General features: G+C 44.6%; 1 protein-coding gene across 1 annotated transcript; it reads left to right on the forward strand.

Moving 5' to 3' along the window:
• Positions 1-19,302: 19,302 nt before the first annotated feature.
• RD3 (RD3 regulator of GUCY2D) lies at positions 19,303-28,864 on the forward strand. Its single transcript, XM_033093389.1, has 3 exons — positions 19,303-19,535; positions 26,382-26,736; positions 28,472-28,864. The coding sequence occupies exons 2-3, from the start codon at positions 26,441-26,443 to the stop codon at positions 28,767-28,769; spliced, it is 594 nt and encodes a 197-aa protein (XP_032949280.1). The 5' UTR covers positions 19,303-19,535; positions 26,382-26,440; the 3' UTR covers positions 28,770-28,864.
• Positions 28,865-60,361: the final 31,497 nt, after the last annotated feature.

Below are 60,361 nucleotides of genomic sequence, written 5' to 3' on the forward strand. Positions count from 1 at the left end.
CACCAAGATGGTATACATGAACAGATTTTACCAGACCGATGTAGTCACTGTTTGGCCACTTGAGGGAGCGTTCAACATAGAAAAGATGGCACCCTCCTGTAGGCTACATGCAAGGTAGGCTCCACACAGCGATAATGGCTGTTGTCCCTCCAGCCCTTGCTCCATAGCCACACAACTCAATTTTTCCCCGATATGTCTCTGGTGCCTCTCAAGTTGCCGCCCCTCTACTGGAGACTAGGTGAGTGTTTTCAAGTGAGTGTGTGGGTGCTTTAAAAGGGCATCTGGGTTTCCAGCCACCTTCTGTCTCACCTGTACAGGCAGACAGAGTCCTTGCTGATTTTCACTGTCAGATGTTGTGGGAACTCCTCTTCTCGGCACAGGACCCTGGGCTGCAGAGCCCAGTGTGGGCTGGGGCCCTTTCCTCTTCCAGGGGGACCTCTGCCACCAAGGTGTCCCTCCTGGTGTTCAACCACTATCTGTGGGTTTGGGGTCAGCCCGTTTCACGTCTTCGCTCCTCGTACCAGTCTAGATGTGGCCTCTTCTTTATATCCTTAGTTATAGGGGTTCTATTCAGCTAGTCTTCAGATGGTTCTTGAGGTTGATTGTTCTATAATTTATTTGTAATTTTGGTGTGATCCTGGGATGCAGTAGGCATATCGTTTACCTAATCTGCCATCTTGGACCCAAATCCCTTACTGTCATTTTTAAACACACTGGAAAAGAATAACAGTAGATAGTGGGATACAAATGACCTGTCTTCCTTTTTAATATTTTGGTAAATTTTCCATTATTAATATGTTTTAGTTAGTAGAGAAGTAAAAAGTATAAGAACTTTTCTGAAAGTAAAAAGTATAAGAACTTTTCTGAATGTATATGTAACACACACACACACACACACACACACACATACACACACCCACACACACACACAGGTTTGAAAAATGGAAGATCATATGTTCAGACACCCAAGAATGCAAACCACGTTTCCCCTCAGCCTGGGACCTTTCTGAAGGTAAAACCCACTTGACTTCCTCTCTTTATTTTATCCTTGCGCCCTTCTCTCCCCATTTCAGCCAGCACTCTTTTAGTTCCAAGTGACAGAAAATGCAACTGAAATTAATGTAGGCAAAAAAGGAAATGCAGATGCTTATATAGCTTGACAATTTCAGGCACGGAAACCCTCAGAGCTCAACGGATGTCCTCAGGAATTTAGGACATCTTTCTCTGTCCCTTGCCTTGGCTCTCCTCCCATGATGGCAAGATGCCCACCAGAAGACCCGGGTTCATATGTTCTACCAGAGAGTTTTTTCCCCACACTGGTTCCAGCAAAAGTCTTGACACAGATTCCTACACTGATTGCTATGGCCAGGGTTCGGGGGGTGGGGTGAAATCTCTTACTGGCCAGACCTGGGTCAGGTGCTTACTTTTGGTGATGTGAGCTACAGGAATCTTATAAACTACAGGTGGGTGGGCCAGAATAAGGGAGGAGGGATGATGAGCAGACAAAACAAAAGGTGACGACCACACCCTGAGCATCAAGATCTGCCCACAGTAGGTGCTCAAGCCTTAGTGCTGACTGGTTGAGCTCCAGCTGGAACCAATAGGCTCATCTGAACATTCAGAGAGAGGGATTCTGGGTCCATGCATGTCCCAGAAGGTCACAAGGAGGTAGAGAGTGATGTTTCCCTGGTTGCATGAAAATTGCCCTTGAGCTTATCCAAACACTGTATGCCTAGGAGGCTGAGCTTGATAACTGGTAGAACTGGGGCCCAGACCGGCTAAGCCAGCCTCTCAGGATGCCTGGGAGCACCTGGTGCTCTGCTCCCCTTCCAGCAGGCCTGGCGCATGGGCCACAGGTGCTCAGTGAGTGCTGATCAAGCTCTAAGTGATCAAACTTCTTACGAGGCATGGTGAGAGTATAAGATCAAAGGAAAGCATGGCTTGTGGGTTTGGGAAGCTCCCAGCCTGATGGGAGAAATGTAGCAAAATAAGACTTATTCTGTACTTTGGGGCATCAGACTGATGTGTCAGCTTCTGTCAGGGTCAATATGCTAACCACTTCTGTACCAGGGGCTGGGCTTGCCCCACCCCGTCTTTGCTTCCCTTGACCATCTGTTACCTCTGCCTCCTGTGGTCCCAGCTTGTTTTGACCACATCGCCTGCCCGGTTCTCTACCCACTGCAAGCAGGAGTCCCAGCACAGTGCCTGCTTCTGATGAGAAAACCCCCCCTTCTCACCCTGGCCTAGTGCCTGAAAGTTACCATCTGGCAAGGTTGGTACAGGTTCTTTGGCCAAATTTCTACCAGAGGGAAAGGCCTCAGGAAGCCTGAGCTTAAAATGAGGAGTAAGACTGGTTCCCACAAGGGCCTGTTCAGTGGGTTTTCTGCAGGCGTCTCCCTTTCCAAACCCTCATTGCAAAGGCTGGGGAAGGCAGGTAAGGGAGAAAGTGACAGCTATGCCAAAAGTCAGGAAGTGAGAGGAGCTGGAGGCAAGAACTTGAGACGCCAAAGCTGAGAAGCCCATGAGCTGGCTGGGCAGATAGGGGGCTATCAAGTCACACCCAGCTTGACAATTCCCTAGGAGCTTCCGGGAGAAACCAGCCCGGCGCTGTCTGGACCAGCAGCTGGCAGTGAGCTCACAGGGCCTGCTGAGGCCGTCTGGGCAAGCCAGCCTCCTCCTCCCTTGCAGCACGTTCCTCCCTTACGCTCTCCGCTTCCATTCCTCCGCTTCCTCTCCTATGTCGGCCTCATGTCACACAGTCTAAGGAAGGCGGGGTGCACAACTAAGCCTGGGTGCACAACTGCCAGTGCCTGGTGTTTCGGATGCCGTGGACAGTTCCCACAGGGGTCCTTCTTGATCTTTCTGCTGCCATGAGAAGATGGATGGTCCTGTTCCAGGCACGTTCTTAATAAACATGCAATGAATGAATGGATTAGTGAATCAACATCTGATTTAAACCCTATAGCAGCCTTTATAGGTAGCTCAGGTAGTTACTATAAGTGTCATTTGCTGCTGGGGAAACTGAGATGAGACACCGAAAAATTATACACCATCCCATTCGTATGCAGTGATCAAGCGGGGTCAGAACCCTGTTCTCCCAGCACCCACAACCCCAGTCCCGATCCTAATGCCCACCGCCTGTCCCTTTCACCCCCCTGCACCCTCTCAGCCACTCCTTGGGGTTCAGCGGTTCAGATGGGGGAAGGCACAGGGGTCATGGGGGCAGATTTGCACCCCGCTGGCTCTGGACTGTGGGGACAGTCAGTCTGAGCTGCTATCTCTGCTGTGATGGCCTCATCCCTGGGACCACAGTATTCTGGGGCTCCTGCCCCACGTCACTCCACTCCACTCAAAGCAGAAACAGCAGCCGGGGTCAACACGCCCGATGAAGTCACATCAGAGCCTCCACTGCACTTTAAGTGAAACCTGCTGAATATGGGTAGTGACTTTTGACCTGCTGGCAGATAGGTCCCTGCTTAAATGTTTCGTGACCTCCTTGACCTCATGACTGAGGAACCAGAGAAAGTAGAATTCCCCAGGATTTGGAGGTGGGAGGCACTGGAATTCTTGAACATCTTCACTGGTGGTCTTATGGCCGCACAGCTGAATGGGGGGCCCTCTCCTGGCACCAAGAAGGCTTTAACCTTGTGAGTGGTCTCTCAAAAGCCTACTGCCAGCCCCTTCGGCTTGAGGTCCTGAGCCTGGTGGAGGAAGGGGAACAATGATTTACATTGTATAAGTCACATGCTTTTATCGTCAGCTATTATAATTATCTGATCTTTTCCAGGACAATGTTTTGGGGGAGCAGGGCTGGTGCAGGACTGACGGGGCATGACTAGAGCTGCTAACCACATGTGGCTATTTAGATTTAAATTCATAAAAATGAAATAAAAAATTCCTCAGTTGTACATTTTGAGCATTTGGAGTGCTAAAAACCTACTCTATGGGACAGCGCAGATAGAGGACATTTCCACCGTTCCAGACAAGGCGGGGCAAGAAGCTGGCCTTCCCCACCTCCTGTCTTTGGCTCCCTGGATAACCTCACAGGCCACTTTTTGAAATCAGGAGTGCCCAGGGCAGGGGGTGGCATGTTGGGGGATAAAGCTAAGCGGGTCTGGTCATCTCAGCGGAGAGGGTTTGTGGTTTGTGGGAAGGTGCCAGCTTCTCACGGTCCCACCTCCCCAGGCTGACTGGGCGTGGCCAGGCACTGAGGAGCAGGACCTAGGGCAGGAGGTGTGTGCAAAGGATGCTGACGGCGAGCAAGGTGGCCGGTTGCTGGGGGCGGGGGGAGGGCAGGGCTGGCGGAGCCGGCGAGGCCACAATGACGCCCCCTGGCAGAGCACAGCGCAGAGCAACGAGAGCCCATGGAGGCCCACCTGCCTCCCGCTCTTCCTGGGGGGGTGGGGGGGTCGCACCTCACTGTGTGCCTCACTGACCGCCTTAACCCGGTGGTTAATTATTAATTTCTCGTCCCAGCATGAAGCGAACGTTCCACACCACAAGGCCCTTTCGCATAATTGACTAATTTCAGCTTCCCCATTTTCCAGATGAATAACCTCAGAGAGCTGAGGTGAGGTGCCTAAGGTATCACCGCTCAACAACAGAGCAGGGAATGAAACCAGGCCTTTCAGACACAGGCCCAACGTGCTTGAGTTCCCCACAGTTGCCCAACCCCAGGCTACCAAGTTAACAGCTACATGAGTAGAGGAAATAAGGGCTGGCCCTGCTAAGGACGGATGTCAAGCTATCAGGGATAATAGTTCATGTTATCCTATGCTCCTTGGGGCAGAAAGCAATTGTTAAGTGAGGCACCCCGTTCAAGAAGCCAGTCTCCTGACTTGAGAACCATTCCATCTCTAGCTAAGACTTCAAGGCATTGGTTCCTGGGCCTTTGCCTTATGGGGGTGGAAAGACCAGGGAAGGAACTTATTCGCAAAAATGAGGATAAAAATATTCTGAAACGAAGCTGGAAGTTTCAGGAAACAAGATTAGATTTTCCTGTTTCTAGGGTAAAATAAGGCACGCAGGTGCCTGCACACTCCGGGGCAAGGACAGGGCCCCTTAGCTTCTATGTGGGCGGTGCGCCGCTGACATCATCCTGGACCTGTGAGCACGACGGGGGCCTAGGCTCACAGGGAGCCCAAGGTTCGTTCCCCTCCTCACCACGAGATGTCGCTGTTGCTCACAATTAGAGGGCACTGAGCTGGACCAACTCCTAATCAAACTTACCGAATCAGAAACTGGGGGATGGGCCCAGCGATCTGTTTTTAACATGCCCTCCAGGGGATTCTGATGCTAGTTTGAAAACCACTGATATAGGTCGTCCTGCAGGCCCCGCTGCCCCCAGGGTCTTACCTGTGCAGGTGGTCAGAGGAACTCACTGTCACCCACTTGGAATTCCCACTGCTACCTAACTTGGGCAGGACCTACATACTCAGAGCTTCCACATTTTCCTTGCAAAATGGAAGTAGTAGTAGTACCCACCAGTAGACAGAGTTGTTACGACAACGTTACTGTGCTGTAAGGGTGTGTCATGGCTGATGCTGTTTTATTCCCAGTATGACAAGCTCTAAACTGAGTTGAAATGCAGCTCATTCTGAGGGTTCCATGCGCTCACTTTTCTTGCTGCCATCACTCCTGTTCCTCTGCACCTAGAATCACCATTCAGACACCCTGGGGAAGCCACGTTCAATACAGCATACAGTCCAATAACAATAGCTCAACTTTCCTTGAGCACTCACCATGCTCTAGACCCCGAGTTATCTGTTTCATGTATTTTATTTTATGTAATTCTTACACAACCCCTATGCAATAGGTGCTATGAAAAATGCTGATAAGGAAACGAAGGCACAGAGAGATTAAATAATTTTCCCCAAATCATGTAGCTAGCAAGTGATAGGGCTGGATTTGAACTCAGGCAGACCCATGCTCTCAACGGCTGCACCATTCTGCCCCCAATGCAGGCTTCCCAGGACCCCGTGTGGTGAGAAGCAGTGTGGACTAGTGGAAAGAGCACTGGGTTTGGATTCGGAGGCGTCACTTTACCATTTTCTAGCTCGGTGATCGTGGGTGAATCATTGAACCTCTCTGAAGTAGATTCAAAAGGGGCATCTTACATAATGCACAGAGTATCTGGCTCAATATATATTGTGTATTCAACAGTCTCCTCTCTCCTCATCGTTCTGTCCTCAGATCAGACAAAGGGCAAAACTCATGGCTCTATCCCCATAATGTCCCTGAAAGGCATGTGGCTGGAGTCAGGGCCAGGAGACAGCTCCAATCCTGGCTCTTGCTTACTGCATACTCCCCAGACAAGCATCACCCTTGCAGACAAGGGGTCACTGGTATTGGCTGTCACCTGTTTCCTGCCAGGTGGCCCTGGCCCTGAATTCCCCTGCAGCTGTCCAGGGAGGGGGTAGTAGATGGCTTTGTTTCTCCAGTTTCTCAGAAAGTCACTCAGCCCATTGACTGTCACTAGGGCAGGAGGCAGAGGTCTACCTCATGAGAACTGCCCTGCTGGCAAGTGAGTGTGGAACATGGAGGGATGCTGATCAAAGGGTAGATCCTCTTCTGGCTCTTACTAGACATTTCACTTTGAATAGGTCCCACTGACAAGCCTCAGTTTCTCATTACAGAACTAGCCTTGTGAATGCCTGGAGAAAGGGTGCCCCAGGCTACGGGAACAGCAAGAGTGGAGGCCCTGAGGTGGAATCACTCTTGGCAAATTGCAGGGGCAGGGAGAGACCAGTGAGGCTGGGTGAGAGAGCATCCAGGGGCATCTGAGGGGTTTCTCCCTCCTTAGACAAAAATAAAACAAGCCTCTCCCTCAGCTTCCTCATCCCCCACCTCCTCTTGCTTATTTTGGAATTCTCTGTTTCCTGACTTCCACCCCACAAGCGCCTCCATGGAACTAAGTCCCAGTGTGCCCAGGAAAGTTACAAGCGAGTGGCCCAGTCATCTTCGCCTTGGAGCAGGGAGGTGAGCTGACCTTGTTTCAGACGGACTTTCTGCCCCGGTCTGGCCCAACTGCTAATCTCCAGGCAGCCCCTGGCTTCTTCCTGTCCAATTCTACTTTCTGTATTTTTGTTTAGAAAGGTTGTGTGGCAGGTGGGGCAGTCCCCTGGGAGGAGGGGGCTTGGGGAGACATGAGCCTCTTCTCATCTCCTCCCCCGGTCCCTGGGTCCGAGCCATGGCCCTCAGTATTTGCTCTACTGGGAATATATGTTTTGCGATGAGAGTAGGGTGGGGGGAGGCATGCTGCTGACATGACAGTCCTGTGGCTCACATGACAGTCCCCAACTGCGTTAGTGTTCTATTGCAGTGTAATAATAGTACCACAAACTTAGCAGCTCCAAACAACACACATTTATTATCTCACAGCTTCTGTAGGTCAGGAGTCTGGATACAGCTTAGCTGGGTCCGCTGCTTAGGGTCTCAAGGCTGCCGTTGATTCAATAGCACCATCCAGTCTATAGGCCCCAGCAATCTTCGATGGTTTCCTTACTATGTCATATGAGAAGTCCTAGGTTTATCTTGTACATTTCTTGCCCAGACCTGGAATCAGCCTCTTCTCCAAGAAGCCCTCATGAGTTTGGAGGATAAGTGGCATTTCAGGACCACAGGCTGGGCCTTAGCATCCATTTTTTAAAAATAGAATTTGATCTTGTATTGTATGCATTTATAAATATATAAAAGTAAATCATTTCATTAACCAACATATTTGTAGTGCCCACTACAAACTACATCAGGCAGTTTCTGGAAAAAGGTGGATTATAAATAAGCATAATTGATACCACCAAATTTCAGGACCCCAAGGAAGTGGAAGAAGCCGTGCGAGGGCATCTGTGCACTGAGACCTCAGCGAATCCTTGGGGACAGAGTAGCTCTGCAAATGGTGGGTAGAATAACCTGGTCTCCCAGCTGGAGCCCAAAGCTTGAATGTCTCAGTGTCTATTTGGCTGATGAGGGAGAGAGGTTTGAGTGCAGGATGACGCCAGATAATGAGGGCAGGCGACTCTTGTTGCTATGTTTGCCAGCTCAGGTGGCCCTGGGGACTAAGGGCGGGCAGGAGGAGCACAGCTGAGCAGCTTTTCTAGGTACCCCCTCAGGTGTAGCACCTGACTTCTGCATAAACAGGTAGGAATCTCAGGGGCCAGCAGAGAATTCTGGGCACTGCAATTGACCCTACTCTGCCCCTGGCCCATCAGACAAGGGAGCTGGGGGTGGTTGAGTTTGCCCCAGTGAACAAGCACTGAGGAAGAGGTATGGAGGGTAGGAGGTGAAGCACCAGTAGGAGCCCTGGGGGCCACCCACTGGGCAGTTCTGTGGACCACAGGGCTCCAGGTCAGGGCACATGGGGTGGGCTGTATGCCCAGTGTTGGCTCCACTTCTCAAAAGATGTGGGAATGTGACCCCAACCACTGATCCAGGCTCCATAAGAACCAGGCCCCTTCCCCGATCCATCAGCCTGAGGGCCTCCGACTGTGCAGCCATCACCAGAATTATGGGCGATAACTCTGGCCTTCGTGTAACACAAAAGGCATGGCCTTTACAGTCTGCCGTTTGAGCACTAAAACGTTCAGCGATTGGCCCCTGAGCCTCAGTTTTCCCCTGGAACAATGGGGATCCTAAGAATGCCATCATGAGGCTGCTGTGAGAATTAGATGGGTTGATGTGTCAGAGGCATTTACAGAGGGTCCGGCGTGTGGCAGGGTCGCACAGAGGAGGAGGCTCTCTCCTGTCATAGAGAAATGGAGTACCTGTGTGACCGGCGCAGGTCTCTGGCAAGGCTTATACACTCAGACACCTCCGGGAACCAGGCAACTACCCCACAAGTGTAAAGCAGCAGCTTTGGGAAGATAAGGATGGGACAGAGAGGAGAGAGAGTGCCAAAGGCTTCCGAGATGTGGCTGTCAGCTTTACCCTCTGTCACCATGTTTACAGCTGGATTTGCATAAGCAAACAAGGGCCAGAGTGATGGTCTCCCCAAAATTCAGGAAGACCCTGAGAGTGAGCCCAAGCCTCTACTACCCCATGTCTCACAGAGCACCCAGGTCAGACCCTGAAAACAGCATTTGTCTAGCCAGGAATCAAAGCCTCTCTCCAGATACACTGCCTGGGGCCTCAGGACTTGGTCTGGGAGTTCTGTGGGGGTGAGGATTCTCGGCAGGACAAGATGGGACCCTGGCTGAGTCCTTCTCCACAGCCAGAAGCTTGCCCCAAGGGACAGGTCTGGGTCTGTTTCAGTGACACCTTGTCCTGGGGGCTCCTGCGGAGTCTGGATGAAGGGACAGAAGAATGAGGAAGCTGGTTCACCTCCCTGCTGCCTACCCTGGAGGTAAGTTTTGTGCTGTTGGGGTGTCTTTTGGGGCTATCTCCCTTTAGAGAGAGCTAAGGAGACGGGGGCCATGAGCTCGGCCCCTGAATGTGCCAGTGCAGTGACACAGAGAAACTGACGCTAGGGCCACACAAATCTGGGACGAGCTGCTGTTTATTGAGGGGCTGTTCTGAGCAGGATCCTAGACAAGATGCTTTATGTACATATTTCCTTTGATCTTCACAGCAACTCTACAAGGAAGGTGTTAGCTCCAAATTATAGCTGAGGCTCAGAAACGTTGGGGCACAAAGCTCGGGTCACACAGCAAACAAGTGATGTGTCTAGATTTGAAAGCAGAGAGATAGGTCTTTGAAGAGCCCCCACTCTTCATGAGGAAGGCCCTCTGCCTCGAGGCTGAGCTCCCATGACGATGAGATGGTTGTATCCCACTCATCCCACCTACTAGGAAGCAATTGGTTACTGAGGCTCACCAAACTCAGAGGGTAAATCCTAAGATTTCTACACAGCCGCTGGCACACACGAATCTACCTCCCCACCTCACTGGGCTCTGGTGAGGGAGGGTCAGTATTTGTTAATACAAGGAGACAAAGGACGTGAAATTGTTTTGTAAATTGTCAGGTGTTAAGCAAACGCAAGATGATTGCAACACAGTTTCCCTCATGGGCATATTGACTCTATCAATGGATTATGAGATTGGATTCCAGGTTCAGTATTTCCTTGGGTAAGTCATTAAACAGATTGGTCAAGTTCCATAATTCTGGTTTTATACAACTTGTTTTCACCCAGTGCAGTGTAGACCAAGTAGTTTGTAGTTATACACTCCTGATGAGATGTTTCCCAGCCTTAGATCCAAGGAGAGGCTTTTGTCCTTACAGATTTGACTATTATGTGCATGGCCTTTTTAGCCTGTTAAGAAAACCAAGATCGGCAGGGAGTCTGAATTCTACCACCCTTTGAAGAAATGTGCAAGTTCAAAAGAAGCTCTATACTATTCTCTGAGCTTCACCTACATCAAGAAAATGTATGAACTCAAGGGAAATAGAGAAGCTGCTGGCTAGAAAATAAATGAACAAACTTCTCTTTTCCTTGGAGAATCCCTTTTTTTGTATTACAGTCTGGTTTTAAATAGGCAATGTAACAGCAATTTGAACATGTTGAAAAGAATCCAGCACATGTACAGTCATTTTCTTCAAAAAGCTAATTGCACGCGACACCAATGGTTTCTGTGCACTCGACCTCCCTGCCTTTGTCCAGAGGCATGACCACTGTGGTGGGTTCTGCTGTTTCCCACTGGAAGGGAGGCTGGAAGCAAGTTTTATGACAATTACTGTCATTACTTCATCATGGCTGGATGAAGTCTAGGATATGGATGTCCCAGGATTCATAAGTGGCTGCTCCATTGTTGGACAGCTTGACTGCTTCTGGAACATGTCAGAGCAAGTTTCTGAATCTTAGGTTCTCAATTCCTGTTTCCAACTTCCTACCTGAGGCTTCCAGAGACCCCAGGCATCGGCAGCTTTCACAAGGTGCTGAGCTTCCACTCAGGAGCGAAAGGGGTCTCTTGCCCCAGTAAGAAGTATGCTACTGCCCACACTGGGGGCAGCCTACTCTGCTTCTATGTGTTTGGTTGGATGGCTCTGTTCTTTCGTCTTCCTTGACTGGTGGTTTGGCAGAAGGAGGTTAAGGGCCTTTGGTTTATCTTCTGGGACAACAACCAAGGGCACTGGTGAAAGAAACCCTGGAGAGCCTGCTGCTGCCTTCTGGAAGTTTCCAACAGTCAGTACAGGATCTCACACAAGACAGGTGCTTTGCCTTGGCTCCTGATTTCACCCCCAGATTTCAGATCCAGTCCTCACCCCTCCTGTCCTTGGGGGTCTCTCCTTGATCATCCTACCAAGTACATCTATCATTTGGAAGACTGCTGAAACGCCTCCTCTTCCAAGCAGCCTCCAGGGTTGTGAGAAGAGTAAGTAACATGGAATTCCACTCAATGCACATACCACCTCAGCATCCCCTCCAGATTAAAGCACTTGCCACACACAGAAAATCAGATATGCTTGATGTTCATGACAAAGGCTTAGGGTACACAAGCCCAAGGGCTCCTGTCTGGTATGTGGTGCCACAGAGGCAGCAGTGGGCCGGCAGTGGTTTGGAAGAACATTGGTTATCAGCCTGGCTTTGCTACTCACTTGCTGTGCTGTATGAGCAAGGTGCTTGCCCTTTCTGAACTCTCAGCCAGTGTGGGAATAAAGGGCATCCAGACTCCTTGCTGCTCTGGCATTCTGGGATCCTTAGTAGAGCAATGCAGGGACAGGAGAAAGGTGTGTATGGTATGGGACACAGAGTGGAAGCCGGGAGGCCACGGGACTGCTCTCAGGGCATCTCTGGATCTCTGCAGTGCCCCCAGCCCATCAGCACACAGCTTTGTCCCCTCCTCTGGCTGGGAAGCTCCTGGGGCACAGAAGAGCCTGACTTCTGTACCTCCAGCCTTGGCACCAAGCCCTGGGCTGGCAGAAAGTGTGTGCCTAGTAAACCTTTGTTGGGGAAATGAATGTGGGCTGGAGAGAGCAGGGAGCGGGGTGTGGCGAATGACAGACAGAGCACTTAGAGTTCCTGGAAGGCTCCAGTGAATTCTAGCCGTTTATGATTCCATCAGAGAACATCTTGGCAGAGAGGCTTCCAGAAAGTATTGTTCTCAGCCCTTCCAGAGCAATAGCAAGGCATCCACTCTCACTTGGAGGGAAGGATTGAATTCAATCAGCCATGCTCTTGACCTTGGCATGTCTTCTCTATAAAAAGCTGCTGTGGGAAGAGACATTGCTGCAGCAGGAACCCCAAGGAGGACAGCAGCACTCAGAGCCTCGGGCCTCAACGCTGTGGCCCAGCTCTCAGCATCAGCGAATGTATGAGCCCCGCCCTCAGGGAGGTGGCTTCTGAGAGAGGTGGCCTGCCTATGTGGGGGAAGGGTGTCCAGGAGTGACAAGGCGGGAGCCAGCAGGGCAGAGGACCCAGAGGTCAGAAAGGTGGGACCTGGTGGTGGCTGGAGAGAGGGGCTGAGAAGAGTCAGTGTCCGCTGAGAATCGTCAGCGTTTGCAGTCTGCAGTCTGCAGTGAAAAACCCTGATTCGTCTTGTCTACAAAACCTCTAGTAAACTCTGGTTTAGGGGATGCTTCTTCCTGGAGCTGGAGGAGGCACTGAGTCCTGTGTTAAGCGTTGTGACGAGCAAGAAAAACTCTGCATGCTGGGGTGGGAGCCCCGGGGGTGCTGGTACCCCCATGGTCTGATGGCAGTGTCCCCCAGTGCCCTGCTCGTTGCTAGTGGCTCCTCCGGGGCATCATTTGACTTGACCTCTTGGTAGTATTAAATGTCACAGACCACCCCACATTCTTGCTTTTTTCTCCCCGACTTTCCTAGAAGCAGAGCCCTGGTCAAGGACTGGGGTGCAGACCCTAGGACTTGGGAAGTGACCAGGAAGCAGGAGTGAAGGCACAAAGAGAGTGCGACAGCTAGGAGGACAACCAGCACAAAAGGGCGTGTGTTATCAAGGTCATTGCTGAGGGCAACAGGGTACGATTCCCTGGGGATCTCCTGGGAATTGTAACAACATGCCTTCTAGAACTGTCCACCTGATGGACAGGAGTCTGGAGCATTTATTGGCTGGCTCCCATCCCCCTTTGGCTGATGATTGTCCCCAGGGATACTGACTGCCCCACACTTGCAGACAGCACTGTACGTGGGCCCAGTGGGCTTCCTCGGCCTCAGGGATCGTGAGCTTGAGCTGGGATGTCTGTCAATTAAAGGAAACTGAGCTCAAACAGAGCTGTCCTGAAAGTGGAGGAGAGAAAAGGGATATACTGGGGGCACTGGGGGCATGGCTGCTATCCCCACCCACCTTTCCTCAGTTTCTCTGGGGTGACTTCTGCCCTGTGGTTGATAAACATCTGCTAACTCTGCTTGATCGCTACTCCCTGTTCCAATGCTCATGTACTGCTTGTTTAATACAGCCTAGAATTTTGCCAGGGCCCCAGATCCTATGTGATGTCAGTTTGCTCACCTCTGCCCAAGGTTGAACCTCTACCCCGACCCCGATGATCTCCAGATCTGTGTCTTTAGCCAAACCCTTCCTTCTGCATGTGGAGCTGCTCACAGGACGTCTCCTCCCGGAGCCATAAAGACTCCTCTACCTCCACACAGCCGAAGCCGAGTCCGATTTCCCCTCCAGTCTGCTTCTCCCCCTGGATGCTGTGTCTCACCACCATCCACGTCAGAATCCCCAAACAATCCCACCCTTGCCCTCATTCTCCACGCCCAGTCTGAGCGGCCTCTGGGTGGTCAGGCAGCGTCACTCACTGCCAGGCTGCTGCCATTGCTCTGGACTCACCAACATTCTTCTTTGGGAACTGACTTCAGACTCTATTAGGGTCCACAGGCGCCATTCAGGTCCATGTGTGACAATTGGTTTCATCCCACACGGTCATGCCGTCTCCCACACCTTTCACTAGCACCTCCTCTTTCCCTTCCCAGCCGCAGGGAACCCTCTCCAGGGTCTCGCGTCGGTCCCTACCCAGAGGGCCGAAATCAGTTTGTGCCACTGCAGGTTTTGTTCTCTCTGATGCAACACCACACACTTGGCCCCTCTTCCCACTGATTTTTCATGACTCGGCCTCCTCCCAGAAACATTTCCAAGGAGAGCAGAAGGAGCTCCCTTGCTTTCTTAGGCCTATACTCCCCGGACCTTGATGCAGGACGCCAGGCTCCCAGGCTGCCCTCTAACTGCCCCCCTGACTCATTTCCCCTGGCAGGCGCGTACTCTGACATGCAGGTGACCTCGGCACCTCACAGTCCATTACTGCCTGGCTTCCATCTGTTGTCTGTGGCTCCTCGAGCCTGTGACAATTTATCTTTTGGGCCTCTTTCAGGTTCAGGAGAGCAGGGGACAGGTCTGTGTCATTTGCTTAGCACAGCTGTCACTGTCTTTAAATCATGTGCATGACAAACATGTATAGATGTTCCCCGACTTACAATGATTCAACTAACGGAGTTTCAACTTTATGATGGTGTGAGAGTGATATGCTCTCGGTAGAAACCGCACTTTGAATTTTGGATTTTGGTCTTTTCCCAGGCTAGTGTGATGTGTGGTAAAATGTGCTGTCGTGATGCTGCGCGGTGGCAGGGAGCCACAGCTCCCCGTCAGCCACGCGGTCACCAGGTGGACAAGCGACGCTCTGTAGGGCAGGCGTGTTAGGTGAGCTCGCCCAACTGTAGGCTAATGTAATGTTCTGAGCACGTTTCAGCAAGGCTAGGCCAAGCTATGGCGCTCAGTAGGTTACGTGTAGTAAACGCATTTTCGATTTACGATATTTTCAACTTACAATGGGTTTATTGGGACACAACCTCATCGTAAGTGGAGGAGCATCTGTATTTAGCAGGTGCTAGGGTTTGGCCTCCTTGCCCTTGAGTCTTGTTCTGCAAAGCTGCTGAACCAAGTGCTCAGGAAACAGCACGAAGCCCAGCTGACGCTCCTCACCTGCAGTAATGTTCTACAAGTTGCTACAAACACTGAATTAGCAAATAGTGAACCACTGCTCCTAGGGGAAATACACAATTAGGTTCCTGCAAGCCTCTGGTCATGATATTTTTGTCAACTGATCAATACCTAACCTTGTTTTGTGTGTGTTTCTGTTTAAAGACACCTTATTTATATATATTGTTGACTCATTAACATTGAGCTTACAGCCAACAGTGCTGTAACTCGTATTTGAACTAAGCTCATGCAACACACGTACTTTCTCCGTAAGGCACATCACAGCCTTCTCGTACTTAGGAACACTAGGCAGCCCTTCAGCACTACATTTGAGGGGCATTTTACACAGTGAAATCACCAACAGAAAGCACACAGTGCGAAAAGTGTGGCACTAGCTTGATCATGTAAAGGACACTTGTGTACAGTAAGAGAGCTGAAACACGACAACAGAGTGTCACCTTGATCAACCTTAGCTGGGAATATATGCTCGCTGGGCAAGTCACATTTTTCAAGGCTTTGTACATGTCTGGAATAACTGAAAAAGTGCCACAAGTATTGATTTGGGGATTACACATACAATTTAACAAGTAGGCAAATTTGCAAATATGGAATCCATGAATAATGAAGATGGACGGCATGTGCAGGAGTAAGAATGAAGCTTCTGAGAGTGAAGGGAGGGGAGCAGCTGGGGAGACAGCAACATTCACTGAGGGTTTGCCCCTGGAGCTAGACTTCGATGGATCAGTAAGACTTCCCCAGGTGGGAGGGCGTTGGGTCGGGGTGTGCGTCACGCATAGAGGCAGGAGGTGATGTGCGGTGAAGTCATTCATTTCTTTGGGATGAAGATGGAAAACCTGGGAGGGAACATATTAGGAAGAGCTCTGAGCTCCAGGAACTAAGAAAAGGGCAGAAATGTTCCACGTCTATCCCTTGTCGCTAGTTAGGGTAGTGCCAGTTGCTATCACAGAGAAACCCCAAGTCTTAGCAGCTCGATGTAATCAATTTCTTGCACATATGAGAATTCAACATGGGTGATTGGTGGGCGGCCTTCCACGTGCTAATTTAGAGACCGAGGCTCATTCAAAATTGTGGCTCCGCCATCCTCTAGGCCCCCAGAGCCCTTGCTGACCATCAGCAAGAGGGAAGAGATGGAAGGTGGGGAATTGACGGGGAGATTTTATAAGCCAGGCCTTGCGATGAAACACGATGTGAAAATGTGACCTGCCCAGTGAGCATATTCCCAGCTAAGGTCGAACAAGGTGACACTCTGTCATCGTGTTTCAGCTCTTCCACCCACATCCCGTCCACCCACAATCCTTCATCACATGGCCCTACCTAGAAGCGAAGGAAGCTGGGTAATGAAGTCTCTGGTTAGCTGCTTCCTTGAGAAATGTCCTCACTCGGGAAAAGGGGCATGAATCTTGGGTGGACTGGCTCTTTCTGCCACAGGCTCTCAGATCAGTCTGTCAAACCAATGGGCAGAACCTAAAAGAAGCCGATGGTGAATGAATTCTATAGAATGGGGCACCAAGGTGCTCCCTAGCACAGAGCAGATGGTCAATAAACACGGTGAATGCATGAATGAATGAATGAATGAGGAATGCATTTGTCTCTTTCCTTGCTTCCCTTTAGTTTAATGGATATACATTTTAAACAGAATAAGGCTAAATGGAGAAGAGAGGAAAGACGGAGAGAGAGGGGCGGCAGGGGTTCAAGCAAGCCAGCTGGGAGGAAGGTGAGCATTCTAATGTTTCCTGAAGTCAGGTTCAATGCTTCCTTTACCTGGGAGAGGAAATGTGGCCACAGGAGTGGAAAGAGGGCTACCCAGAGAGAAGAGGTGTGGGTCAGCGCAAGTCTGGTCTGTACCTTTGGATATCATGTCAGTTTAATTCAGTCTCATGCAGGATTTGAGCTACAGGGACCATCTGCAGGACTCCGAAAATCCAGTGCATGACCGAGTGGTTAGAAATAGTTTCGAATGGTCCCCACAGCCTGGAAAGAAGCCAGGGAGTAGGGAACAGGAGGAGCACCCGCATATGAGGATGCACAGCCTGACATCTGGGATCAGGGCTCTTCTTCAATGTCTCCCCAGTTTTAAATCCAGCCTTACATCCAAAAACTTCATAATTCCACATCTGCAATTTATTAATCAAATGCCATCTGTGAGGCAATGTCATGGGCCCCACTGCTGTTACTCCATTTGAAGGGTTGCTGCATATTTAACTACGTTTCAGCCACTTCCATTGATGCCAAAGGAGAGAAAAACCACCACGACCTCTGTCTGTAGTACAAATTCACACCCAGCGTGGATAATCACACCACAGGACAAGGCATCAAAATACATTAGCTGTCAACAAAAACAGCAAGTCCTCTTTGAGTTACTGTCAAGGCAGCAGGCAGGGCAGGGAAGGTGGATGGAGAGGCCCCCTCTCCTGGTTATTAGCATCACTGAAAAGGGCAAGGAAGGAGCCAGCTGGGTCTGCAGGGAGGATGTAAACACCTGGTCGTCTGTGAGTGTGTTCCCCAGAGTCACAGGTCAGGAGCCTGAAGCTCACATCTTCCTTGGCACATTGCTGCAACAGAAGCTTCCTTTAGATGGCTCAGAACGTTGACTCATAGGCTCTCCTTTATATTAGCTGTGTGTGCTTGACGGTGCATGGCAAGATAAATGCATGGCTATAGAAAAGAGATGAATTTTTTCCTTCTAACAGAATGGTCAGTAGTAGCTTGCACAGCCGTTAGCTCTGAACTCTAATACTGTCCCTGCTCCCCACTCTCTATTTGTCTGACGCAGCCTCCTGGAGGCTTGGCTGGGCAGTGTGGAGAGGGGAGGAGGGTGGGATCCCCCTTCTCAGCTGGCTCCTAGCATTGTGCCTGCATAGAAAAGTGCTGCAACATATATGTTGCCTGAAGGAGTGTGTAACTTGATCACTGGCCTCCTCTCCTTGTCACTTCGAGGAACTTTCCCAAAGGGAGGACAGAGTCTTCTAGTCCTGCCGCTCCCTTCCCCCCAGCATGGAAATTCCTTGGAATTTCTGCCTTTGGGGACATGCCAGGATGGCAGAGGGATGCTCAGAGGACTTACAGTTACCTGCTCTAGGTTGCTCGTGCTTTAGCTGGCCGTGGGGAGGAAGCCACTTCGGCACTGTGGGTCTGAGGAAGTGAGCTTCAGCGGCTCGAAATGTGTGTCTGTCATCCGATCAGCGACCCTCCCAACCTTTAGGACTGTTGTGCTGCAATAATATGACCTGGCTCCTGACTCAAGACCCCTGCGTGAGAAGATGACGAAGGAAGGAATTCAGGTGGCCCAATGGAACCAGCCATAGAACAAGCATGAAGTGGCATATCACCCAGGGAAAAAATAAAAACATGCAGGCAGACAGGTGGGCAAGCTGAGTCAGCTCATCAGATAGTTTAATTTCTGCTTTATTTTCAACACGATCGGGACTAGACTTGCCCAGAAGTCACTCCATCACCTGGTACCTGGTATAGCATCACCTGAGATCTATTATACTGCAGCTTAGGGCCCATTACAGTTCCCCCAGGCCCCTCACAGGGCAGCATACATCCGTTTCAGTGCCACCAAATGTCTGTTAGGTGCAAGCTGGCCCTCACGTGGCCATAGCCAGAATAGTCTGCAAATAACAGTGTGTCCAGAGCACAGAGACAGACAGAAGGCCCAGTTGTGACTGTGGGATGCCAGACAGCAACAGGAGGTCCCTGCCAGCCCCTGTGTGTCACCTCAAGTACCTCAAAGTCAGTAACCACAGTTCACGGTCCCTCTTCTCCCTGGATTACTTCCTCAGGCTCACCCCAACTCCAGAAAGTCAGAATAACTTTCTGTACTTGAGTTTGCCTTGAGGGAAGGAGAGAATTTTGATTAGCAAAGAGGAGGACAGGTAAGGGTGCGTGAGACTAGGGTAAAGACACGTCTTTTCAGGCCGCTGCCCTCGGCACCCAGAATCGCCCCTCTCCTGGTGGAGGGAGGAGGTGGGAAGAGGAGACCTCCAGCCAGGAACCACTCACCAAGTAGCTGGAAACATCTGCCCACAGCAGGTCCACCTAGGACTCTGCAGAGGGTGCAGTGAGGGGTCTTGCTTCCCGTTTGTGCCACCCTCACCTTAGCTGGGGGAGGAAGCGGCTGAGAAAGCCATCTGGAGGCAGGCCTCTCTCCCCCACTGGGTTTTCTCAGGTGTCTGCGTCATGTCAGAGGGCTCCCTCTAGAGATAATACAGCACGAGGTAAAAGAGGCTTAGGTGGGTTTCCAGGCAACCACAGATCAGGAGCTGGCCTGCCTCCCATTCTTCAGAGGAGCCGTGGTTCCAGCCTCCTGGGACACACACACACACACACACACACACACACACACACACACACACTCACACACAGAGCAGGCTGGATCCCTCCTCTGGTCAGTGTTGTTTTCTCTTCGGCACAACTTCTCAGAGGCAGAAAGAGAGGGGAAAGCATGAGGCCACAGCCAGAAGCAGAAGAGAAAGAGGAAGGAGACGCTTAGGATGTAGTCTTCTCTCTACCCTGCCCTCCCATGCATGGCTTCCAAAGTTTCTGCTTTTCCTTGAAAAGATCCAGACACTCTTCTCCCAGACTGGGAAGCAGAAAGCAGGACCCCTGTTGGACCTTTCACCTCAGTGGAGGCAGACCTCAGAGAACCAGGTAAGAGGGGCGTCTCCTCCGGAGACAGTGGCTTCCACACCTGGACAGCAGCTGTGCCTTAAGAAATGAGAGCTGAGGGCGGTCAGCCTGGAGCTGGGAGAGGCAGCTTCTGGGCTGTGGCAGGCTGAGGACAGTCTATTGAGCAGTCTGAGTCCAGGGTCAGATGGCCACAGGGAGACCCTGTCAGTCCTGAGCTGTTCCACAGGAGTCGGTGGTCTCTGTGGCATTGTGGGGACAGAGCCCCAAAAAGCAGTTTCCAGACTCTCGGCCTTACATAGAAAGGTGCTGGCTCAGGTAGTAAATGGCCATCGACTGTGATCAAATGGCCATCAGCTGTGGCTAGTTGGCCGTCAGCTGTAACCAGTGAGCCATTGGGCACTAATATAACTGCCGTGGCTAGGCTAGCAGAAAATGGGGGCGAGCAAGAAGATGCTGGCTGAGCCTGCAAGCTGTGCAGTGAGGGTTGAGAATTGTGTGGCTCCTGTTTCTTGTGTCTCCAACCCAGCGGCCAGTGAGAGTACAGTGGTGTGACTCCCCTACCTATGGCTCCGTGGGTGTTCCTTTTTGGCCTCACCATGTCCTGCATTCTTGTGTGGGGAGCGGGACCAGAGACCCTGCACGACAGGCATCCTCGAACTGTGGCGTGTCCTTGCTTTATAAACCCATGGGAAGCCATAGCTATTGTCTGCTCTGGAACCAGCGTGTCTGTTTGGGAGGACCCCGCCCCAGCATTTTCTCTTCTGTTTTTAGGGGGAGGACCCAGGCAGGAGAAGGGAGGTGAATCCCAAATCGGACATTCTCTCATCAATTTGAGAGCTGTAACTTGAGCACCTACTAAGCCCGAGGTGCAGAATCAGGCTCTCGGGACACAGCAGTGGGTAGGACACGTGGGTGATGTGTGGGTCTCAGGGTTCCAGCCACAGAGTTTTCTATGAGTCCCCGATAACACGCCCAGGAGAGCAGGCCTGGACAGAGAGGTGTGGGCTGGGCTCCAGGAAGAGGACCTGGCCTGGGAAGGAAAAGTCCAAGGGGCAACTGTGGGACCAGGCCAGAGTTTCCTGGTGATTAACCCCATCCAACTATGGCCAGTTGGACCCGAGTACTTGCTCCCTTCTGATTGAACCTCTGCCTCAGAATGAGGAAAACTGCCGTTCATTCATTCATTCATTCATTCATTCATGAACCACCTATCAAGTGCCTACTGCCTGTCAGCAGAGTCAACAAATTCAGCTCTTGCCTTCACAGAGCTTGTAGCCAAGTGGAGAGAGAGAAAAACAATAAAAAAAAGTGAGAAACGTGTTTCTTACAGATGCCATGATGGCATCTGGCAGGTACTGGCCGGCACACCGTTCTACCTCAGGGGGTGCCGTGAGGGGCAGGGTGCAAAGAGTTGCTGATGCTTGAGGTGGGTCCTAAAAGATGAGCAGGTGTTAGTCAGGTGGGCAGAGGCCCACAGGTGAGGCTGAGTCACACCGGGCTTGGTGGATTACTGTTATTCTTCTTCTATGATGCCAAAGAAAACTAAGGTCCATTTGCAGTCTGTGAAGCTGGTCTTGGACCTTGGCAAACAGGGCTGGGAGGAAGGTCAGTTAGAGAGGGGAGCACCTGCTCTCCGTACCTGCTCCAAGACCTCTGCCCAGACTCGGGATCCAGCTTCAGCAAAGCCAGCCTGCCTGCTCAGGGAGACAGTGGGTGCCCACGGGTCCCTGGAAGCATGCCGGTTACCCCTCAGCCTGGCCTGCAGAGTCCAGCTCAGCTGTTAGAGCCCAGCTCAGAGGTGGCATCTGGGTGGGGCTCCCTGTCTTGGTACCAAGAAAACAGCTTCCTGGCAGAGACTGAGCTGTCCTTCCCTGGTTGGCTGGGGGCTGGTGGCCTTTATCGCTAGAGTCAGGCAAACCTCCCATGCCTTCTGCGGGGCAGTCAGAGTCCTGCTTCCTGCTCCAAGGGTACACAACCCACACTGAGATTCTCCTGGTCCCCCTCCCGCTGCTCGCTGCCTAGAACCAGACTCCCCTTGCCCTGGCGGCACGGAGATGATGTTTCTAGCATATTCAAGTATCTAACGAGCCACAGCTGGTGGTAGCTTTTCCCAGGGAGCCCCAGAAAAGATGTCATCCTCAGGGATGTTAAAAAATAGGCTTAAGGGAAGGCTCAGAGAGTGTGGGGGTGGAAGGGGTAATGAAGGGGAGAGGAAGGTGGAAGAGGAAGGGCAGAGAATGAAGGAGAAAGAGCTCAGGGGAGTGGCGCCAAAGGGCAGAGATAGAACAAGTGAGAGCCTTCCTATTGGTGCTGGGTGAACTGAAGCTCTACCCCTGAGCTTTCCCTTCATGGGGGTCAGGAGGCGAGGGGAGGCCTCCCTAGAAGCCAGGGTTGGGGCAAGGCCAGGATCAGGATTGGGGTCAAGTTTGTACCAAACCAGGATCCTTTACTTTTTGTGCCATGGTCCCCTGTGGAAGCCTGTGGACACGTTTTCAGCAAAATGTTTCTAAGTGCATGAAATTAAGTTCATAGGATTACGAAAGAAACCAGCTGTATTGAAATGCAGGTTTTGACGTGTTTTTAAAAACAATTGGAGATATACCGTAGTTCCCCGAAAATAAGACCGGGTCTTACATTTTTGCTCCAAAAGACATATTAGGACGTATTTTCAGGGGATGTCTTATTTTTTCATGTACAACAATCTACATTTATTCAAATACAGTCATGTCATCTTCTTCTGGAACATCGTCATAACGTATTAAATGCGTCCATCTGGCTGACGATTCACTGGGGCTTATTTTCAAGGTAGGTCTTATTTTGAGGGAAACACGGTAGTTAATATATGTGTCTCTCAATGAACATGTAAAATAATGAAATCTAGTGGCAGGTCTAACAAATGCCGTGATTTCATAATAGTGATGAGCTTAAATGATATTTCAAGAATAACATTGTTACAGTGTTATGAAAATCTCTGTGATCTCTACTGGAGATAAAGTCACAGGCACGACTGGCACTGCTGTGGTCTGGGGCCCGCATTCATAACTGATGGAAGTACTACATCTCAGTTAAAATTGGTGGAAATGAAGATTTGTTTTTACCAATCTGAGTTCATAAACCTCTGAATTCTCCCTGTGGGCTTCAGGGCAAGAATCCCTGTATCGAGGGACAGACAATCACAGACCTAGATGAAACAACTTCTTGTGAGTTTATTTGCACTTATACGAACGTTACCTTATTTGATCTTCACAGTTACCTGGAGTAGGTACCCTTATTAGCCCATCTTACAGATGGGAAAACTGAGGCTTGGAGCAATGAGGGTAACTTGGACACCGGCAGCTATGGCAGGGAGGGGAAGGGTGTAGAAATTGCACGCAGTTATTCTCTGCTAAAGCCTGAGCTCCCCCAACATTCACCTGCCTCATGTGAGCTGGCAATCCACCAAAGGCAGAGTGGGTATACCCTTCCTCGTGTTGTCTGCCACTTCACAGATGTGCCCTTCCAGACAGGGGCACTACACCCTGGGCGTGCCCCTCAGCAGTATCATGACTTGTTCCAGTCTCTGTCCTGAATGTAGGGTCCTGAACGGAGCCCCAGCACCAAACAGTGACAGGTACACCACACACTCCCACCTGTGTTTGCTGTCATGAGTGGGTCAGAATTCAGGCCTGGGCTTTAGTCTCCATATCCCAGACCTGCTCACCGCAGGCCACTGGTTGTTCCCTCGACACCCACGCCCATCTATGAAAAATGCCACGGGGCTATAACGGGGTGTAATATAAACGGTGGGCCGGGGCGCTGAAGAATAAATCAGGCCCAACAGAGAGAGTGAATTGAGAAGGCTTCCTTCAAAAAGTGAGTTTTGAGCTAGATATTTTCTAACTTTGAAATTGTGAATATGCTCAAACCATGAAGAAAAATTGGAATAATAGTGCAACAAACACCCATAAATTCCCCCTAGATAAAACGATTTTAATATTTTGCCTTATTTGCCGTGTGTGTGTGTGTGTGTGTGTGTGTGTGTGTGTGTGTGTGTAACATTTTCTGAACTATTTGAATGTAATGTATTGAAGGCATTATGACACTTCTGCTAGGAACACATCAGCGTTGCCTTCTAAGATTGGGCTACTTGTCAACATTCCCCTATAACCATTTTTATACCTAAGAAAATCAACACTCGTTACTTAACCTTCAGCTCATATTCAAATTTCCTCAAATGTCCTAATTTAAAAAAACAACAACAAGTATTCAGTCAATTAGTGTTCATGCATTGGAGGCAGATTGTAGGGGTTGTTGACAGAATGGGAAACGGGCATTATTCCTCATGGGAAAGTTCCAGAGTCCATGGTGTGTGCTGCCATGGCCTAGCAGGGAGCAGGAGTGTGAGGGGCCTTGCTGCTTACACGGGGGCATTTGGCTCTGCCACGGGGGTCAATCCGGAACAAGGGAGAGCAGAATCCTAATTGTGCAGAGCACCCAGCGAAGACCACCCTTGCTGTTCTGATGAACCTTCTGGGAGTCTTTATCAGACCACACCTGCCATCACCTTCTTCCCCAGACACTTGGTCACAACACAACAACACATTGGATTTCCGCTGGGTCAGGCCCTGGGAAGGCCCTGGGATGAGCCAACCACCTCTGGCCTCTGTCTGCCAGCTTTCCTCACTGCCCTGCTCTCTCTCACTCTATTCCGCCCTCCCTCCTTTGCCCTAAGTACTTAATCAGGCCTGCTGCAGAGCCTCCTGGGAGAACAGCTGGCACCAGGGACAGAAATAGCTTGGCATAAACGTTGTCTCTGTCAAAGCCTCTGTCAATCTCTAGTGAGGGTTGGAGGTGGGGAGAGTGGGGAGTTGGGGGAGGAAAATTCATAACATGACGTCACCCCTGAAAGACCCCACTCCCTGGTCCAGAGAAGCTAAGAATCCACTAACCCCAGGACTCTGGTGGAATCACCCCACTCAGCCTGTGCCATCTGACGTGGGCTAAGCACCTGTTTCTAGATGCCAACTCAGGTCAGGGGTACAAGCCGTAAACCCTGGGAAGAGGGCCCTGGCCCCAGGCTGCTCTCTGGCTTTCTTGTGGCCGAGCCCCACCTGTGGTGAGGAGTCTGTTCTGACGTCACTTCCCCTCTAAATCAGGCCTCAGGTATGAGATCCAGAACTCCCTGCCCAGACGGTCACCTGCCCACTTCCAGAGCCTGAGCAGGCCTCCTCGTTAGTCCCAGTCTCCCAAGGGTGAACGATATCACCAGTGCAGACAACCCTAGGTCTGAGGGGGCAAACAGGTGACTGTTGGTAAGGGTGTGGATGGGCCTTGGACAAGGAGGCTGGGGGTCCCCATGCATGTTTGCAAGGCCCTTGATGGTGTGAGGACAGAAAGGGACAGGCTGAGGGCCAGGAGCTGCCTCAATCCACGCCGCCACGAGGGAATTGGTTGTGCAAGTCTCCATGGGTAAGTAGACATTTCCATTTGTGCCATTCCAGAAGGTTACTGCTAGCCCATAATGATTTTCCCATTTATGTCTCATTCTCCAGCCCTAACAGTTCATTTCTCTGGGCTAAGCGCTGTGGACGCAGGGTGACGGGAGGGCTGCCTGAAAATGAGGATGTCCTCGGGAGGTGATACGTGTCATGTCATATTGTTGAGATGGAGTTCACTGAATCTATTTTCACTGCACCTGGGGAGTCTAGGCAGGACGATGTCATGGGTGCATGGAAGGGGGAGTTCCCTGGAGGGAAGAGCCATGGAAAGGGGATGTGGGACACCTCGAAGACCCACTTCAAGTTTTAGCCCAGGAATGGTGCTTGCTGTCACTATTGTCAGAGGCACAAACCCACTTCTGACAGGGAGCCGGCGTGCCTGAGATGGCAGCTCATTCACCCATTCATCCATTCATTCTTTCTAGTCCATCAGTCTGTCATTCACCAAACCTGTGTTGAGCAGAACCCTGTAGTAATATGCTGATGAGTTAGGTCCTTGCTCTCCTACCTGATGCTCCTTGCACAGGTCTCACCTTGTACCACATCTGGGTCTTCCACCTGGTACATCTCCATCAGTCCATGTGTCTGAGGCCTGCACTCACCCACCTTTCAGCCTGCTCTCATCCACAAAGCCTTCTGTGACCCCGATCATCATCTAGAGTCGCTCCTTCCTTTCCCCATCAATACAGACTCTCCGCTCCTCCAGTCATGTTTCCCTCTTTCCACTGATGTCATAATTTTTACTTGTCATATCCTGTGTCTATTGGGCAGGGTCCCTGGCGTGCTTTCCCATTTGTGTTCCTCCACAGGTGTGTACACAGTACTTGATTAATGTTTCTGGATGAATGAATGAGGGATAAATGAATGAATGAATGAGTGAGTGAATGGTGGGTAAGTTGTGTCTTTTGAAAGATGATGTCCACCCCGTACAGTCTAAGCTTCCTTCAGCAATAGGCCGGGGGCGTTTAGAAGCTTAGCGTATTTTCCTGTGAAGTTGACAAAGGATGTAGGCATCTGTACTGTGTGTGTGTGTGTGTGTTGTTTTCCCCTTAAGTCATAGGGATGAGATTGTGCTCAGCCATACACAATCAGCTTCCTACTTTGTTTGGAGTTAGCAGGGCTTCAGGAGGAACTTTCTCTCAATCACTTAGATGCATTAGGGATTGTTACAACCATGAGAATATCTTACTTTTATGTGGTGCATCCCAAGTTTATTCACAACGGGTTCTTACAACAGCCCTGTCTTGTCTTATAGAATTAGAAATGATTGCACAAAGAGGTTGAGCGACTTATTTGAGGCCACCCAGTTGTGAGGAAGGACGGAGCAGGTCTTTTCACTGGGGTTCCAGCTCCCCTCCTTTTCCCTTGTTCTCTCCATCCTAACCGACAGAAGGGCCCAAGGAAGACACACGCACTCCATCCTGTCTCAGGAGGGCCGGGGGGTGGGCCATGTCCCTCATCCCGTGGCTCCGGTGGACCGAGGCCCCGCCACGGCTGTCATCCCGGAGCCCAGCTGAGATGGTGCTGGAGACGCTCATGATGGAACTGGCAGGGCAGATGCAAGAGGCCGAGAGGCAGCACCGGGAGCGCAGCAATGCGGTCAGGAAGATCTGCACTGGAGTGGACTACAGCTGGCTGGCCCGCACGTCCCAGCCCACCTACGACCTCAGCCCTGGTGAGCGGCTGCAGCTGGAGGACGTCTGTGCCAAGATCCACCCATCCTACTGTGGGCCTGCCATCCTCAGGTAACCCCTGTACAGGGCTGGCTGTTGGTGGCTGCAGTGGCAGGACCTGAGGTTACCAGGACTACAGCCATGGGTTCTTGATGACCCAGTTATCTGTCAGAAGGAACAAGGCAGGAGGAGGAATCTGAAAGGGGACATGAAACACCAGATCAGGCTAGGGGCCCAGAGGGAGGAGGGGGGCGGCTCCTGGAAGCACATGAGTTTTGATAGGAGAGAACACCAGGCCTTTGAGCTTTGTGTCTGGATTGTTATTCTCCTGGATTTTAATGTAGCTAACTCCTTCTCCTTCATCAGTTTATCTTCCATACTGCCATCTTACAGCGGTTTTCCCAGATAACAATTATCTGATGTCAGAATAACTTGCCCCAAGTGTGTGTGTGTGTGTATGTGTGTATAGGGTTCAGAGCCCTGGGACAGCAAACATTAAGAGCTTGGGTACAATAATGTTCCTGAATATAAATATGACCTTAATAAAACTGTGACCCACAGTCTCAGCTGAATTCATGTTGAAGTCAAAGACGCATAGTCCAACAACCAAAAATAATTTCAAAGGTAACTTAAGTCCTTTATCTGCATTTCTCAAATACTAGTAAAGAAATATAGATGCACAATAAAACATCTTGAAATCCCCCTTAGTCTCCCCAAATCTTTCCTCACCCATCTCTTTAAGCAATATACACCTTTTTCTTCAAGATGCCCCTTAAATTCCTCTTTCTCCTTCTCTAATCTTATCCACATGCCTTTGAATTTTGTAGTCTCTTTATGTCCCCACCCCTTACTTCCTCCAGGCTGAGAATCTTACCGTCCCCCATTTTTATTATTCTGTACTGTGAAAGATGTCCCTCCCGCCCCAAAATGTATCTAGTTCCAGAAGAATCCTGAAGAGAGGGGCAGGGGTGAGTTGTGTGTGTGTGTGTGGTGTTGATGAGAGAATTTAAGCTGGCAAACCACCCTTCATAAACGGAGGCTGGGGACACACATATGATTGTCCTGCCACATTTTCGGCCTCATGTCATTGCTGAAAAGTTGAGAAGTCTTGATTCTTCATATGGTGGAAGAACCCATATAGTAAATGGACTTGCTAACTATTGCTCATTCTGAGCTCTAGCAAAGACATTTTAGGCAGAGGAACCCTGCCTAAAAGGGAAGGGTTCTCTGCAGGCTGGGAAACCCTGCAGAGAGCTCTGGGGACCACACGTGATTCTTCCTGGCTGGAGCACAGACTGTGGAAGTAGCAGAAGACTTGGTAAATGGCCAAATGGCTCACCCTCCCCCAGGAGATGGCAGGAGCCATGGAAGGAATATCTCAGGGCAGTCACCTCATCAGGTATACATTTCAGCGAGAGCACTCTAGCCAGTGGGTGGAAGGTGGGAAAGGGTTGCAGGAAGCCTCGCATCAGCAGGAGGTGATAGCAGTGGGCTCCCCTTACTACACTGGCATGGATAACCTGAGGCAAGTGCCAGGACCTTTGCATATGTTAGCTCATTAAACCTCACAAAAAGGTGGCTATGACCCCAGTTTATAGGTGAGGAAGCTGAGGCTCATTGAGCCCAGAAGCGCAGAGATGGTATTTGAACGCAAGCAACAGGGAGGTGGCTCCTGATTGGCTTCAGAAGTGGAGCAGTGGAGGGGATGGGAAGTGACCACAGTGTGGGCACACACCAGCCTCGGGGGTGCATCACATGCCACGTCTAGGTGACCGCCCCACCTTGCTCTCTGACCTTCTGCTCCCAGATTCCGGCAGCTGATGGCCGAGCAGGAACCCGAGGTACAGGAGGTGTCCCGGCTGTTCCGCTCGGTGCTGCAGGAAGTCCTGGAGAAGATGAAGCAGGAGGAGGAGGCCCATAAGCTGACGAGGCAATGGAGCCTGCGGCCCCGCGGCAGCCTGGCCCTGGCCACCTTCAAGACCCGCGTGCGCATATCCCCCTTCGCCAGCGACATCCGGACCATCTCTGAGGATGTGGAGCGGGACACACAGCCGCGGACCCGAACCTGGAGCATGCCGGAGTTCCAGGCGCTCAAAGAGGACTGACCCACCCTCACCGAGCCACCTGTGGGAGGGCATGAGAGGCCTGTGACGTCCAGGGTCCTGGGACCTCCCCACGCGTCCCTGACAAGGGGGCCAAAGCGGCCACATCCCAAGACGCTCCTGTAAGATGGAGCGACCCCTCCCTGCCCACCCTCTCCCACTGGCTGCAAGGCCCAGAGTCAAGGCTTGGAGCTGCAGAAGTGAGGGCTCTGCCTCCCCTGCGCCAGTGATAGGAGCAGCCCCTTCCTGCTCACAGATTCAGGGTCTTGGCAGACAGACCACAGCCCATCCCTGTCTTCTGTTTCTGTTTGGAGGGGGAAGCATTGCCCTGCTTTTTTGCCAAGACCTGAATTGTCACCCTAACTTCAGTGTCGTCCCATTTACCCCATCCCCCTGGGTAAAGACGAGGGACTTGTTGGGTGGTGTCCATTCTCTGCTGGTGACTGGCTGGTTTTACCACTGCAGGTGGGTCACAGCTTCATGGGCCGGCAGAGCTGGAAGGGACCACAGAGACCACTCAGTCCCACTTTCCTGACTAGTGAACGAGGAAACTGAGGCTCAGAGAGAGCCAGGGTTCTTCCACCTTAAGCTGCGCCCAGATTCCCATGGACAGTGAGATTGCCCCTGTATACATAGTCTCTGCCCCTGACTCCTTGAGTCCTGGCCTATGATGGGACAGGTCCAAGGGCTATGCTTGCACCTGCCTGTAGTCTGACCCATCTCTTATGTTGGCACTGGCATGGGGGTCTAAGCTTCGCTCCTAGAAAGGTCGCTGGGGGCAGAGGAAGGTTGCCGTCATCCCCCCCCAGTGTCCTCACCTGGGAGGTGACCAGTACCCAGCAGCTCCTTCCAGAGGCTAAGCTTCAAGACCTTCTGACTCGCTGCTCTGGAGAGCCCAGGTCTCTGATACCAGGATCGCTTCTGAATCTGGTCGTGCCTGCTCTCTGGCTGTTCCCATGGAAAGTGGTGCCCAAACCCCTAACTGATACTGAGGCGCCTGAGTGAAATGTTCTAGAAGAACCTCCCTACAGGCTCACTGTCCTTCCGTTTCTCACACAGTCAGATCTTGATGGGCATGTAGATTCTCCAATGTATGGATCACCTATGGAAGGCCGGTGGCCTGTAAATAAATGCCAGGAGGAGATAAACCAGCAAGGGGAAAATCCATATATTCCCTGACCAAGCTCAATGGAAAACACTTTTTAATGATCTGATTTTAGGTTATTGTCACACAAATCTAGAGAGACAATCACAGGATGCTGGAAAACTTCTCATCCAACGCCATAAAGATAGAGTTGATTGGCTCATTCACATAACTGGTAAAAGTTGAGAATCACTTCAATAAAAATATATACCTTAAACATCTTACATATTGTATGTTAAGACATTAAATAGTTCATTCAATTGCCAAACTTTTAAGCTGTGTTCACTATTTTTTGTGACATGTGGGTTGTCTGATGGGCGTTTTACGCTTGTTTTATTTGCTTGTGTGTACTTTAAACATAACTATAAGAGCAACTGGCATAAACAAGTTTTGGAAGCAATAGAAGAGACCCTTGGTAAGCAGACAACTCAGTTGACAGGGGCAGAAATCGGGGGAGAGTTAGAAAAGGATCTGCTGGCTGTAAGCTTTCTGGGCGCCCTGGACGTGGGCCACGTGTTTTGAGAGAATGGAGCGTCCGCGTCAATCTGGTGGGGGCGGGTTCAGAGGGGGTCAGTGAAGAGAATGTCTGTTCTCCTTCTTCCCCACCACCCTACACGTACCGATTCTGCTCTCCAACAAGGAAGAACCAAGGCTCTCAACGGCATGCTCTTTCTAAAGTAACTGGCTGCCCATGAAAACCTTCCCTGCCCACCTCAGTCAAGACAGACAGAAGCCACCAGCCCTCAGAGGCCGGTTGTCCTGCTGCAGTGAATCCCGACTGGGGGCTATGAGAAGTTGCTCCTCTGGATTCAGGTCGTTACGGGGAGTAATGATGGCTGTCTCAGTTTCCAGTTTAAAAACCCAGTAACAGCTCTATAAGAGAACAAACCACTTTGAGAGGCTTCTTATGAGTGTGGGATGGCAGCTAGTGGCAGTTGAAAGGGAGAGAGTTGAGCAAACTCAAGACACAGGACCGTTTGCGCGCTGTTCAACACCACTAGCCACTAGAGGGAGCCAGTGGGAGGGTTGAACCACTCAATTATTATATTGTATTTCTCTGTGGCTTTTTGTGCTTTTTTTATTTGTTATGAACATTTTCAAACACACCGCAAAATACAGAGAAAAGTGTAAGGAGCCTCCATATTCCCATCACTAACATTTACCATATTTGTTGTATCTATTTTTTTGTGTATTTTAAAATAAATCCCAGACATCGTGACATTTCATCCCTGAATACTTCAGTATGTACTGCGAAGGAATAAGAAAAATTTCTTGAGTCACTACAATACAATGCTATCATTCCCAACAAAATTAACAGTAATTCCTTAATGTCATCTAACACCCAGTCCATATTCAAATTTATCTATTCCCAACAATGATTTTTGCAGTTTATTTTTTTCTTTTAAGATTTTTATTAAAAATATAGCTAACATACAATATTATATTTGTTTCGGGGGTACATCATAGTTATTCAACATTTTACACCTAAAGAAGCACTCACCGTGTTAAGTCCAGCAACCATCTGACACCGTTACCACTCTATCACAATATTATTGACTGTATTCCCCATGCTGTACATAACATCCCCATGACTTATTTGTTTTATACCTGGAAATTTGGACCTCTTATTTCTCTTCCTCCCTTTTAAATTTATTACTTACCATTGACATTCAATATTATTTTATATTAATTTCAACTTTATAGCATAGTGGTTAGACATTTATATAATTTAAGAAGTGATCCCCCTGATTAGTCTAGTACCCACCTGGCACTATACATAGTTATTGCTATATCATTGACTATATTCCCTATGCTTTACTTTACATCCCCATGACTATTTTCTAACTACAGATTTGTACTTTTTAATCCTTTCACCTTTTTCACCCTGCCCCCAACCGTCTCGCATATATCACCCCAACAAATCTAGTACCCACCTGACACCATACATAGTTATGACAATATTACTGACTATATTCCTTATGCTATACCCTCCATCCCCATACCTACTTTGTAACAACCAATTTGTACTTCTTAATCCCTTCCCCTTTTTTCACCCACACTCCCAAACCCCCTCCGATCTAGCAACCATCAAGATGTTTTCTGTATCTATGAGTTTGTTTGTTTTGTTTGTTAATTTTGTTCTTAGATTCCACATATAAGCAAATCACATTGCATCTGTCTCTCTGTCTGACATACTCCACTCAGCACAACACCCTCCAGGTCCATCCATGCTGCCGCAGATGGCAAGAACCCATTCTCTTCCATGACCAAACAATATTCCATTATATATATATACCACCTACTCGATATCCATTCATCCTTCGACAGACACCCAGGCTGCTTCCACATCTTGGCCATTGTAAACAATGCTATAATTAACATGGATGCAACATCCCCTCCAAGTAGCATTTGGGTTTCTTTGGATAAATACCCTGAAGTGGGATTACTGGCTCCTTCATTGTCTCTTCTTATAGCCTTTGTTTTAAAGTCTATTTTGTTTCGTGTAAGTATTGCTACCCCAGTTTTTTTTTATTTCCATTTTCATGAAATATCTTTTTCTATCCCTTTACTTTCTGTCTGTGCCTGTCTTTCAATCTGAAGTGAGCCTCTTGTAGGCAGAATATGTAAGGATTTTGTTTTCTTACCCATTGATCCCTCCAATGTCTTTTGACTGGAGTATTTCATCCATTTACATTAAAAGTAATTGTTGATAGATATATAGATAGTGCCATTTTATTATTCATAATTTTTATTTTTATTTTTTTTTCTGTCTTAAAGAAGTCCCTCTAACATTCCTATAATACTGATTTGGTGGTGATAAACTCCTTTAGCTTTTTCTTGTCTGGGAAGCTCTTTATCTCTCCTTTGATTTTAAATGATAGCCTTGCTGGATAGAGTAGTCTTGGTTGTAGGTCCTTGCTTTTCATCACATTGACTATTTTATGTCAATCCCTTCTGGCCTGCAAATTTTCTGTTGAGAAATCAGCTGACAGTTTTATGGGGGCTCCCTTGTAGGTAACTAACTGCTTTTCTCTTGCAGCTTTTAGGATTCTCTCTATGTCTTTATTTTTAACCTTTTTCATTTTAATTATAATGTGTGGGCCTGTTTGGGTTCATCTTGTTTGGGACTCTCTGCACTTCCTGGGCTTGTATGTCTATTTCTTTCGCCAGGTTAGGAAAGTTTTCAGTCATTATTTCTTCAAATAGATTCTCAATCCTTTGTTTTCTCTCTCTTCTCCTTTTGGTACCCCTGTGATGCAGATATTGCTACACTTGATGTTGTCCCACAGGTCCCTTAAACTATCTTCTTTTTCTTTTTGCTGTTCCAATTGGGTATTTTACACTACCTTGTCTTCCGAATCACTGATTCGATCCTCTGCTTCATCTAGTCTGCTGATGATTCCTTCTAGTGCATTCTTCATTTTAGTTATTGCATTCTTCTCTTTTTTCCCCTTTCTTCTGCCTCCCCCACCCCCACTCCGGTTCAAGCTGTTGTTTCTCAGTCTAGTTGTGTAGGACACACCTCCCTGGCCCATGCTGGTATTATGAGCGTTGCACTCCCCCGGCTAAGGCAGTTGGTTGCCAGTCATCGGTCGGTGGCTCACAGCAGCTCACGGCAGCTCTCGCTGGCTGCCGGCCACTCACAATGGCTGCTGACCACTCATGGCATCACACGTTAGCCCACAGTAGCCCACAGCAGCTCACAGTGGCTTCTGGCCACTCTCTCTGACCACCGGCCACTCATGGCGGTGCACAGCAGCCCGTGGCAGCACACGGCAGCCCGCAGCAGCTCACACCAACCTCCGGCTGCTCACAGCAGCCCAGCTCCAGGGAGAACTGTCGTTCACAATCTTAGCTATAGAGGGAGCAGCTTACTGGCCCATGTGGGAATCGAACTGACGGCCTTCAGCGTTAGGAGCATGGCGCTCCAACCGCGTGAGCCACCGGACTGGCCTGTATTCTTCACTTTTGACTGGTTCTTTTTTATGGTTTCTATGTCCTTTTTTATGCTTGCTATCTCTTTGTTGAAGTTCTTACTAATTTCCTTGAGCATCCTTATAACCATTGCTTTGAACTCTGTATCTAGTAGGTTGCTTGCCTTCATTTTATTTAGGTTTTTTTCTGGAGTTTTCTTCTGTTATTTTATTTGGGATATATTTCTTTGTGTCCTTATTTTGGCAGCCTCTCTGTGTTTGTTTCTATGTATTAGGTAGATCTGCTGTGTCTCCCAGTCTTGCCGGGTGGCCTTATGTAGTAGGTGCCCTATGGCACAGTCTCCCTGAGCATCTGAGCTGGGTGCTCCAGGGGTGTCATTTGTGGGTTGTGTGTGCCCCCTTGTTATAGTTGAGCCTTGACTGCTTTTGGCATGTCAGTGGGTGGGACTGACCCTTAGGCTGACTGGCTGTGGTGTGTGGATATATCCACAGCTTATGGGCTGCTCTGCTGGAGGCTTGCCCCACTAAGTGAGATTCGCCCCAGTGGGCTCTGGTGCCTGTTGAGACCACCCTTTATATGTGTTGCTTGTGGGGCTAATTGGGTGGTGTTCTGCTGTGGTCTGAAGCCAACCTTCAAGTATGTTGGTTCTAGGGCCTCTTGGGGAGGGTCTGGTGCAGGCCCAGTCAGCCACTGCCTGTGACCAGCCAGGGGTAAGAGCAACAAAATGATCCACAGTTGTTTACTGCCTGTGCTGGACCTGGAGGTATGTGGGTGAGGCCATGCTGTGAACTGAGGATAGCTGCCACCAGTACTGGGTCTGGGGTAGCTCCGCAAAAATCCAGGACACCCTGAGGCCTGTTGCCACCTACCAGCTCCCTGAAGCATCAGCCACTAGTTACACCTTGTACAGTATGTGAGTTGGGTGAAGCAGGGTCTCAGGGAGTCATTAGAATGGGAAGAACTGTGGTCACCATATTAATGTAAATTCTGGTTTGGCACCAGTGCTGAGTCTGGAATGACTCAGCAAAATTCTCAGAGCACACGGAGGCCAGTCACTGCCTGCTGGACTCCAATAGTTTTCCAAGATAGTTTTCCAATGCAGGTGGGGCGGTTGCTCACAGAGAAAGTGCCTCCAATAGTGGGCAAATTGGGTGGAGCTGTGTCCCAGTGAATCAGCAGGATGGAGGTATGGAGCTCACCAGGCCAATCAGATTCAGACTTGGCTGGAGGGACGGGCTCAACAAAAAAGATGGTGCCTGCCACTGGCTGCACAGAAGGTGGAACCCTCACCAGGAAAATACCATCTGTTCTCCCTTCCTTCCTTCAAAGCCACACACCTCAGTCTGCCCTCAGACCCCCCCCCCCATGTTTCTGAGGTCCCCTGAGTCAGCGCCCCTCTGCGGGAGCCCAAGGTAAGAGTCTTCGAACGAGTGAGTCTTTGTGTGGGCTGTTTAAGAAGATATCTAGGTTTCCTGCAGCCTTCCAGCCCACCCAAATGGTCAGAATCCCCACTGTTTTTCCTAGCCAGATGTTGTGGCACCAGCCTCTTCTCGGCACCAGTACTCTGGGCTAGGGTCCCTTGTTCCTCCGGGGGGAAACAAGGTGACCGAGATATCCTTCCTGATTCTCAACCACCACACACAGGTGTGGGACCCATTCTGTGTCTCCACCCCTCCTACCAGTCTCGATGCGGCTTCTTCTTTATATTTTTATATATACAGGACTTCTGTTCAGCTAGACTTCAGATGGTTCTCCAGATTAACTGTTCTATAATTTAATTGTAATCTTAATGTGTTCACGGATGAACATAGGCATAGTGTTTATCGACTCCACCATCTTGGATCTCTCCCTTTTCAAGCTCTCAACAGTTTATTTCTTTTAATAATTTCTTTTAATCAAGCCCTACACATTGACAAGAAAGTTGTAATCTGTTTTATTCTTGGTCATATAGTGTTAATTCCACAATGAAGTGTTGTTTAAACTTACAATGCTTATGAAACATTAGTGTTAATAAGCAATAAGTTAATGACTGCACATAAATGATAACAATTCGGCAAATTTGCCTAAGGATACTCTATCCAGATCCTTGTTATGTTCACTTGATTAAAATCCTCAACAGCAACCAAGAGTCTCTAATACCTTGAAGTAACGTTAAAAATTGATACGGACAATATAGCTGACTTTTCATTTGATTACTCTCCACATCCATGTGTTTTATTTTCTGAGCCATGCTTGCAAATATCCACTTAAAACCTTCTCTTTTCTTGCCACTTAGAAACAAAACACTAAAATTTATCAAAATAATTCAGGGGAAATCTCAAGAATTCTAATAATAGGTACAGTGAAAAAAGTTTGTCTTTTTTTGATGCCATTACTCAACACGTAGTTAAATTTCAGCGTTTTACTGTTCTTATGGCTCCCCAACAAAACACAGTATGTTATTTCAAAATTTATTCATTGACAAATCATTTTTAGACATTTTAAATTAACACCTTGCATCATTTGTTAAATGGGGAAATTGGCAACTCTTTCTTTTTGTGAATATTATTATATTGCATTAAATGAGCTACTATAGTAAGGTGCTAATCTAAAAGTAAAAACATTGGCTAAAATTTGTGACTTTATCATTTCAAGGGAAAAATAAAATGATTTTTTTCAAGTTTCTAAAAATGTCCAAAACTTTTTATATTACTGAGAAAGGCAGCCACAAGCCAACAGAGATTACAGCATTTTCTAGCACATTTGATTGTTTTGCATGCAGTTTACAAATTCCCAAACTGGAACAAATGCAGCCATTTCCAAAGTCCTTCAGTCAAACTTGGAAGTTCTCCAGCTCATTCTCTCCTCCCAGCTAGGATTCGGTGCCCGGAGAATTCCATTCCAGAAACAAGCTGTTCCTTCCATTGTGAGCTGAGTCCTGAGGCTAACAGTTTAAAAGCTACATCTGGTAACTCCTCTGGGCTGTGGGGCTCTGCTTGGCTCTCACTAAGTGTCCAGGCTCCAGTACACAGGGCAAGGGGGATATTATTGAGGTTAGCTTCTTAGTAGAAAAGAAATAAAGCCACTAGGCTGAGCTGCTCCAAAGTGCAAAAGGGACGAGGAAAATATATCTTTTTATCCAAAAAAGTCGGTGCAACAATATTGCTATGGACAGATGGCGCTTTGCCCCCAAGGAAATTCCTTTATTAACATTTGAATGGTTCTTTACAGTTTACAAAGTGCTTTCACCCACATTATCTCATTGGATGCGGACCAAGAGGTGAGGTGCATTATGTTTTGTCTCAGGTTACAAGCAAGTGGCCCAGCTGGACTGAGAAGCCAAGGTTCTTTCCACGTGCTGCACTGCTTCCCAGAGTTACAGATCTTTATGTGCTCTCAGAATGGCCTTAAAAAATCCTCATTACTGTACTGTCACGTAAATGTACATGGTTTTCTGTTCACTGTTTCTCCCCACCCAGCCATTTCACTGTCTCCAATAGTTGTAAATGCCTAAGTTAATTCTTTCTGGGATTCAGAAGGTGACACAGAAGCCAATGACCAGGACCATTTCCCTAAGGGAAGTCACAGAGTGCCTCATAATCCAATCAATTCCATTAGGGTCCAGAGATAGGGATGGGTGTGTGATTCACCCTCTCGGTGAAATCTCCTTGATTTTTGTCTGAAGGCGAGGGCTGGGTGGTGTGCAGAGGTGGGGCAGGATTGGGGCCCTTGATGACTTCTGCTCTGTAGAGCAGGCATTTATCATGAAACTGAGAGCAGGGGATTAGGTGACAGCTTGTGTGTACCTCACTTTAAGCAAAGTGATTTTGGAGAATCTGTATTTTTGAAAGGAATGGTTCTTGGCCTGATAAAATGGTTCCCCATGAAATTCCTTAAAGTGTAAATACTGAAAATAGGGTTTAGTTTACAAAGAACTAATGTATACACAAACTTTTAGGGAACATTATTTCTTGTCAAGACACGTACATCTCTAGGCAGATTCCTAGAATCCTAGAACCAGAACAAACCTCCAGACCTCAGCTTGGCTCTGACTCCTGCTCCAGCCAAGACTGACTTAATCAATACTATTGACATCTATTGTATACAGAGCTCCATGCCAGGACTGATAAACACACTGCAGATTTATTATAATTTCCAAAATTGGAGGGTTTACCCATTTTGAGTAAGAGTCTAGAGCAATGCTGTTGTATTAAATCCGTTTCAGTTGCTGGTAAGGGAAACACAGAGCTGGCAGACGCACCAAAGGGCATTTGCAACTCCCAGGGCAGGCGTCACGGGAGTGTGACCTGTGCTGTGTCACAGGGCCCCATGCTCAGAAAGCCCCCATACTTGGTTTAATGCTATGCTGTTACCATCTTGAAATTCTTAACTTTTTAAACAAGGGGCTCCAAATTTAATTGTGCACTTATGTAGCTCATAAGAGTGCAACGTGCTCTTTCTTCTCCACACACCCACTTCCCCCTTCCTCTTCCCTCTCCTTTGTCTCCTCCTCCCTTCAGCCCCTGTCCTCTTTCTTCTTCTTTTCTTTCTCCCCTTTTCTCCCCCTCCCTCGCCCTCCCCTTCCCCTTTTCTCCATCTCCTGGCTCTGCCTCCCTCTGTGCGGTGGTTTACTTGTCTTCTAGTGTGGCCACACTCCTCTGCAGCCAAGAAAGGTGGTGCTGGTGGAGCTCCAGGGTGACGTGACCCCAGTTCAGCACTCCCAACATCCATATACCAATCCCAGAGAAAGGCCTAGTGGCAAAGCCTGGCTAGGTGCTCACCAAACCTGCTTCTTCCTTCTCCTAGGATCAGATGGAATTCCTGACCTCCCCTGCCTCAGGAGTGGCCATATGCATGAGTTTGGCGTGAGATGTGAAAGGCCCTGTTTTCAGCCTTGCCCATAAAAACCTCTCAAAAGTGATATAATTTAACCCCTTCATTATACAATGAGCAGGGGCAGAGCTGGGTTTTATGACATCTAAAGATTATGCAATTTGGAGGCCCCACAAAGAAAAAGAATACAAAATTAGGCAGTACATACGGGAATATTTATTTAGAATAACAGAAATCACAAAGTACAAATTTTATAGCTTCACAAATAGCACAAAATCCAGAAGAATAACATTCTATTTTTATTAACTGCTTGACATATCTCTATTTTACTTTTTTCTATTTTTTTTGGGGGGGGAAGGGGCTGTAATTTCTTTGACAGTCATTTCATATTATAAGGATTTTGTAATATCTCTTTTTGTACATAGAGAGTTGATAGATAATTCAGTCTTTTCTCTATCATGGATGATCAAAATTTGTTTCTTTAAATGCAAAATCAGCAAATGTGTTTTCACACACAGGTATACTACCTACAGCACTGCTGTAAGTGTGCATCTTACATAAAAAAAGGAATTCTGATAAATGCTATTTTGTATGGTTCTCATAAGCAAACAAACAAGCATTGTGCATTTGTAATTGCGTTTGTAATTGCATATGTAATTATCAAGCATATCAAGTTTGTGGAGAGAATCTTTATTTTGATAGATATTAATGAAAACAGAATCCTCTGCTAACAATTTTACATATCTGTTTATCAGATATTTCCCATAGACTACTTTCCAAGGTTTGAAATGGCTCCCTCCATTTCAAACCTTGTTTCTCGTCTAATACTTACTTAACTTCCAGTACCAGGCGTCCTACAACACATTTAAATCATAGCAAAACTCTGGCCCTGCACCTTGGTGATACAAAGATCCTGTAAGCACAGTACTATGGACCCTTCCTGATCCTGGGAAGGGCTGTGAAGCTTAGGCTTCATCAGCTTCCTGGTACTTCAGACTCTGCTGATAAAGAAATGGAGAGGAAAACAGTTTGGTAGGGACAAGTCAACAGGTCTCCTGATTGTAGGCCACAGGTTTTTTTCCTACTAGAACATATTTTAAAAGTCTCTTTTTATATAAAATATAATATTTTATATTAAAACTACCTCTTGCTATCTGATGGGTACTAGATTTATTGGGGTGACCACCCCATAAGTTATATAAATGTCTAATCACTATATTGTACACCTGAAACTAATATAATATTGTATGGCAACTGTAATTGAAAAAAAATTACCTTACTTTTCTGAAAATTTTTTACATGATTCAGTAAATTTAACTTTTATCCTGGAAAGTAGTATAGTTCTCCAAAATGTTTTTTTTTTTTTTAAATATTTTTTAGAGTGCAATGTGGGCAGAACTGCTGCTCAGGAGAAAGTGCCTCCGGCATTGGGGGAGATGGGTGGAATGGGGTCCCAGTGAGTCAGCAGGGTGGAGCCACAGAGCTCACCAGACCAATCAGATTCAGATTTGCCTTTGGTGGGGGAGGGCTCAACACAGAAAAGATGGCATCTGCCTGCTGGTTGCATGGGAGGATGACCCAACACAGGGCGACTGCCCTCCAGCCCTCACCATAAAGCCACACACCTCGGTCTGCCAACCCCGCCCCCCAACCCCGTATACCTCCAACATCCCCCAAATCACGATCCTTCCTCCAGAGCCCAGGGTGAGTACCTGGGAGTGAGAGAGTCTGTGTGTGGGCTGCTTAAGAGGACGTCTGGGTTTCCCACAGCCTTCTGTTCCCACCCAGATGGTCAGAATCTTCACTGTTTTTCATAGCCAGATGTTGTGGGGCCTCCTCCTTCTAGCACCTGTACTCTAGGCTGGGGAGCCTGGTGTAGTGCTGGGGTTCCTCGCTCCTCCAGGGGGAGCCTCTGTGGCTGAGATATCCCTTTTGATTCTCGACCGCTGCACAGAGGTTTGGGGCCAGCCCGTTTCCCGTCTCTGCCCCACCTACTAGTCTTGATGTGGCTTCTTCTTTATATCCTTAGTTATAAAACTTCTGTTCAGCCAAACTTCAGATGGTTCTCCAGGTTGATTGTTCTATAATTTCGTTGTAATTTTAATGTGTTCACAGAAGGAAGCAGGCACAGTGTTTATCTACTCTGCCATCTTGGATCTCTCCCCTCTCTTGTCTTTGCGATAATAGACATCCTAATAGGTGTGAGTTGATATCTCATTGTGGCTTTGATTTGCATTCCCTGATGATTAGTTATGTTGAACACCTTTTCATATACCTGTTGACCATTTGTATGTCTTTGGAGAAATGTCTATTCAAGTCCTTTCTCCATTTTTTAATTGGGTTATTTGGGTTTTTTATTTTTTTGCTATTGAATTGTATGGGTTCTTCATATGTATTGAATATTAACCCCTTATCAGGTATGTGGTTCACAAACAATTTTCCCAATCCACAGATCGCCTTTTCATTGTCTTGATGGTTTCTTTTGCTGTGTGGAGCTTTTTTGTTTGCTGTAGTCCCACTTGTTTATTTTTGCTTTTGGTGTCAAATCTGCCCCCACCCCAAATCATTGCCAAGACCAACATCAAGGAGCTTACCCCCTATGTTTTCTTATAAGAGTTTTACAGTGTCAGATCTTGCATTCAAGTCTGTAATCCATTTTGAGTTGATTTTTGTGTATGTGTGAGATAAGGGGTTAAGTTGCATTTTTTGGATGTGGACATCCAGTTTTCCCAATACAATTTATTGAAGAAATTACCCTCTCCTTATTGTATATCCTTGGCTCCTTTGTTGAAAATAAATGTATCATATATACATAGATTTATTTCTGGGTTCTTTATTCTGTCCCATTGATCTATGTGTCTGTTTTTTTATGTCAACACAATACTGTTTTGATTAATATAGCTTTGTAATATAATTTGAAATCAGGAAGTGTGATGCCTCCAGCTTTGTTCTTCCTCACGATTCCTTTGACTATTCAGGGTCTTTTGTGGTTCCAGACACATTTTAGGATTGTTTTTGTATTTCTGTGAAAAATGCTACTGGAATTTTGATAGGGATTGCATTGAATCTGTAGATTGCTTTGGGTAGGATGGATATTGTAATACTATTAATTCTTCCAGTCCAATGAGCATGGAATATATTTCCATTTATTTGTGTCTTCTTCAATTTCTTTCATCAATTCCTATAGTTTTCAGTTTATAGATTTTTCACCTCCTTGGTTAAATTTATTCCTAAGTAGCTTATTCTATTTGATGTTATAGTGAATGGGATTGTTTTCTTAATTTTTCTTTTCAAGTTTATTTTTAGTGTATATAAACACATGATTTTTGTATATTGATTTTTTTGTATTGTGCAAATTTACTGAAGTTGTTTATTATTTCTAACAGCTTTTTGGTGGAGTCCTTAGGGTTTCTATATATAATAGCATGTCATCTGCAAATAGAGACAGTTTTAATTCTTCCTTTCTGATGTAGATGCTTTTTATTTCTTTTTCTTGCCTAATTACTCTGGATAGGACTTCCAGTGCTATGTTGAATAAAAGTGGCAAGAGTGAGCATCCTTGTCTTATTCCCGATCTTAGACAGAAAGCTTTCAGCCCTTCACCATTAAGATGATGTTAGCTGTGGGCTTGTTACCTATAGACTTTATTATGTTAAGGTGTGTTTCTTCTGTACCCAATTATCATGAAAGGATGTTAAATTTTGTCAAATGCTTTTTCTGCATCTATTGAGATTATATGATTTTTATCCTTCATTTTGCTAATGTGGTGCATCACATTTATTGATTTCTGAATGTTGAACTAACTTTGCACCCCAGGAATAAATTCCACTAGATTATGGTGTATGATCCTTTCAATGTACTGTTGAATTTTGTTTACTAATATTTTGTTGAGAATTTTTACACATATGTTTATCAGGGATATTGGCCTGTAGTGCCCCTGTCTGGTTTTGGTATTAGCATAACACTGGCCTCTTGAACTAAGTTTGGAAGTGTTCCCTCCTCTTGTATTTTCTGGAAGAGTTTGGTGTTAATTCTTTAAGTGTTTGGTAGAACTCACCAGTGAAGACATCTGGTCCTGGATTTTTCCTTCTTGAGAGGTTTTTGATTACTAATTTAATCTCCTTACCTGTAATTGGTCTGCTTAGATTTTCTTTTTCTTCATAATGCAGTCTTAGTGGGTTGTAAGTTTCTAGGAATTTATCCATTTCTTCTAGGATTTCTAATTTATTGGTGTATCATTATTCATAGTAATTTCTTATGATCCTTAGTATTTCTGTTATCAATTGTACTGTCTCCTCTTTCATTTCTGATTTGATAGTGTTCTCTGATTTTTCTTAGTCTAACTGAAGGTTTGTCAATTTTATTTTGCTTTTCAACAAACCAGTTTAGTTTTGTTGAGTTTTTCTATTGTCTTTTTAGTTTTTAGTTCATTTATTTCCACTCTGATTATTGTTATTTCCTTCCTTCTACAAGTTTTGGGCTTAGTTTGTTCTTTTTCCAGTTCCTTGAAGTGTAAAATTGGGTTAAGATTTTTCTTTCTTTTTTTTTTTCTTAATGTGGATATTTATTACTACAACCTTCTCTCTTAGGACTGCTTTTGCTGCATCAGTAGGTTTTGTTATGTTGTATTTCTATTTTCATTTGTCTCACAGTATTTTTTGCGTTTGTTTTAAATTGTCCTTTTAATTGCTTTTTTGACTCAGGAGCATGTTGTTTAATCACCACACATATTTCTGGTGTCACGTAAGTCCCCAGTTTTAGAACATTTTCATCAGCACAAAAAGTTCCTTTGTGCCCATTTTCAGTCAGCCCACACTGTGACCCTCATGCCCCAGGCAACCACTGTTTCTATAGATTTGCCTTTCCTGAAAATTCCATATAAGTGGATTAAAACAATATGTAGTCTTTTGTGTCTGGTTTCTTAATATAATATTTTTGATGTTCATCCATGTGTAGCATGTATCCATGATCTATTTTTAATTATTGACTAATATTCCATTGTAAGGATACACCACATTGTGTTTATCCATTCACCAGTTGATAGACAATTGGATTGTTTCCTATTTTTGCCTATTATAAATAACACTACCATGAACATTCACATATAAGTCTTTGTGTATGCATATGCTTATATTTCCTCGGATGTACATATAGGAATGGAATTGCTGAATCCAATGGTAAATTTAACTTTTTAAGAAACTGCCACTGTTTTTCTAAAGTGCCTGTACCATTTCACATTACCACCAGCAATGTAGGAGGATTCCAGTTTCTCCCCATTCTCATCCACCACATGGTAATGTCAGTCTTTTTTATTATAGCCATTTTAGTGGGTGTGTAGTGACATCTCTTTGTGGTTTTAATTTGCGTTTTCCTAAAAGCTGTTATGGAGCATCTTTTCATGTCTATATTAGCCATTGCTTGTTTTCTTTGGTTAAATGTCAATTCAAATATTTTACTCATTAAAAATCTGGATTATCTGTCCTTTTATTATCAAATTATAAGAGTTATTTATATATTTATAAGTTCTCTATCAGATATATGATTTGTAAATATATTCCCCCAGTCTGTGGCTTGTCTTTTCATTCTTTTAATTGTGTCTTTTGAAGAGCAGCAGTTTTTACTTTTAATGAAATCCAATTTATTAATTTTTATTTTATGTATCATGTTTTTGTTGTCATATCCAAGAAATATTTATCCAATCCACAGTCACAAAAATTTTCTCCTTATCATCTTTTAGAAGTTTGTAGTTTTAGCTCTTACATTTAGACCAATAATCCATTTTGAGTTAAATTTTGCATGAGGGAAGGATATAAGATTTTTTTTTTTTTTGCATATGGATATTTAATTGTTCCAGTACCATCTGTTGAAAAGACTACCATTTCCACATTGAATTACCTTGGCATCTTTGTCAACTAACCATAAATGTAAGGGTTTATTTTTGTACTCTCAATCCTGTTTCATTGATCTATATATCTATCCTTAGGCCAAATACCACACTGTCTTTATGACTGTTGCTTTATAAAATTTAAAATTGGATAGCCCTCAATCTTTATTCTTTTTCAAAGTTATTTTTGACTATTCTAGGTCCTTTAAAATTCTATACAAATTTTAGGATCAGCTTGTCAATTTATACAAAACCTTGCTGCAATTTTAGTAGGAATTATGTTGAACCTATAGATCAAATTGGGAAGAATGGCCATCTTAACAATACTGAGTCTTCTAATCTATAAACATGGAGTATCACCATTTATTTAGATCTTTGATTTCTTTCAGAAATGCAATGTCTTGCACTTTTTTTATTTCATATATATATATATATATATATATATATATATATATAACTCTGATACTATTGGGAATGGAAATTTTTTTAAAATTATTTTTGTATAGTTTGTTGCTAACATAGAAATAAAATTGATTTTTGTATCTTGATCTTGCTAAATTTGTTTATCCTAGTAGTTTATTTAGGTTACTTAAGATTGTCTATATTCAGAAATATGCATGCAAATAAATAAAGTTTTAGTTCTTTCCAATCTGGATGACTTTTTCCTGCTTTACTGCACTAGTTAGAACCACAGGCACATGAAGTATAGACATCCTCACTTTGTTCCCAGTCTTAGAGGGGAAAGCATATTTGCTTTCTTTCCTCTTAGGGGAAAACATTCATTCCTTTCCCCATTAAGCAAGATTAAGCACGCAGATACCCTTTATCAGGTTGAAGAAGTTCCCTCTTTCCCTAGTGTGTTGAGAGTTTTTATCATTAATGAGTGTTGGATTTTTTCAAATGCTTTTTCTGTGTCTACTGAAATGATAATATGGTTTTTGTTATTTATTCGATTAATATGGTATATTACATTAATTGATTTTGGGGTACTAAACTATATTTGCATTCTTGGAACATGGTGTATAATCCATTTCAAACATTGCTGGATTTAGTTTCCTAGTACTTCCTTAACAAACTTTGCATATGTATTCATGAAAAATAATTGGTCTATAATTTCCTTTCCTTGTGATGTACTTGACTCATTTTGATATCTGGGTTATACTGGTCTCATAAAATGCATCGGGAACTATTTCTTCCTCCTTCATTTTCTGAAACCATTTTTGTAGGATTGGTAATCTTTTTTCCTTAAGTATTATAATTCACCACTATCTGGGCCTGGGCTTTCCCTTGTGAGAAGATTTTTAGTTACCAATTCATTTTGTTTACTTGTTATTGTTCTATTCAGATTTTCTATTACTTCTTGAATTAGTTTTGTCAATTTGCATCTTTCTAGTAATTTGTCCACTTAAGTTGTCTAATTTGTTGTCAAAAAAGTTATTCATAATATTCTCTTATAATACTTTTAATTTCTGTAGGGTCAGTGGTCATGTCCTATCTTTCATTCCTAATATTAGATGACTTGTGTCTTTTCTCTCTTTTTTCTTTCTTGATCAGCACAGTTAAGGTTTATGAATTTTGTTGATCAAAACCAACAATTTTGTTGTTTCAAAGAACCAACCTTTGGTTTTACTGATTTTTCTATATTGTTTTCTATTTGTTCGATGTTTGGTCTGTTCTTTATCATTTTTTTTCTTTCTGCTTGCTTTGGGTTGTTCTTTTTGTTTTAGTTTCTTTAGGTAAAGTTTAGATTGTTGATTTGACACCTTTTTTCTTTTCTAATATAGGAATTTAAAGTTATAAGTTTCCCCTGAGCACTGCTTTAGCTGCCTTCCATAAATTTTGATAGATTTTTTTCAGGTTCAAAATATTTTCTAATTTCTCTTGTGATTTCATCTTTGATCCATGGGTTATTTTATAATGTGTTTTTAAGTTTCAAAATATTTGGAGATTGCCTAAATGTCTTCCTGTTGTTGATTTCTAATTTAATTCTACTATGATCAGAGACACAAACTTTGAATGGTTTCAATCCTTTTACATTTTTAGAGAATGTTTTATGTGACCTTGAAAATAATGTGTATTCTGCTGCTATTGATGAAGTGTTCTATAGATATATTTTTACATCAAGTTGATCGATAGTGTTGTTCAAGTGTCTTATATCCTTCCTGATTTTCTGTCTACTTTTTCCATCAATTATTGAAACTAGGGTATTGAACTCTCCAATAATTTGAGTTGTGTATTCTCCTTTCAATTCTGTAAGTTTTTGTTTCATGTATTTTTTAGGTGTATTAGTTTCCTGGGCTGTCGTAACAAATTATCAAACTAGGTGGTTTAAAACAACAGAAATTTACTCTCTCACAGTTTTGGAAGTGAGAACTGCAAAATCAGGTCATTGGCAGAGCCACGCTCCCTCTGAAGGCTACAGGAAAGAATCCTTTCTTACTTCTTCCAGCTTTTCATGCCCCTAGGCATTCCTTGGCTTTCTGTACAGCATAACTACAATGACTGCTTAGTGGTCACATGGCCTTCTTCCCTGTTCATTTCTGTGTGCCCTCTCCTCTTCTTTTCATAACACCAGTCATTGGATTTAGAACCCTCCCACACCATTCCAGTACGATCTTATCTTAACTAATTATAGCTATTTCCAAATAAGGTGACATTCTGAGGTTCTGGGTGAACATGAATTTGGGGGAAGGATACTATTCAACCCACTACAGCGTGTATACATTTATAACTGGTATATCTTCCTGATACATCGATCTTTTTATCATAATGAAATGTCTTCTTTGTCTCTAGTAATATTTCTCAAAATCAAACATTTCTCTGTTTTATTAGCTTCATAAAATCAATTAAAGGCATTCTGTATCCTTTCATATTCTGGAAGGAGATTATTTTATATTATATGTGACTCACCTATCCCCTGAAAATCTTGAAAGAACTAAGTGGAAAATCTGCCTATCAATATACTTTTGGATAACATTTGTAATGTCTTCCATGAAGAGTAGTCTATTTTTTTTTTAACTTTTGAGTCAATCTTGGCAATTTAGAACTAGTATAGTGTAATGTATAGAAACTAGTGTTTCTCAATAGTTCTACTTAAATTTTGGATGAGTCAATTCTTTATTATTTAGGACCATCCCTCACACTATAGGACACTTGACATTCTGGGTCCCTATACACTAAATGCCAGTAACTTCCCATTCTTTATGAAAATCAGATCCATACCTCCTCTGCATTTCCAAATGTTCCTTGGCTGGGGTTGGGGGGTGGAGAGGCGGGGTCATTTGGGAACCAGTGACATAGTAAAGAAGGTGAACTTCAAAGCCAGACTTCTTGTGTTTTAATACAAGCTCTGACACTACTGAACAAAACTTAAATTACTTGACCCCTCTCTATCTCAGTTTTCTTACCTGTAAAATCAGAATAGTAATAGTACCTATTCAATTATTGTGATGATTAGATTAGCTGATACATGTAAAGTTCTTAGAACAATGTCTGGTACATAGTCAGAATTTGATATATATTAGCAAATATTATTCCACAAACTTGTCATTTCAACAAGTTTTTATGTGACAGGATAACTTTTTTTTCTTCTGATTAGTTCATCTTTTCCTCCCATACTCCTCTTAAGCAAGCAGCTTTGAGCTCATTGTATTAGGGAAGGGATAAACCAGGGTAGGAAACAGAACAAAAGAAGTCTTCCAGAACTTGATTTCTAAAAATATAAGCCACTAGGGGAATAGAGAAGTTTCCATATGTAGATAAAATATTGGGGAGAAATATAACCAGAAAGAACTGGAATGAACCTCACCTACCCACAACCTCCTCACCCCAAGTTGCAAGAAGAATAGAAAGAAATTTCCCCAGGTTAAGGAAGAAGAGGATATTGTGGGGGAGTGCTAAGAGTATAGACACTGAGGGATCCTAAAAAGATGCGCCCTGTACCCTGATTCATAGAGCACCAGGGAAGCAGTAAAATTGCACACAAATATGAGGAATCCAAGGTGGGGGAAGGGAAATCTGAGCTTTGGGATAGTAAAAATGACTGGGAGAGGTAATGATGCTTACCAGGCTTTAATGCGGAAATGGAACTGAGAGAGAGAGAGCCGCCATACCTGAAGGGACTAGGCAGACAGGAATGAAGACATGTCAGTGACAGATCGTGTGGATCAACGACTGAGGACCAGACAGAATGATGGACATTTTGGAAGATACCTGCATGAACAGATAACATTGAGAACTAGATTGAGTATCTTCATCCCACTTCTGCCTTGGAAACATAAAGACCACCCCCTACTTCCTCATCCCTCTACCACCCCATTCCTGAAATTAGACTTAAAGTTTGGAAGTAAGGTTTTACCTTTCTGTATAGATTTCAGTTTTCTGAGTATTTTTTAAAAAGCAAAAGGATGCTATTCGGTTAGCTCCATGTTAATTACTATCTTAAACACACCATCCCTTATATCTCTTCAGATTTTGTTTTCATTAGTTAATAAGAAAGTGCAGAATCCTCTAATAACCAAATCTTGTATTAAATTATTCACAATTACTTACCTTTCCTTTTTTTCTCCATTTATTCCTTTTTTCACCTCTCTTTCTCTTAATTTTTCCTTTGGTATCATCTAAAAGAATTAGATTTAAAAAAAATTGAAGTGGTCTGGTTTATAATAGGCAGATGAGAACATCTCCAGGGAAAAAAAATTAACTCCATGATTGAAAGAATGGAAACTTTTTTTATAATGGTGAAGTTACATTAACTGTCTGTCAACGATGAAAAACAAATGTTAGAACTAGAAACTGTAAGAAAATCAAAAACTATAAAAGAAAGTCATGGTTCAAATATGAAGCAATACTAAGATATGGTTTTAAGCAACTGATAAAATATAAATGTACTTGATGCTATGACTAGAAACATCTTTTGAGAGTCCCAGTAACCAGGATATTAGATCCATGAAAGGGAAATCTAATCCTAGCATATGACTTGGCACTGATGTAACAGTATTTATATAGTGATAATAGTTTAAGTGCTGATTATTGGTTTTGAACATTTAAAGTGAATCTATGGACAAAAATAATGAGTTAGTTTTGGTTGCAGATCAGATTATAAGTGTAGAGCAGACTATTAAAAACATAAAAAAAAATACAGTGGGAAGAAAAGATGGAGGAAAGGGTAGGGGCTACCTATATAAAAGAGTAAAATAGTTGACTAAAGTTGATGGAACAAAAAGTAGAATTACAAGTATATTACTTATTGATGTCAAATTAACTAATAGAAAAATTAATTATAATACAACTAGCAAACACTGAGAAGATAAAGGTAAGTGAGACAAAGGAGTAATTTAAAGTGAGCTAATCAATGGATATTGTCTGGAGTTGAATGTAGAGAACATCTATTATATTTTGATTGCCTGGTATCTGATTCTCCTTCATGTTTGGTGAATATGCCTTTGCATGCCTCCTACCATCAATGCTGAAAAGGCCAATACTTGATTTTCCAGTTTCCTATGCAGCTGGGACATGGACATATGATCTAGTCTCAATCACTGCCTAGGAGCTAGTGACACAAAGAAGCAGAAATAGTGAAAAATCCATTCTGCAGTGGTGGCAGAAATACCCACTGTCTAGTGGCAGCAGAGGCAGTGATGACAGTGGTATCATTTAGTGACCATGGCAATGCAAGTTGAGATATCCAAGTTCAGTACCAAGTTTCCCCGAGAATAAGACCTTAACCGGAAAACAAGCCCTAGTATGATTTTTCAGGATGACATCCCCTGAACATAAAGCCTAATGCGTCTTTTGGAGCAAAAATTAACATAAGACCCAGTGTTATTTTTGGGGAAACACGGTGGTGGCAGGGTTGTCAGTGTGCCCTTACCAGACTGGGCCTCGCGGCATGACTTTGGTTCTATCTGCCAACTTTCACTTTCAAAGATTATTCAAAGATTAGTTCTTTAGGCTTCTTGGCAATTCTTCAGGTTACTCAACATCCTTTCAATAAATTCCTTTCCCATTTAAGTCAGCCAGTCAGTTTCTTTTGTTTACAACAAATAACTCTGAATAGTCCTCTGGTAAATTAATACTAGAAGTGTAACACATTACTTGAGAAAGAATCGGAAACCCAAACGTCAGCAGTAGTTAGCACATGTAATTCCTTCAGTTTATAATACATCTTCCTGAACTCCACTCTCCTGGCTTTGTCTGGAAAATGCCTAGTCATCCTCCAGTTCTGATATCATTTCCTCTCCAAAGCCTTTCCTGATCCCTTTAGCACATGCATACCAACTCATAGCACTCATCTGCACTGTAATGGACTATTTATTTGTCTTTATTGCCCAATATAATAAAAATTCCTTGGCTGAAGGGACCATGTTTACCATTATTCCTGACACTTACGTGGGTATTGTCAATGAACATTTGTTGGAGAAACAGAAGTTTTAAAGGAGTTTTAGTGAATTTTCTTTTTAAATCATCTGAACTTATAAATGAAAAAATTTTAACAGGGTGATAAAAATACCTTCAGTACTTGAATCTGTCTGGCTTCCAGAAGACGATGAAGAAGGAGGAAAGACAGGGTCATCGGAAGAAGAAGATGTTGATCTATGTCGGGATCGGTGGTGTTTTTGGTTTTGCTTTTCATTTTTCTTTCGTTTGTGTTTATCTTAGATTGATATAAAACGTAACACAATTATTCTCTGAAATATTAGCAACAAGTGAGAGAGAAACAAATAACTTATAAAACATATTTGAAATTACTCACATGGTCTTAAAGCAAGAAAAATTCCTACCTCCATTTCTGCTGGTCCCGGCATCTTCAGGACTTCTGCCTGTGGATTTCTTATTCATGCCTATAAAACCTGGCTGCCATGTCTGTAAAACCAAAATATTGACAAATTATGAGAGAATTTAAAAAGGCAAAATGATGTTTTTTGGGGACAAAGGAGATGGAAACCATATTTTAAATTCTGAATGGAAAGAGGGTCAGGTTAGTTATTTCTAAAATGGTTTTATATTTCTATTAAGTGGTAACCTTTCATAATCCTAATTTGAGTATCTATCCTCACAATATGCAGATTTGATCAAAATAAGCACCTTGTGTTAGCTGAAATTTGCTTTATAGCCTAAAAGAACAAGAGTTTAGCATTGATGCGGTGATACTCTTCGATCACATTATGTCAAACAGGTTTTATTCCTTGATAAAGGGAAACACCACTTGCTGAATTGCATCCCTTCAAAATTCATTTACTACCATGTGTCCCCGAAAATAAGACCTAGCCGGACAATCAGCTCTAAAGCATCTTTTGGAGCAAAAATTAATATAAGACCTGGTATTATATATTATATTATATTATATTATATTATATTATATTATATTATATTATTAGACTTGATCTTATATTATAGAAAAGTAAGACCGGGTCTTATATTAATTTTTGCTTCAAAAGACGCATTGTCTGGCTAAGCTTTATTTTTGGGGAAACATGGTATGAAGCTCTAATTCTCAATGTGACTGTAGAGATAGTGTCTTTAAGAGGTAATTAAAGTTAAAAAAGGCCATAAGCCTGGAGTACTAATCTGATAAGAGTAGTGGCCTTAGAAGAAGAAACAGAGAAAGAGACATCTCCCCAAGCACCATAAAAAGAAGAGACCACGTGAGGATGCACCAAGAAGGAGGCCATCTGTAAACCAGGAAGAATTCTCACCAGAAACCAAACACTGCTGGAACCTTGACCTTGGACTTTGCATCCTCCAGAACTGTGAGAAAATAAATTCCTGTGGTTTAAACCGTGCAGTCTGTGGTATTTTAGCATTATGGCAGCTGAGGCGAATAATAGACCAGTCAAGGATAGCTGTGATTGCAGCTCCCCTTCCAAGCTGAGATGTATTCTGGTACCTGCAGCACCTCATTCCTAGCTCCTTCTTGGGCTCAATTTTTCCCTCCCATCCTTAAAGATAGACCATTTTAGGGTGCAGTCCTTAATCTTTTGATTACTTCTCTCTGTACACTATTCCTTTGGTTCCAGAAGTTTAGTACACATAAGAAACACCAAGAAGCTTCTTAAAAGGCAGATTCCTGTGCTCCACACGCAGAGATCTTCATTTAGAAAATCTGGAGGCCAACCTCTACTAATTCAAGAAGCCTTGACCGCACACTTTGAGAAACACTGCTCTCTTAGTAATCTCGTGTACTCATACACTTTCGATGAACATGTTACTCCTCCGGCCCTTTTATTTGTTCAGATCTCCAATCCCTCATCTCTGCTTAATAAACACTGTCCTTGGATCATCTACGAGTTAGCACCCTGCGTATTAAAGTAAAACCAAGTTTTTCTGGAGATTTAGACATGTCTGTAGGTAAAACCGTTTTTCTCCTAATTCATGCATTCATACACCCAATTTATTTATTAAACCCCTGAGCCAGTACTGGAAATACAGTGGTGAACAAAATGGACAAGATCTCTACATTCACTGGCTTACATTCTAGTTTGGGGAGAAGAAGAGAAACAAAACCATTTCTAATGACAAGTGTTACAAAGAAAATAAATAAGTGATGATAATGCCTATCCTGGTGGATAGGAAATGTCTGCTTCTAAATAGGTGACACTTGACCTGAGATTGAAAAGATGAAAACCAGCCAGCCATGTGAAAGCCTGTAGGAAAGAACTTTGAAGCAGATGGAAGATATAAGTTCAAAGGCCCTGAGGCAGGAATAAGTTTAGCATTATTGATGTTCAGAAAGATGGTAGCTAAATCTCAAGCACAGTAGTCCGAGGGAAATGGTACAAAATGAGGTAAGTAAGCAAGGACCAGACAATGTAAAAGTATAAAGCCAGCTTTATGTTAAGGAGTTGGGATTTCATCCCAAATATAGTGAGAAGTAATAGGGTTTCAAGCAGGGGAATGTCAAGATCTGATTTGTGACAAAGCACAGTCACATGATGTTCTGAAAACACAAATCAAATCCAAAAAATCATGCTAAGACTGATGTCAAGGAGCTTATCCCCTATGTCTTCTTCTTATCCCCTATGTCTTTTACAGTTTCAGGTCTCATTCACTTCTGCAATCCATTTCGAGTTAATTTTTCTTTGTTGTGTAAGGTAGTGGTCCAGTTTTCCCAATACCATTTATTGAAGAAGCTATTCTTTCCCCACTGTGTGTTCTTGGCATCCTTGTCAAAAATTAGTAAACCAAATATATGTGGGTTTATTTATGGGCTCTCTCTTCTGTTTTATTGGCCTATATGTCTTTTTTGGTTGTTGTTGTTTAATGTTTGGAGCCATTTTTGGTCATTACAACTTGGAAGCTGGTCACAATTTGGTCACTACTTGGAATCTAGTGGGCAGAGGCCAGGAATGTAGGTAAATATCCTACAATGCACAGGAAAGCCCTTCATGACAAAGAATAATCCAGCCCCAAATGACAATAGTAACAAGGTTGAGAAACTCTGTCCTAGTCCAAACCACCCAAATCTCTTACTTGAAATACTGTAATATTCAAGTAACTGTGTTTCCTGCTTTTACTTTACCTTTAAACAATCTCTTTCCCACAAAGCCATGATTTTTCAAAAACACAATTTTTTAAAATTGCATTATAGTTGACACACAATATTATGTTGGGGGTAGAGGATATTGAGTCTTTCACCATTAAATATGATGTTAGCTCTAGGGTTTGTAGACGACCTTTATCAGATTCTTCTATTCCTAGTTTGTTGAGTTGTTGTTCTTTTTATTTTATTTTATTTTTTTGGAACATTGATATTAAGACAACTACACACTTTCTGAAACTTATGTACACATTCTATTTGTTTGCTCTCTGTCAACATGCAAAATTTTTAAGACAGAAAAGCACAGAAAAGTAGTGAATGCCATCTCTTACAGAGACTACCAAAACTATGTCCAATGCTACCACCCTCCTCACTCTTCACCATCTGTCTGCCATTTCAGCAATGTAGCCTCTTTGGTGCAGTGGGGTGGGGCTGCTGAATCGCAGGAGCAAGCAGTTTTGTTTGAGAAGCCCAAGTGAGATCAGGCAAAGCTCGGCTCCTCAGGAGCTCCAGCCATTGAGTCGGTCACACCAGTCAGTCCTGTGGATCACATATTGCGGTCATTTCTACAGCTATTACAGAACCAACGACCTCGAAGTGGATAGACTCTGTTTGTGGCTCAAAATACGATTTTTCTTCATCTTGGTTGAGCCAAATTTTTTTAAGAACACAGATGAACTTGTCAGGTTCATGGTAGTGAGTTTCAAAACGATGGACATTGAATTTTGCCAAATGCTGTTTTGTTTTTTTATCGATTGATAGGAACATGTAGTTTTTCTTGTGTAGTCTGTTTATATGGTGAATTACACTAACTGAATTTCAAATGTTGAACCAGCCTTGAATTTCTGGGATAAATGACACTCATTCACAAAAGTATTTTTACACGTTGCTAGATTCAATTTGCTAATATTTTCTTTGGCTTTTTGCATTTTGTTCATGAGGGACATTGATTTGGTTTTCATATATATATATATATATATATATATGTATGTGTGTGTGTGTGTATATGTGTGTATATATATATATATATATATATATAATTTTTTTAATCTAGTTTTGGTATCAGGTAATGTTGGCTTCATAAAATGAGTTGGAAAGTTTTCCTGTCTCTTCTATTTTCTGGAAGAGCTTGTGTAGAATGACTATTATTTTGTCCTTAAATGTTTCATAAAATTCACCAGTGAAACTACATAGCAGTGGAGAATTTTGCTTTTTTAGTTATAAAACTATTCAGCTTATCTGTTTCTTTTTGGATGAGTTTTGCTGGTTGTGACAGTGGTCCATTTCATCTAAGTTGTTGAATTTATGAGTATAGAGTTGTTTGTAGAATTCCCTCATTGTGCTTTTTTAATGTCCGTCATCTTCTCTTGCAGTGACATCTCCTCTTAGAGCACGTATGTTATAGAAATGACTTAGTATGATTAAAACACGACAAAGTAGAGAAAAAACATAACTGCAGCTATACAAACCTCAAACCTTGTTATCATTGACTCCTTCCTGTTTTTCAATTCTATTTACTATCAGAAACCAAGACCTTTTGATTTGTCCTTGCCAATATTTTTTGAAATGTCCCCCTATTCCCCACACTGCTTGGCACAACCCTTTAGTATCTCCTAAACCATCTATCTAAACTATTCCATCTTTTGCCTAACAAGTTTCACTGCCTTTCCCCACTTCCTTCACACTGTGGCCAAAGTTCTTCAAGCTCCAGTGAGTCTACACTGTGTACAAGATAAAGGCCCTCCACATCTGGCTCAGTCTTGCCTGTTGAATTGCAGTTCATTTTATTTTTCTAAATCAGAGGTTTTAATATGTAGGCTTCAGAAAAGAGAGGTGGGTTATGAATCTCCTAAAAATAGAGTATAAAATGTTCTATGAACGTGAATTTTATTTCCAGAGCAGGGTCTACAGCCATTATTAGATGTTCAAAGAGAAGTCTTCAGCCTAATCCTGTCTCTATAATAACGTATCAAGAACACACTATATAGCTTCTCCAACAGTTTCCACCTCAGTAATCACTCCTTTGTATGAACTTAGATTCACAAATTTTAGCAATCTCACCTATCCTTAATATTTTGCAGAGGAGGAAACAAGTCTAGCACTTAACTATTTTGTTCGAAATTATTTTTGTAAAATTTATTTTCGGTGCAACTGAGTTAGTGTTTATCTGCTATTTTTTTGGTCATTTTATGAATAAATGTCATATTTCTCCTTGAGGTTAGAAACCTTAGAGTTCTTTGAAACTGCAATTATCTTCACTGTCATAAAAATAGCTGCTCACACGTTTGCTGAGAACAGCGATAACAATAATGACTCATAATACTAAGGCAGGGGAAGAGGGATGTACTGGATTCGGGATGTATTTTTAAGGAGGCATAAGCACGTTTGGAGGATGCATAATTTTACTGAGCTTAGATACCTAATAAAATGAAATCCCCAAGGGTCTGAGGAGAGATCTGAGAAAGTTCATAAACAGAGGCCAAATTTCCAGAAACAGGGATATTCTAAACAGCAGTCAGACAAAAAAATTCCTCAAGAGAATCAACTAAAGGGGAGATGCCCAGTTGTTTGGGAAAGAGAAAGCGGGGCTAGCACCAGTTTTGCAATGAGCTTCAAATTTCAACTCCATCACATTCAAGCTTGTTACCTTAGGTAAAGTATTTAACTTTTCTGTGTCTCAGTGTTCTCATTTGTGTCTACCTGAGGATTGTTGTCGTGATTAAATAATGCGTGTGTCATGCAGGGGATCCTGCCGACTTCACCATGTGTCATGCAGGGTGTCATGCGGGGTCTCTGGTCCCACTCCCCACATAAGAGCGCAGGACATGGTGAGGCCAAAAAGGAACACCCACGGAGCCATAAGTAGGGGAGTCATACCACTGTACTCTCGCTGGCGGCTGGGTTGGAGACACAGGAAGCAGGAGCCACACAATTCTCAACCCTCACTGCGCTGCTTGCAGACTCAGCCACCATCTCCTTGCTAGCCCCCATTTCCTGCTAGCGTAGCCACGGCAGTTATATTAGTGGCCAATGGCTCACTGGTTACAGCTGACGGCCAACTAGCCACAACTGATGGCCATTTGATCACAGTCGATGGCCATTTACTACCTGAGCCAGCACCTTTCTATGTGAGGCCAAGAGCCTGGAAACTGCTTTCTGGGGCTCTGTCCCCACAGCGTGTAAAACGCTTAGGTCAGTGTCTTATTCTGAAGGCATTCTGCATTCTTTCATTAATTGCTACTATTATTTAATAAGTGGGGGTCAGGAAGGGAGGCGGGGTTCTGCGCTGAGAAGGGTGGTCCTTGGTAGAGATTGTCATTAGCAGAGGGAAGATTCTGAAGCAGCCAGAAAGGGTGTATTTCCAAAGGGAGTTGCGGGGAGAAGTGGCGGAGGGAGCATTTCCACGGAGTGTCATCTGCGGGTCTCATCACAGTGGGAGGAAGAGGAAGCGCTCAGAGGAGTGTCAGATCGAGAACGCACCTCCAGGGAACAGCAGGTCCTCACACAACTTGGTTTTGTTCCACTTGGTTTGGTCGATGAGATGCCCGAGGAACTTTTCTTGTTTATAGCAATGAGCTTATGATAAAATTAGTTTCCTCATACTTGTTTTGCTTCAAGGCGCAGAACCTATCCACGGCATTGAGGATTTACTGTACATATGAGAAGTTCGCGATCGTTTAAGATGAAGACAGTGCTTATGAGAACAGACATATATATTCTGGGGACGCCTTGAACGCTGGGAGCGACAGATTTGAGGAGTGGTGGCAGACAGCCCAGGAGTGACGGAGAGGCCAGGGAGGCACTTAATGGGGCTTGGGGGGGGGTAGAAAGAAAATGTCGGCGCGGCCTCTTTCTAACCACAGCTCAGCCTGGGACTGTCACTTACTGGGAACTGCAGCGGAAACGACCTTTTTGGGCGGGCTCGACAACCCCGGCCGCAAGGTGCTGAGGAACCAAGGAGACCAGCTCCGCGGAGTCCGCGGCCGGATCGCGCGCTGTTGCGCGGAAGGGGGAACTCACGGGGCCTCGGAACGCGCGCGCACGTCAGCGGCCGGAAATGCCCCGCCCACGACACAGTGAGGGGCGGGGCCTACGTAGCTTTTCCGCCGCGCGGCTGGCTTTAACGCCTGCCGTTCAACTTTTCACATTTCCGCAGACATCGCCCACAGTCTCAAACTTTAGGCCAAATTCTGTAACGGGGTGTCACCACATGGCAACGTAATCTGTTTGGGATTGAGACTTCCCATCCGGCAGTGTGGTTATTTCTCCAGGAATTCAAGTCTTCCCTGGTTATTCAGATGAAGCCTTGTGATTTTCTTGCTGTTTTGCACATTTAGGGTTTTTCCCGTAGCAGTTTTTGTTGCTGTTTCAATTTGCTCTTCCTAAACGACCCCAGAATAATCTGGTTTTTGGATTTGTTGATCTATCTGGTCATTCCACTGAACCTTTGTATTCTGATTATTCTCTTGGATTTTATAAGTAAGAATTCGTCTGTAAAGAACAATTTTGTCTTTCCCCAAGAATGCAGTTTGACAACGCTGTATATAGTAGCTTCAGTAGTATGAATACCTCTTAACAGAAGTTGTTTCGATTGCATCTTATGTTTCGTTCATGATGCTTTCTGAGTTTCTGGTAGATAACCTTCCTTAAAAATTAAAGGTACTGGTTCTTTTCTTTGTTTGCCAAGTCTTTTTATTGTCTTTTAAAACCAGAAATGTGTATTGAGTATTACCAAATACTTTCAGTATTAGTCTTAGAGATGATCGTATCGCTTTTCTCTATTATCCTATAATAATAGAACTACCATAATAAATTTTCTAATATTGTGCTATCCTTATAATCCTGGTATGTGTTCTTCCAATACATTACTGGATGCAATTCGCTGTGTATTTAATTTAGGACTTTTGTGTCTGTGTTGTAAGTGAGATCGGATTATAGTTTTCTTTAGTTCTCTAAATAACTTGTCTAGTTTTGATACCAGTTTATGCTAGGTATCAAAATGAATCAGGCAGATGAACTTTTTTATATGACCTGTAGTAGACATAGCATGTGAATAATCTGTTCCTTAGGTTTTGAAGAACTCATCTTTAAAGCCATCTGGGTGGGGTTCCTTTTTAAGGGATAAATCTTTTTTCCAGAAAAGTATCCATTTCATCTGCATTTGAAATTTATTAGTATAAAATTGTCTACACAGTATTATTAACATATTTTGATCTCATATTGTTCTTATTCATTTTATATATTCTGTTTAAGGCTTTTTTCTGTTTCTTGATCAGATTTATTGAACCAGCTTTTGATTTTATTAATAACTCTATCTTAGAAGTCTTTTTTTCTCTACTGTATGTCTTTGTCTTTGTTAATTTCTTCTTATTTATTTGAGTTTATTTGTTCTTTTTGTACAATCTTGAGTTGGAAACTTATTTTCTTTAAAATGTTTAATATGAAATATTACAAACGTGTAAGATTACAGAATAATATAATGAACACCTATATACAGACTACCTAACTTTATCACAATTTTACATTTTTCCATATTTGCTTCAGATTTTAATATCTATTAAGTTAGAACCCCCTGTGAACCCCTTCTATAGTCTCGCTCTCCCTCTCTTCTTCCCCAGAGTTAATTACTCCCCTGGATGTGGTATCCACTATTCCCATGAAAGCTTTTATACATGCTACATAAATATGCAGCTATATAAGTAACATAGTATTGTTCTGTATGTTTTTAAACCTCATAAATGATACCAATGTGTAACTTGTTTTTATCACCCCAAATTATGTTTGTGAAAGTATCCATGTTGATTCATGTAGGTCTAGCTTTTTCATCATACCTGCTGAATAGAATTCCATTGTATGACTATAAAGCAATTTATCCATTCTCCTGTTCCTAGTAATGTAACAATTAATGATTTTTGCCATTACAACATGAGTTAATGGGCATTCTTGTACATATTATAGTGGGTACAGGCAAGAATTTTTAGGCAGATGTCTACAAATGGAATTGCAAAGTGGAAGAGTTGCACAATTCAACTTTGGTATTGCGAAATTGTTCTCCAGTGCTTGTACCAGCTGCTTTTCCACCAGCAGTGTGGGAGAGTTTCTGTTGCTCCACTTCCTTGCCATCTCTTATTTGTTTTTCCTAGTTATTTTGCTCTTATAAACAGTGCTTGTAGTAAACTCTCTTGTATGTGTCTCCTGGTACACATGTACAAGAGTATCTCTGAATATATACCTAGTAATGGAGTTTTTAGTTCTGTTTTATTTTAGATATGTATTTAATA

The sequence above is a fragment of the Rhinolophus ferrumequinum genome, chromosome 22 (assembly GCF_004115265.2).
Source record: "Rhinolophus ferrumequinum isolate MPI-CBG mRhiFer1 chromosome 22, mRhiFer1_v1.p, whole genome shotgun sequence".
Classification (NCBI taxonomy): domain Eukaryota; kingdom Metazoa; phylum Chordata; class Mammalia; order Chiroptera; family Rhinolophidae; genus Rhinolophus; species Rhinolophus ferrumequinum.

Bases quoted from the DNA above. Each gene is read 5' to 3' on its own strand.
- RD3 (XM_033093389.1), top strand. From the start codon at position 26,441: ATGTCCCTCATCCCGTGGCTCCGGTGGACCGAGGCCCCGCCACGGCTG. The intron at 26,737-28,471 runs GTAACCCCTGTA...TTCTGCTCCCAG, and splicing joins TGTGGGCCTGCCATCCTCAG to ATTCCGGCAGCTGATGGCCG.